Consider the following 72089-nt stretch of genomic DNA (forward strand, 5'->3'; position numbering starts at 1 on the left):
CCTGATCTTTTCTAGTTTAGCTATTGAGTTTTGTGAGATGGAATTAGAGAAGCTATCAGTCTAGATTTGATTTTGTCTTATTACTGGGCACAGGTCTTCTGAATACTGCACTAAATATGTAATTTTCTAGGGAGATAAAAACAAATTACTTTCAGCTCTGTTGGATCAACAAGAATTATCCTTTTGCATTTTTTCAAATGGTTCTTCCCCAAACCCTGTTTTCTTATAGAAATAAATGCACTTATGAGTTTTCTTTTTCCCTTTTCCCTTCCTTCCCTCCCTCCTTCCCTCCTTCCTTCCCCCCTTCTTCCCTCCCTCCCTCCCTTCCTTCTTTCCTTGCTTCCTTATTTCTTTTCTTTTTCACTCTAGTGCTAGAGTTTGAACTCAGGACCTGACATTCTTGCCTTGCTATTCTTCTTCTTCTTCTTCTTCTTCTTCTTCTTCTTCTTCTTCTTCTTCTTCTTCTTCTTCTTCTTCTTCTTCTTCTTCTTCTTCTTCTGCTCAAGGCTGGGATCTCTTTCTCTATGCTGGCTGTCTTTGAACCTCGATCTTCCTTTCTCAGTCTCCCAAGTAGCTAGGATTACAGGTGTGAGGCAACAGCCCCTGGCCGGTCAGTCTTCAGTTGAAAATTCAGCTGCTCATCTCTAAAACTCTCAGTCAACCTCCCTGGTGCTCAACACTGTGGACTCTGTCCTTCTCAACCTCCAGCTCTATCTCCTTAACCCAGGGGGCACACTGGGCTTCAGCTCAGGTTCCTTCCCAATGCAGTGGCCTGAGAACCAAGGCCACGAAGTTCAACCATAGGTATGTTTGTGTGCCAGGCTTGCCAGAGACAAAAAAAACCAAAGGCCCCATGGTCCTGTGTGGTCTATTCTAGAGCCTAGGCATCCAAGATCTGAATTCCTTGATGCCTCTCTCCTTGGCTGCCTTTTTGCTGGGTTCACACATGGTATTTTGTCCCTGCATACCTATGTCTCATCCTTTTTGTGTGCCTCAGTCTTCTCCTAACAGAGATACTAGGCAGACTGTAGTGGAGCCCATCTTAAAGGTCTCATTTTACCTTCAGCACCTCTTTAAAGGGACAATCTCTAAAAGGTGTTCATAAATATATCCTGCTAATCTGGCTGGACAATCCTCCAGTTGAAGAAATTAACATATCTGCTACATAGTTAAAGTCACTCTAATTTAGTGGTTGGATTTTTGTTTATGAGGAACATGAATTACTGTAATGTAATGAACAAACACATAAAGGGAAAATTATGGAAAGGTAAAGATAGCACCACTGTTTATCTGTATCTTGCTATTTTCCTACATTAAAACTTTGTTCTTTGTTTCTGGTGCCAGTGTCTGATACTGTGATTCTAGCTTTCCAGGAGGCTGAGACTTGTAGGAGCAGAGTTTGAAGCCAGGATAAACAGGAAAGTTCTTGAGTCTCTGTCTTCAATTAATCATTGAAATGCCAGATTTGATGCATGGCTCAGTAGAGTGCTGTCTAGTAAGCAACAAAGCTGAATGAACATGACAGACCTTTGTTCAATTTGTATGATTTAACAAGTATATGTACCCATGTTTTAATAGAAGTAAAAGTTAACACTAAAAAAGTTTTGTTAACACTTTAACAAACTGTGCAAAACAAATTGCTCAACAAAAAATGGCAAAAGATATTTTTTCTGAACACACACACATACATATACCAGTACACACACACAAACACACACACACACAGAAAGAGAGAGAGAGAGAGAGAGAGAGAGAGAGAGAGAGAGAGAGAGAGGAATACTATTAAGCTCTAAAAAAAAATGACATCTCATCATTTGCCACACCATAGTTGAGCCTGGAAGATATCATGCTAAATGAAATAAATAACATGCAGAGATAGAAATATTGAATGATTTCATTTAGATGTGTAATCTAAATAAAAACAAATTCCAGCAGGCAAGGAACAAATACATAGAGAACAAAAACAGGACTGAAAGCTGGGAGCAAATAGGGAACTGTAGGTCAGAGGATGCAAATGAGAAGATATGTGGGATTAGTAGCCTATAGCTCTGATATACAACAGGAGGATTAGAGATCATCAGTTGTACTACATTTGGATTCAAGCAGAGTAGAATTCAGCTGGTCTTAAGAAATGGGTAAATTTGGGAGATGATGAATATATTAATTTGTTTCACTATAGTAGCTTTCATACTTGCACTGTATCTCCCAGGGTGGTTTACTATGTGCCCTAAATACACACAATAAAATGTATTTTTCAAAGATGATGTATGTCTGTGTGAGTACAAGTATTTACTTCTCTATATATCAAAACTGTTTGCAGGAATACAAGGACTGTAACTAATACCTAGTCAAGATGCTAAGGAAGAGCTGGGCATCTAAACTAAGTAGGAAAGCAAGTTTGTGTTAAAATAGATTTTGACTTTTGAGTTATAGGAATGTGTTATTTACCACAGTGAAAGTGCTAAGTGAAAAGAAAATCCAATATATTGGACACTGAGACTTTAGATTCTAAATAAATCGGAAAATAATTTGCACATTTCAGTGAAGATGTAATGAATGATTCTTAGGGAAAGATCCATGCCCATTTTTCAGAGACGAGCCCTTTCTCTTGGGAAACTTTTTAATTCCCAGGGCCCATGGACAGGTCTAGACAGCATGCACACCTAGCCAGGGGTGTGTGGTCCTGGCTGCAGGGATACCCATCTTCATCTTGGTGTTGTATAGGAATTGTGGTGGCCATGCTGATGCACTCTTGGTGCTATGGAAAAGCCTGGGGCAGTGGATAGAACGGTTCTACTTCAAGTTCATTGCTGCCCAGCTTTACCTAAGGACAAGATACAATGCTTTGTGGAAGCTTTGTGAAGCTTTGTGGAGCTCCAGGTGATGTCAAACTTTATTAGCCTTAAACAGAAGGCTTGGGATTCACTTAATTCTTGGCCCATTCCATGTTTACACTGGAGGCACCTGAAGCCCCACAAGTTACCTGGGCACCAGTGGCTCACACCTGTCATCCTAGCTACTCAAGAGGCTGAGGTCTGAGGAGCAATTCTACTTTGAAGCCAGCCCAGGCAGGAAGAGGTGCTCTCTTGCTTACTCGCTCTCTCTTTCCACAACTTAGAAGCCAATGAAGGTGCAAAGGAGTGAAGACAGCACAGATAAGAAAAGCTGAAGCCATTCGTTGCTCTGCAGTTTTCCTTAGAGCACACCCTCCTTCGTGATGGTTGGACAATTCACTGTGCTCCCAGGAGTATGGCTTCTGCCCATCTGACAGAGCAGGTAAAACAGTAGCCATATGTCTTTTGTCTCCTCTACCAGCTCCCTGGATGCTGGCATGTGTCAGCAATGGACTGAAGTGATGACATCTTCCAGAGGCAAGTGATGCCATTACCAGCCCCACTAACACCCCTAGAATGAGCCAGGAGATGACAAGGAGAAAAGGGAGCCTCCAGTGTGAGCCCAGGAAGAGGGTGTGAGGTTATTGTGTGGTGGTTATGAAGTCTCAATCTCAGTCTCTGTCTCTGTCTGCCTGTCTGCTTGTCTATCTGTCTGTCTGTCTTTGTGCGCTGGTTCTGGGGTTGAAGTCAGAGCCTGGGCAGAGTCTTGGCATTTTGGCTGAAGGCAGGCAATCTATTACAGGCACTCTACTACTTGAGTCACAGCTCCACTGCTAGCTTTTTATGTGGTTAGAGATGGAGAGATTCTTAAACTTTCCTGCCCAGGCTGGCTTCATACCCGGATCCTCAGATCTCAGCCTCCTGAGAAGCTAGGATTAGAGGTGTGACCACCTGACAGCTGGTCTGTCTCTGTGGGGGCAATCACAACACCCAGGGCAACCCAGGGCCTGCCTGCGTTGTGGAGCACGCACTGTGCGTGTATCATGTATTTTGCCACAGGAGGCTCTGGCCCAATAGGAGGCAACAGTCCAAGTCAATTCCTTTAAAACATTGCCTTGCTGCATGCTTAGAAAGATCTAAATGTGGAAATGGAGCAACACCAGCTGTTAGGCAGGTATAATAAGCTTCTGTGGCAAGCTAGGGGACTAAGCTTCTCAGTGATGGTCATCTTAAAAAGAATAAACCCCTCACACCACTTTTACACTCACTCAGTAAGTGTTTATAGATTTTTTTAATAAAGTAAGAATATTTTGACAGTACAGAGGAGAAGGGTGAAAGATAAATGCTTGTTAACTAGTGTACTGCAGAGATTAGAAGTCCAAACCTATTTAAAAAAAACAAAATATACACACACACAACAGACTTTTCACTCAAGAGGCAAAGCTGTGCATTAGCTTTGCGCCTCAAGTTAGCTTCTGAGAAACGGAAGTGACGATGGCTAGATGCTCACAGTACCTGTCCCCAGATGCTGTTGTGGGGGAAGAGAGGGCTCAGATCCGAAGCCAAGCAAAGCTTTCAGTCCTTTATGTGGGATTCAATGTTGTGATTATCCCAGCTGCACACTAATAATCTTTTCTCTCACTTTCTACATTTAGTCTGTTAGCAAATCTTTTCATAGAAATTTCATTCCTCCTCCTTGGCCCAGACCTGCAACATCTGGACTGAAAATATATGCACCTGTTGGTTTCCAGGTTTGTTCGTCTGCATCTCAGATTTTGAGTGTGCACCGGGAGGTGAGAGCAGAGTAAACACTCTTCTCCCTTACACTATCCTTGTTTCTAGACACCAACTCCCCAAAACACATAGCATTGCTAAAGGCACACAATGAACCAAAGAGCTGTGTGAGCTGTGCTTTCTAAATTGACTGAAGGAAGTGAGAAAAGCAGGCTGGCATGGAGTTTGCCTAGTTTCTGGATCACACAGATCTGAATTCATTGTGTGCTCAGAAATATTGTTCCCTCCCAGGCTGGATTCCAGTTTTTCTGAGAAAAGGATCTCTATGAAGTGCATTGCTCACACAAAGAATGGTCTGGCATTCTGGAGGAGACATTACACCAGGACCCCAAGAGATTTTCCAGACATAACGGTCCTCCGGCCCAAAGTCACAGTCCAGCAGTGACTGTCACATCTTTGGCACAAGCCTTGCAGCCTGGCTTTGTGCAGGTGGGCAGGGGAGGTAGCAGCCATCTTCCTATGATGGGCATTGATGACTTCCTGCTGTGGAATGATGGGATGGCAGAAAGCTGGAAAAGCAGACCCCAGACTAACAGATGGCAGATCAAAGATGGAGGAGAAGTCACTACCTCAAATGCACCTCAGCAAATACCGGCCCAGGAGGACCAGCCAGCCTCTTGAAAAGATGTTTGGAATTGTTAAACACAGCTTGTTGTTAAGAAAAGGAGAAAGGCAGCTCTCTTTTATTCAGAAAGAAAATCTAAGAGATTTACCCAGCGTTCTTAGGAAAAGGTTCTGTTTTTATTCATTACACAGTTGACAACCTTGAGTAGCAAACATTGTTTCCAAGATTGATGCTGAGCTTCTTTTGGTCTCACTATGCAGCCTGTGGATTTCTCATAGGTAGCCCCATGGGGAGTCCTTAGACTAACTCAAAAGCCATCCTGCTTTGCCTACTGCTATAGAGGAAGATATGAGAAATCCTATCTGCGTCTGCCTCATTCTCATTACTTTTGTGAGCAGGATGGCAGCTACCGATTGAGTTAATGTATGTCTAATAACATAAAAACATCAACTCGGCCATTATCATAATCTTCATTTTGATTCACTAAACTTTTTACACCAAGGCCAAATACATTACCTATCATCATTACCCTTTACTAAAGCCATCTATGTTGGCTAAGATAGAAATTTTACAATGAACTAGATTTAATGAGTCTCCACATTATTTTACTTATTTTTTAACCCCTAATCCCAAAGCATTTTAGAGTAAAATATCATTGTAACCTTTTTAAGTAGAAAAACAAGGTAGTTCCAATAAGTGAAATCTAAGTAAGTTAATAGAAATTAGTCTAGAATATTATATGATCATTAAAATTATGATAGGTTCTATATTTATGTTTTATTTGTTTTTCTATTTCGTTTTTTTTTTTTTTTTTTTTGACCAGTCCTGGGGCTTGGACTCAGGGCCTTAGCACTGTCCGTGGCTTCTTTTTGCTCAAGGCTAGCACTCTGCCATTTGAGTCACAGCGCCACTTCTGGCCATTTTCTATATATGTGGTGCTGGGGAATTGAACCCAGGGCCTCATGTATACGGGGCAAGCACTCTTGCCACTAGGCCATATCCCCAGCCCTGTTTTTCTATTTCTTTACATAGCTAGCAAACAAATCTAGGCCCTCTTTTATGTTATTCAAGACCCTATCCCTGGGCTACACTCCAACAGAGGACACTATCTTTGGAAATGTAAAATAATTCAACCAGTTTAAAATATGCATAAAGTCTTTTTGTGAAAACATGAGAATATGTATAGAAGTTAACAAAGGAGACTGTATTTATTAATAAGAAAATAATGAAAAGGTACTTGTTTCATTTCCCACAGATGAGATAGGGGAGCAGATTATAAGCAAAATTTGCTTCTGTGTTTTATAAGAGCAGGACCATATTATTTCACATTCAGGGAAAAATCAACTGGATTAGAAGAATAGGTGACTGTAAATGTAAAGAAAACATTTTTAAATTACTAAGAAGCTTATTGCCCAATAATTCAATTGCCCCCATATTATCTGTACTGCACTGGTTCTTTTATGTTTTGTAAGAAAGCAAACCCAAACTCAGTACCTTAAAATATTTTCTTATTACTGTAGCCCACAAGGTAATGAGACACAGGAGGGTTAACTGAGCTAGCTTTAGGTCTAACTTCTCTAATACTATCCACTAAGTTGTAAGCCTCTCCTAAACTTAAATGTTTAAACAGTAACCCCAATATCCATTGCCATCACTGTGACTATATTTATCTTTAATTGGAAATAAGATCTTTAAAGAGGCAACTGAGCTGAAGTCATTAGTTAGGACTTAATCCAGTATGAGTATGGCCTCAATAAGAAAATGGCATGTGGGATTGGAGCCCTGGCTCTGTTAGTAGAGCACCAGCCAATGAACTAAAGTGTTAGATACCAAGTTTCAGTCTCTGGTCTTGGACATAAAAAAACCAAAAGACATTTAGCTTGTCATGGTGGGTCACAACTATAATTCCAGCTACTTGGGAAGAGGAAATTAGGAGAATCGAAGTTTGAGGCCAACTGGGATGAAAAGTTAGAAAGACTGAATCTCACTCCATAAGTCAGCTGTGGTGTTGCTTGTGTTCTCAGCTATGTGGGAGGCCAAAGGTGGGAGGATCTCAGTATAAGCCTGACTCCAAGCATCAATACAGGACAATAGATGTGAAATAATTGTAGCAAAAAAAAAAATGCTTGGGCTAGTTCAACTGGTAGCAAGTACATGCCTAGAAAGCATAGGTCCCTGAATTCAAATCAATATTGCTAAAAAAGGGAAGGAAGGAGGAGAGAGGGAAGGAAGAAAGGAAGGAAGGAAGGAAGGAAATGAAAGAAGGAAACAGAAGGAAAGAAGACAAGGAAGAAAATGACATCCACACACACAGCCTTTCATAAAGGGAGGGGGCTGTGATAGCATGCCATAACCATTCACATTCCAAAAGAAGAGCCTTGAGAAGGACCAAATTTCCTGTGCCTTGGTCCCAGACTTCTAGCTTCCAGAAGTATAAAGAACAACTTTCTGCTGATTCACTTAGCCAGTTGGAGGTACTTGGTTTTTGGCAGCTCTGGCCAAGGAACAAGCTGGCATTTGTGGGGCTCAAGCTATCAGCTGGCTGGGAGCTCTGCTGCACACTGGCTTTGTTTAAATATTTGAGCTGGGGCAACTGACCTCCAATGCTTAAATTCATTTTTTGTTTTTTGTTTTTTGGCACCTGTAGATTATCCCTCCCGTGTAGAGAGAAGAGACATGACAAACCTCCTGAGGCCTAACCTTAGAGCTAGCTCATTGATATTTCTGTCTCATTGTATTGGCCAGCACACAACTGATGTGACAACTGACGTGAGGCTGAGCATGGTGCCCAGGCTGCTGTGCGAGATCATGGTGACATGGCCTGGTGAAGGATAGTTCTATGGGGGTGGTTCAACTAGAACCAATGATGTCATCATGGTACCTCAGGTGTTCACATACCTGCTCACCTTGCAGTCCAGTCTCAGACTATATAATATCGTTGCATTGTTCCAGTTTTAATTAGCCTTTAGTACCATTTCACATTTTTCAGTAAGATTCATAACTTTCAATTTTATTGGCTGCATACTATGCGTGTGATACCTCTTCAAAGAGGTGCATTGAAAATCACTTTCTAAATTTCCTTCTAAAAATGTCAATAAAATTAACAAACACATTAGCCAATACACAAGTTTAATTCAGAAAAAGTTCATAACAACATAATAGGGGTGTTTACACACACACACACACACACACACACACGGAAAGAGAGAATTTATTTGATATATATACATATATATGTATGAGAATTGTTTGTGACGATCACTGTTAAAACAACATATTAAAATGTGGGAAATTCCATTTGTTGAAACAAAAAGCAACAACAATAAAAGCAGTACATACAAAACAATGATGACAGTACTAACTGTAAAATATCATTATGTAAAATATTGGCTGCTTTTCTCTTAGACACACCTGGAAGCATCTCATGGGCCTGCTAGGACTTTTTAATTCATTTGAATGAAAGACTGGCTAAAACTTAGTTGTTCTGATACTTTTTTTAAATGGTGATTTCATTTTTGTACCCCCTCCAAACATTTTAATGCAAAAGATTGTGAGAAATTATCAGAGATTTTTGATTCTTGAAGCATCAAAACATTTTCCTGAGAGAAGCAAAGGATATAAAAAATATTGAAGTTTCCTTTCTGAGGAGAAAGTAAATCTTGGCTCCAAATTTGGTTTTCCAAATCATGAAGCAGATTTTTTCCCCCAAGAAAACATTGAACTATGGAAGTAGAAAAGAATACTTTTTCCATTGGTTAATTATTTTTTATAATTTCATTCTATAAACATTACCAGCATATAAATGTCTAAAAAAGATTTTAGTGTCTTATGCAATCAGCAATTCAGTCATTTACAAAACACATGGAAATTACAGAACAAAATAGCAAGACTTGAATTTATTATACTTGGTACATGCATATACTCCAGGGATACTAAATGTGTATAGAATGCCCCTTTGTCTCTCCAGAGCTCTGTTATAAATTATATCGTCCAAACATGCTCTCCATCAGTTTCAGGAGAGTTAATTCCCTGGCCAGTTTCAGGCTGAACCCATGTTGCATCTGTTTTCTGTTTGTGAATTTTGAATGCTTGGCACTTTAATTGGGATATTTTTCTTTGGGATAAAATTATTTCAAATATTCGCTTAATCAAAACATCAGCTTCCTTTCCCAGTTTCCATCATGGCTTGTTGGTAGGCTTCCCAGACCTGGCTCTTGGGCTTCAGGGAGGGTGTGTAGGAGGGAACAGGGGAAAGAAGATAATATCCAGACTATTGGCTTCCCCCTTCACAGCCTGTTCCTTTACATATCACCTGACTGGAGGGCTCATTTGAGTATTCCTTAAGAACACTACCAATTTCAACTGCCGCATTCTCTTCTGAGAGCTTATGACTTTCTGTTTTTCTCTTGGAAATCTAATGGGAGCAGAGATTTTCCCCACAGATGAAGTTCTTGGACAATATTGCTAAGTCATATCTTCCTCTTCTGCCAGATGCAGTAAGAACTAGATCTCTGGGCTATGTATGTTTAAGCAAAATTAATCTAGCAGGAAAGATTCATCGGAGAGAGGGGGAAGAGAATACTTGGGGTAGAAAGAGATTGGAAGAAGGAAAATGGGGAAAACTGCAGCAGGATAGAAATAAAATAGCATATGCTACTATGAAGTCTATGAAAATCACAGACTTTAAGTCAGAAAGAGTTGGTTTTGAATTTCAGTTTAGGTACTCATGAGCCATGTGACCCCCAAACAAGGTCCCCAACTTCTCCAGACATCAAATGGAAGTGAGACCAGCACATACAATTACTACAACGATCCAATCACAAAGATCTCAAAGTGCCTACTATCTAAATGAATCCTGCTTTGCATTGGAATACTTTCAGCTAGGTGCTTAGAAAAACAAATATTTACTTCTTACATTACTGGAGCCTTAAAAAGTCTAAGATGAAAGTTTGCAGGACCAGAATGATTACAGGATCAGGGTGCCAGCAAGCCTGACAAAATGCAAGACTGTGGTTTTTTGTTTGTTTGTTTTGTTTTTAATACAAAACACTAAAGCCAAAAAGGACTGGGATGTGGTTCAAGTGGTTGAGCACCTGCCTAGCAAAAGTGAAGTCCTGAATTCAAACCCCAGTACTGCCCCCCCCCCGCCAAAGAACTAGAAAGTATTAATTAGAAAGGGTGTTAGTTGGTATCAACTGTTATACTACCAATACATTGGAAATACAGATGCCCATCAAAGCGGGGTTTGCTCAGCAAATTATAATACAATTCACAAACAGGAAAACTATGTGGTCATTACACAATAGATCTTTATTTACTGATATGATAACATTCTAGGACCAATAGATTATAATAAATACTGCGGGTTAAAGAACACCATATCACCAGTAGAATGTGATCCTATAAAATAAATATACAAATATCTACATATACAAATACAGAAATACATAAAATTATGTTTTCTGAATACTAATGATTACCGAAGATACTTCTTGTTGTATATAACTCTATAGGGACTTTCTAACTCTTTAACCAGTTCTGGTAATTTGCCTATTTCTAGAAATTTGTCCATTTCTTCTATATGATGAAATTGTTCATGTAAATTCTTCATATTATTCTTTATAATCCTTGGTGTTACAACAATGGTAGTGGTAATACCCTCCTCTTCACTTCTGGCTTTGTTTATGTTGTATCTTTTTCTTTGTCAATTTAACCAAAGGTTTCCAATTTTGTGGTTTAAATTTTTTTTTATTTGAAAATACTAAAAAGAGGGGTTACAGATACATAATCAGGCAAAGAATACATTTCCTTTTGGACAAGTTCATTCAATTTTGTGTATATCTTTTCAGAGAACTTCTCAAAGCTAATGTAATACATGAATTGACAAATCCAAGAAGCTCAGTAAATTCCACGTCTGATAAACACATATATGCCTGCACTGAGACTCAATGAGATTCAATGAACTTGCATTTCTTTCTGCATGTTACCTCCCTTGCCTCCCGTGTTTTTGAGTTCAGAGTTCAGGATCAATTTTCTTAAAAGTATAACTTCATTATTATTAAGGTGTTGTACCATTTTCTGGGTCAGATTTTTCAGAAGGCAAAACTCTCCTACCAGGATGGAGGGTGTCAAGCAAGCCTCTCAGGCATGGGAAAGAATGTTCCAGGATGGAATTGTTCTTCAAGGCAACAACAAATCTCCCTATTTGCAACTGCCATCCACATAGCAGCTTCGACAGATACCACTCATATTCTTTTAAAGTTCTCCTGGAGTTCTGCACATGTGTATGGACTATTGTGTTCTTCCTTGAAAGTGGTTTCTATCATTACTCATCTATTAACTTTTCAAAAAGGGTAAGTTGTCAGATGATTCCTTTTTCTACTGTTTTCTTCTGGATTTAACCAAAAAACTCCCTTTTCATATATTGATGTAGCTTCGGGAAAGATCAGAGGTTAAATTTCGATCTGACTTAATCTTTAACTGAAAATTTAGTCCCATTTTATTTTTAAAGATAAGGAAACAGGCTGCAGAGACATATCCAAGATCACAAAACTAGTAAATGATGAAGCCCATTTCCAGGAGCCTGTGTACTGACACACACAGACATTGCTCCAATGTCCTCTGGCTTTATTAAGTGTTCTGCATCCAGCCTGGCAGTAGAGCTCCCTTTGCTCTCTATGACTAAAAACAAAAAAATACATCTAAGTATTTGTATGTCAACCCTAATAGGTTCCATCATTGTTTCACCCATTCTCCATTCTTCTAGAGGCAATGAGACTGAGTTATAATTTCTTCTCCTAGAGATAGAAGTCTGGTGGGTAGAGGTGCTAGGGAGGGAAGACCAATCTCATGTTTGCATGCATGGCCTCACCTCTGGACTCTGAATGCTTAGGGCTGTCTAGTAAGCCCTAGTGCCTCCTAAGTGTATTAGGGTCAGCAGCACATCACAATGGCTGGTGGCTTCCCCATGCTTGCCATCAAGCAGCTCAGCCAGTCCTTGTGGAGTTCCTCACACAAGTCACCCTTCTGTGAATAACTTTGCCTAGCATTTCTTTTTTTTTTTTTTTTGCCAGTGGCTTGAACCCAGGGCCTGAGCATTGTCCCTGGCTTCTTTTTACTCAAGACTAGCACTCTACCACTTGAGGCACAGCACCCACTTCTAGCATTTTCTGTATATGTGGTGCTGAGGAATGGACCCCAGGGCTTCATGTATATGAGGTGAGCACTCTACCACTAGGCCCTATTCCCAGCCCTCCTTAGCATTCTTGGAGGGTGATTTTCAGCGAGTTCCACCTATGTATGCCCCAGGACTAGTCGGCTGTCCAATGAGTCATTAATATGTCCTCTCTAGAGTCTCAATCTCCATCCTGGAGGCAGAGGTAGGCTCTTCCATAGGCACTCTATATCACAATTTAGCATGGTTATTACAAGCTGTAATGCCTTTAATCCCAGCATTGAGCAAGTCTGTGAGGTAGGAAAAAAATGTTACCACCCATTATGCAAACTGATATATATAATAAAAGCATACTGTTGATTTAGATCTTAGTGATTCTTGCAATGAGAGGCCAAATGATTCTATCTGTAATGCTGCCTCTGATGGCTGCTGCCTAGATTTGTAGGTGCTTTAAGGTCAAAGAGGCATGAAAGACCCATGATTCCAGGCACAGGTAAAAGAAGTGGTGGGAAAGCAAGTTCACACTTGGGGATCTAATAAGAGGGGATTAGGGGCTGGGGATATGGCCTAGTGGCAAGAGTGCCTGCCTCATATACATGAGGCCCTGGGTTCGATTCCCCAGCACCACATATACAGAAAATGGCCAGAAGTGGCGCTGTGGCTCAAGTGGCAGAGTGCTGGCCTTGAGCAAAACGAAGCCAGGGACAGTGCTCAGGCCCAGAGTCCAAGCCCCAGGACAGGCCAAAAAAAAAAAAAAAAAAAAAGAGGGGATTAGATTAAGATTTTGCTCTCGCGAGTGAATTAATGTTGTTACTGTTTAGCTATTGGGAGTAACTTGTTATACAAGTGATGTAACTTAAGGCCCTCACTAGTGGTGGCACCTTGATATTGAACTTTCCAGACTCTAGAACTATGAGCCAATGAAACTTTTTTTTGCCAGTCCTGTGTTGGGGACAGCTGTGCCTTTAAGAGGCCACAGCTGGCTTTAGCCCATCCCCTCTTCTTCCACCTTTAACAGGAAGAGAAGCCCCCGCCCCTGGGGTCGAGCACGTGTCTGATGGCCAGGACCCCAGAACCCAGGCCTTGGGGGGCTGGGTCTCCGCCCATAGAGGAAGTCCCCTGACATCACTTGATGGACAGCCCTTGTAGCCAACCAGCAGTCCCTTTCCTGTGCCCGCCTTTGGGGGTATATCTGTTGGCTTCTCATTTGAATAAACAGAATGCCCCAGAGGTTTTCTCCGAGACTCCCATGTGCCCGTGTCTTTCTTTCCTTGGGCTGGCGGGCATGGGGTCTTGCAACCACATGAACTGAGGCTACATTGGGACCCCGCTTCTGCGATTAACCTCTACTGGCCAGGAGGCGTGAGAGCGAGAATGGATCCCACAAAGAAGAGACAGACAAGGCTAGGACCCCCTCCCATGCAGATTGGGGGGTAGAATGAGGCCTGGCAAATGGCGACCTGAATGTGGGGGCACAGAGCCCATGGGAGTAAGTCTGCCGCTGTCGGTAGCCCTCAGGAAAATTGGAGAAAATGAATTCTCTGGGTGTGTGGTCCCCACCAAAAGAAAGAGGTGGGGCAGAACCAATCTGTGTCCAAGAGACTGGATCGAATTTTTGAGACACTCGGGCCAAGGGCCGAGAGATTTCTGCATCCCGCGGGGCGGCGCGCAGCCTTATGTCTCAGGGCACCAAGCTGCAGCGGCGGCTTCGTGCTTGGGGCCCGGCAGTCCTGGGCCTTGAACACAGGGCCTGAGCACTGTATCTGGCTTCTTTTTTTTTTTTCTCAAATTTTTATTATCAAACTGACGTACAGAGAGGTTACAGTATCATACGTTGGGCATTGGATACATTTCTTGTACTGTTTGTTGCCTTGTCCCTCATGCCCCCCTCCCTTCCCCCCTTTCCCTCCCCCCCAGGTGTTCAGTTCACTTACACCAAACAGTTTTGCAAGTATTGCTTTTGTAGTTATTTCTCTTTTTGTACCCTGTGTCTCTCGATTTTGGTATTCCCTTTGAATTTCCTACTTCCAATACCAGTAAACACGGTTTCCAATATACTCAGATAAGATTACTGAGATAGTGTAGGTACAAACATAGGAAGGTGATACAAAACATTATCAATAATAGAAACTACACATACACATAGGACGTTGAAAGTAGTTACAACTGTGATATATCACTTGTTTCCATAACATGGAGTTCATTTCAATTAGCATCATCTTATGTGTTTCTAAGGGTATAGCTATTGGGCCTTGTGATGCTCTGCTATGGCTTGCCTAAACCTGTACTAATTATTCCCAATAAGGGAGGCCATAGAGTCCATGTTTCTTTGCGTCTGGCTCACTTCACTTAGTATAACTTTTTCCAAGTCCTTCCATTTCCTTACAAATGGAACAATGTCATTCTTTCTGATAGAGGCATAAAATTCCATTGTGTAAATGTACCACATTTTCCTGATCCATTCATCTATGGAGGGGCACCTGGGTTGGTTCCAGCTTCTCGCTATGACAAATTGTGCTGCGATGAACATTGTTGTGCTGGTGGCATTACTGTGATTTTGTTTGTGGGCTTTTGGATAGATACCCAAAAGTGGGGCTGCTGGGTCATAGGGGAGTTCTATATTGAGTCTTCTGAGGAATCTCCATACTGCTTGCCAGAGTGGCTGAACCAGTTTACATTCCCACCAACAATGAAGTAGGGTTCCCTTTTGGCCACATCCCCTCCAACAATTGTTATTATTAGTTTTCTTGATATATGACATTCTTGCTGGGGTGAGATGGAATCTCAATGTTGTTTTGATTTGCATTTCCTTTATGGCCAGTGATGTAGAGCATTTTTTCATATGTCTATTGGCCATTCTCATTTCCTCATCAGATAAGTTTCTTTGTAAGTCTTTAGCCCACTTGATGAGGGGGCTATTGGTTCTTTGCAGTTTTGTTTTGGAAGAAGGTAATTTTTTTAGTTCTGCATATATTTTAGAGATGAGGCCTTTGTCTGTTGAATGTCCGGTAAAGATCTTCTCCCAGTCTGTGGGCTTTCTGTTTATCTTGAGAGCTATGTCCTTTGCCGTGCAGAAGCTCTGGAGTTTGATGCAGTCCCATTTGTTCTGGCTTCTTTTTATGCTCAAGGCTAGCAGTCTGCCACTTGAGCCACAGCGCCACTTCTGGTCATTTTCTATATATGTGGTGCTGAGGAATTGAACCCAGGGCTTCATGTATATGAGGCCAGCACTCTTGCCACTAGGCCATATTCCCAGCCCCCAATGAAACTCTTCTTTATAAATGATCCAATCTATAGCATTGCTATACAATGCAACATGGGCCAAGATACCAGTTTTTGAGATTAGTAAACCAAGGCCCAGAAATTTAAGTGACTTAGAGCTCTATAATGCACATTTGTGATTTCCATGCACTGTTCTTTTCTGCTGTAGGTAGTGATAGTGTTTGGGTGTCAGTTGAGGAGCAAGACAATTCTGAGATAAGGCTTGTTCTCTTATGTAATTATTAAGGCTCAGGAGTACATATCTGGAAAATCAGGTATTTTGCCTTCCACAGTCACACACACATGAAATAGTTTTCTATGTAACTAAAATAAAAGGGTAGATGTCTTTAAATTTGGAAGTTTTAATACTTAAAGATGTCATGTTGATTTTATTTTTAAATAGATCCAATTATTCATCATCAAGCTAAAATAGTACATTGTACTGAAGCTATGACATGAAAATATTAAGCTATACCAAGGTTTAAAAATGTTTTCTCTTCTAATGCACCAAAAGTGTTTCATTTTTACAGATGATCAATGAAGAGGACAGCTAGGAATACTGTGGATTTGGGGATAAAGAGGATTTTTCCTAGAAAACATTATCTGGCAGATACTGAGAGAAGGTGTGCTAAACCTACTTGTACAAACTTTATTTTGATGCTGAGTAGAAAAGTACACTTTAATCCTATGGAAATTGGAAACGTGGCCTTATGAATGTAGTTTCTGAAATATTGGTGAGGTATGAGTTTCCCACCATCACAATACTGTTGGGTTATTCACTACTGGTGGCATGTGAGTATATTCCACACCTTTCTTCCCCCCTACACACACACTCAGGCACTCAATCCTACCTGCGGGGCTTAATAAGAATTTTTTAAATTTAAATTGATTTACTGTCAAAGTGATGTACAGAGGGGAAGAAAATTTTGAAACACCTTTCTCACTGAAAGACACAATATAGGAATTTTTTTTTAAAAGAAATTTTCCAGGCCAAGTGGTTCACATCTGGAATCGCGGTATTCAAGTGGTCTGGTTAAGAGGATAATCAGTTTGAGGCTAGCAATGTGGCATAGATTCATCAAAACAAAAGAAACAAAGTAAGCAAAAATCAGATTTTCTTTCTTCAAATCAACCAGCTTGCTGGTGAATAGAAATAAGATGACCTTTGGTTGGTCTGTCAAGCAGATTTGGCTGGAAAAAATTATCTTTTTTTGATTTTTTTTTTTTTTTTGCCAGTCCTGGGCCTTGGACTCAGGGCCTGAGCACTGTCCCTTGCTTCATTTTGCTCAAGGCTAGCACTCTGCCGCAGCGCCACTTCTGGCCATTTTCTGTATATGTGGTGCTGGGGAATCGAACCGAGGGCTTCATGTATACGAGGCAAGTGCTCTTGCCACTAGGCCATCCCCAGCCCCAGAAAAAATTATCTTAAACCAAGTAAGCCATACCCAAAGAAACATAGGTTGCATGGTTTCCCTCATTTATAATAATTAGAATGTGCCTATAAATCTACAAGTAAACACAATGGATAGTAAAAGACAAAAAAAATTACACTTGGATATGATAAATTTAAAAGGACTCTAAACATTCACAGTGAGACCAAAGGAGGATATTCTTAGGAGACCACAGGGGCTCAATAGCTATGTTCTTATGATCACATAATATGAAATTAATAATAAAATACAAATGAAATGAACTCGAAGAAGTGGAAACAAGTTTTTTTTTTTTAATTTTACTTTTTTGTTTTTTTCTTTTCTATTTTTTCCCTTCTGTTGCTGTTTTTGATATCTGTACCTTTTGTCTTGTAGGTAAGTTTATCTGATTTGGAGAAGGAAAGAAGCAGGGCAGAAATGGTAGACAAAAAGGGTGAACTAATTTAGCAGTGATACTCACTAGATACTATGTTGAAAATGAATTGTACAACTTGGAGGGGGGGCAGGGAACTGGGAGAAACTGTTCAAAAGGAAATGTACTCATTACCTGACTTATGTAACCATAACCCTTCTGTATATCATCTTTATTATAAAAATTATATACACACACATGCGTGCGTGCACACACACACAGTTTTGATGTGTTCTCTTCTCTCTTGGGAACTACCTCTCTGGACTTGCCTGTTTACTGGGAAGCTGAATATCTACCTCATTTTTTTTTTTTAAAGTAAATGTCATATGAATGGAAGTGGCTTTTAAAACTACTTCTGAAGAACAAGAACGTATGGTAACATGACGCTAAAAGCTTCTCATTTATCAATAAATAAAAACCTCACAGCCCCAAGGAATGAGCACTCAATTTCTGGTCATACCTTTGCCTATTCATTCCTAAACACCAACACTGGTGGCAAACAGAAACATTTTACTTATTCCAAAACCTATTGATTTTTTTGGTAGAAATAGACACATCTTCAATTTTTTAAATATAAAATTCTTAAATCAGAGCAAATAACAAAATCTAATCAAGACACCTGCTCACCTTCACCATTTACCAAAAAAGAATTTTAAAACATTAATAACCCTAACCATAACTCTGTATTTAAAGGTTTAGTTTAGGGTCAGAAATTTGGAACAATAAGTATTAACTTACTATAATAACATAAGAAATCTCAGTTCTCTTCCACTGTGTTTATTAAATAGTTCACTTCCAGTTCAAACAATATTTTCTTTTTTTCTTTTGCGAGTCCTGGGGCTCGGGCTTGGGGCCTGAGCACCATCCATGGCTTCTTTTTGCTCAAGGCCAGCACTCTCCCACTTGAGCCATAGCACCTACTTCCAGCTTTTTCTGTTTATGTGGTGCTGAGGAATCAAACCCAGGGCTTCTTGCATGCAAGGCAAGCACTCTACTGCTAAGCCACATTCTCAGCCCCAAACAATATTTTAAACAATTTTTATTTTTAGTATTTAAATAATTTAAACTGCTAACACTTGTTTTAATATATTAGTAATATTTAGTTCCAATTTTGATTAGAAAAAACATAATCAGTTATTACCATGTATGCTCTATCGTGTTTTTTTTTCTTTTTCTTTTTCTTTTTCTTTTGGCCAGTCCTGGGCCTTGGACTCAGGGCCTGAGCACTGTCCCTGGCTTCCTTTTTGCTCAAGGCTAGCACTCTGCCACTTGAGCCACAGCACCACTTCTGGCCGTTTTCTATATATGTGGTGCTGGGGAATCGAACCCAGGGCCTCATGTATACGAGGCAAGCTCTCTCGCCACTAGGCCATATCCCCAGCCCTGCTCTATCGTGTTTTAGAAATGTAAATTTTGGAAATTTTTGTAATTGTTCTACTCATTTAAAAAATCTAAATCTGGATACCAGATTTTAGTTTAAAGCATTTCATTCAAAAGAACACATTAGCACCTTTACTCTGCTTATTCACTGGATCAACTGAATTACAGGAGAAAATGCACAAAACAAGTAGAATCTGCCATCTTGTGGTCTAGTGGGAAAATGCAGCAGTTGAGCAACAATGTAGCCTGCTTGAAGCATTACTTTACCTTAACATCAATAATCATGTGGATAAGCAGTAATAGCAATCCTACTACCTCTACAATTCACGTAAACCCATTTTGCTTATAATTGTCCTCTAAATTACTAGGGCATTAAAATTTCCTAAGTTTGTGGAATTTTTATTAGTTTCCTGGATGAAATCAGGTGTCAAGATTGCTTTTATACTTACCATGACCTATTAATTTGAAAGTTGCAGGCACCAAACTAATAAAAAATTCAAATGCAACCCATTCTGTGACTACAAGAACATTTCAAGACTTTAGACTTTACTCTTGTGCCATTTTGGCTCCGTCTGCTTGCTTATCTTTTTAAAAACAGTAATTGAAGCTCACACTAAGATTCAGCTTTTTATTTGATTCTCCAAACAAAACTAAGGTGGAGACTATATTTCTCATTTTAAATGACAAAACAAGATTCAAATTAGAACTTGCACAAGACTGGAAAAGACAAAAAGGATCTTAGGCACAGTGGCTCAAGCCTGTCATTCTAGCTACTTGGGAAAGAAAGGAATGGTGGTGGGGAATCATATCCTGGTTCACGGCCAGCCTGTGCATAAAAGTTCTCAAGACTTCATAGCTAGCTAGGCACAGTGCATGCACCTATTATCCCAGCAGTATAGAAACACAATGGCTGGGCATGCATCCGTCATCCTCAAAAATGCTGGGAAGCACAAGCAGGAGGATCCGGCATGGCTCAGATGATAAGAGCATCTGCTTTATAAGCTAAGGGCCTGAGTTCAATCCCTAGTGGAGAAAAAGAGAAAACACAAAAACAAGTCATTGAGAATTACTAGTTAGTAATACACAAATTAACCTCAAGAAACCTCTGGCATTTGTATCACAATATAAATAAGATACTGTGAATCGCAGATATCACAAAAACTTCATTCAGGAATGTTTCTGTGCTTAAGCCATAGGAAACAAGATGATCAAGTGAATAACTTCAACCTAAGAATTTCAAAGACTCACCTGTTGACAAAGTGCTAAAACCACTTTGGTAGAAAGGCAGATTAGTTATTGTATCATCACCATATAGTATCCATACTATAGTACTATAGTACAGCATGCCTTGGAGAAAGAAGCATATGGACAATACAGCAAGTAACATCTTCATTAAATGAAGGGATTTTTGCTTGAAGTCGAAGTCAAAATTAGTTGATATTTCCCCCCAATTTGGCATGGCTCGTCCAGTCTTTGGCAGTGGAACTTTCAGCAATATGCAAAGCCCTCTTCCAGGGGAAAAAATAAAACTATGCCACTTAGTTCCACACGTAAGCACTAAATTGGCCAGTCATTCCAATTAAGACATAGGGGTATAGAACATTCTTGCCCTTTGGACTCTTGAATTTTTGCTTACTAAAACTGTATTATCAAGTCTTGTAGTTCATTTTGCTTAGGATCATCTTATGTGATCATATGTATATTGCCATTGAGCTATTGTGCTCCTCTGCTAGTACTATCCTGGACAAGTACTAATTGTTTCCAATGAGTGAAAGAAACCACAAAGATTGTTTCTTTGGGTCTGGCTCACTTGACCTTAGTATGATTTTTTTCCAAGTCTTTCCATTTCCTCATGAATGGGGCTAAGTCATTCCTTCTAATAGATACATAGAATTCCATTGTGTATACGTACCACATACAAGACTTGGAAATAAGTTGTTTGTCTTTGTTGTTACTTCCAATGTACCCTATGAAATTATGCCTTTTTCTTTTGTCTTTCTTCCTCATGCTTTAACCCCTGTTGTCACTGTAACTGACTTTGGTATACTCGGTATTGTATGTACTTTTACTGGAACTAGGGGAGGGGAACAGCAAAATGGAGAGAAAGGGTAAAAGGTGAGCCAATGCAACAGCAGTACTTATGAGATAATATGCTGTAAACCAACTGTACAATTTGGGGGAGGGAACTGGGGAGAGGAGAAGGTGGGAGAAAAATGGAGGTAACAAGTTTGATAAGAAATGTACTCATTGCCTTATGTATGTAACTGTAACCCCTCTGTACACTGACAATAAAAAAGTTTTAAAAATGTATTATCCAAATGGCTTACTTATCCTCCCTATGGAAGTAGCTAATGGCCCAATACTCTCATTTAATGACTACCCTTCCTAGGCAGTTCTATGATCAAGTATTTTTGTATAGTTTGCACAAAAGCATAATCCTGTCCTAGCTTTTTCAGTTGGCAAGATCATTATCATTGTTCATTCTGACAATCTCTCTCTCCACTATCACCTCCTACCAATTAGGGCTGCATAGTATTCTTTAACATCATCTAATTAGTCACCTATAAAACATTTACCTTGCTTTAATCTTAATAGTGCATAAAGTCCGGTATCATTTGCACATTAATTTCTCAGAATGGAATTCTTATCAGATTTATAATTTTGACATCAAATTAAGTGCCAAAGATGGGCATTGGACACTCCTATCTGTAATCCTCTCTAGCGAGACAGCTGAGATCTGAGGGTCAAGGTAAAGCCAGCCCATGCAGGACTATCCATGAGATTTATCTTCAATTAAATCACCAAAAAGGTGGACTGCAGATGTGGCTCAAGTGGTAGAACACTAGCTTTGAGTGAAAAAGCTAAGGGACAGCATCCAGGACATGTTATCAATTTATTTCTACTCATTCAATTTTTAAATTTTTGAATCCTTAATGTTGTAGATCTTAAAAACTAGGTTAAAAAACCAAAATATCTCCATAGTTCCATTTGTATTTCCTAGGTGAGGTTGAAAATTATTTCCCCTAATAGCTTTCTTTTTCTTAGTTCTTATCTTTCTCTCACTTCTGTAGTCTTCAGACTTTTAAACTCAAGTGACTGGCACTTCTGCCTCCTATCCACACTTGTTTCCTGTTTTTGTAGGGTTCAGTGTCATACTTGAGCTTTCCCTAATCCAATTACTTTAAAAAGTATATGTTTGGTATTCACATCTTTTTCAACCTAAATCTTATTTTTCTGATAGAAAAGGAAAGTCAGTTCTTGCCATTTGGCTTCCTCTTGTCTCACCAATTTGATGATCTTTAGCAATTTCAGCTATTTTTATCCTACACTTATTTCTAAATGTAGTTTGGCATTTATCCTGTTTTACAGACTTTAGCTTGTATCAAAGTTTTGTTAATGAATGGCATCTTCATTTTCTCAAAAGATGTGGTGGTGGTGTGAATAACGTAACTAACTGGCATCTGTATATTGATGGCCCCAACACTGGCTGAATGGCTTCTTATGGGTAACTGTTGAAATTAGTTTGTTTCTACATATTAATATGATAGTATAACTGTTCCCAGCAAGATTCATTATATAATGTAAGAAAAGTCTCCTGTAGCAAGCATGGCAAAGTAAAACTCTGGATGGTGGGGAGCTGTTTATTACAGAAGTCAAGCTGCTTTGGCGAAGACTAGTAGAGAAATATTTTTGACACAAGTGTCTTCTACCATTGTAATTTTCAAAACAATCAATTTGGATATGGCAAAAAGGAAGAGTTCATCAATGTTGGCAAGTTCCTAGAACTACTTTATCATTTAGCTCATGCCTGCGATCTTAGTTACCAGGAGGTTGAGGTCCGAGGATTGTATTTTGTATTTCAAAGTCAGCCAAAGCAGGAAAGGTGTGACTTCTCTGGTTAGCCACCAAAAGGCTGGAAATGGATCTGTGGCTCAAGGTCTAGCCTTGAGGGGATAAAAAAAGCCTAGAGTGTCCATGCCCTGAGTTCAAGCCCAGTACCTACACAAAATTTTATTTGCAAATCTTGGTAATAGAAATTACCCCATTTGTCTGCTTTCTTCCACTACTACATTTCAATCAAACTCAACCACACAATTCTTTATCCATGTGGCACAGTGTGAGGACAAATGAAACGTCACATGTAATCCAACAGAGATGATGTTTCGTTTCTAATCATTGGGTCTTCTTGCAAGTTAGAATTTCCAGGCTGGAGGTATGGATCAGAGAAGAGCACAGGCCTCAGAATGTGAGGGCTGAAGCTGAAACATAAATATTGGAATAAAAAAAATCCCATTTCCAGTATTTGGAGATCTTAAATTCAGCACAACGCAAAGGCAATCACTGTCTCAATGGCACAGCTTACTATGAACTTCACAGATGCCGATCTCCACTGACACTGGCTGGCTAGGAGGGTGAAACAGCACAACTTCTTCTGCAATAGGAAATAATTACTACTGTTAATATTTTTTCATTAAGAAACAGCAAATCACTATTTTTCAAGCCATAAATAATCTTTCGCTTCCAGGACATTCTAATTCTATTAAAAATGTCACTAACGTCTGATATAAAAGTTTTCATACTATAATAAACACACACGACAATCCAAATACAATTTTTTAATAAAGATAATTACAAAAGATGGAAAAAATCAGCTCAGAAAGGCCAATTATTTCTTTAATAGATCAGTTTTGTTTGACATAATAACTCACATCAAGTTTAAATACTATCACATAAAGCATGGTGGAGAAAAAAAAATTTTGCCTCATAATTAGAAAAACTCACAATGAAACTTGCCAGGAAAAACAAAAACGAAAAAAGCCATTTTGAAAATAAATACAGTCCATGCCAAAATAGTATAAAATGAGGCCAGAAGTCTTCAAAAAGAAAAGTTTGTCCCAATATTTTCTCACTTTTTAGATGGCTTCCTAAAATTGAGGAAACTCTCAAATTCAAGGGTTGCTGAGTTGTTCTGATTTGGCTCTGTTGAAAGAGGCAATGAGAAATATTAAAAATGTCAGTTTGAGTTTAAATACATTCATCTAATTCTACTGATCAGGTTCTACAGGTTCATGTCAACGGTTGATAAGTGTTATTGTAGTAGTGAATGTCTTAATCTTTCTAGTGACTTTACGATCTATTTTAGGTAACCCTTTCTAAGCTAGAATACAATTTTATGTGCCCAGGCAGAGACGATTTAAATCGTGACAATAAGATCACCCGGTGTATTTTTGCTTACAAACTGTGTTATCCTAATCTTTCTTAAAGTTACCTTTTACAACACCAAAAAAAAAAAAAAAAAAAAAAAAAAATTCCCCAAAAGAAAAAAACCTCTGTACAGAAATTGGAGTACAAAACAACTATGGTTATTATGTTAAGTATATGAAATTACTGTTATTTACCCTTTGGTATCTGTCTTTTCACCACTACCTTCCTTGGATTTATCTTCTTCCTTAACATCTAAAAAATAAAAAGTAGGAAAGGTTAAAATATTTTGGAAAAAAGTATGAATTTTATATTGTAGTTTAAAATAGTTTAAAAACAAAAATTGTCATCATATGTATTCTTGTGATTCATGAATTTAGCAACAGATAAGCATTTGTGTTAATGACATAGGTTCAGCAGTGTGGTCTTGTTCCTTTTGAATTTGTGGCTTGGTAGGCTCATGGCATTACTGATACTGAAGGGATAGGTACTGTGAAAAGTTTAGAGCACAGCCGAGTACTATTACAGAGGTCAAGAAGGCCTCTATGAATTAAGTGATATTTAAAAGGCGTTCTAACCTAGAGGTGGTGTCTCATGCCTGGTAATTTTAGCCTCAAGAGGCTGATACACAGAAGATCAAGGTTTGAGGTCAATAGAGACAGCAAAGTCTGAGACAAAACACCTCCAAAACAGCAAACAAAAGCTGGGGAAAAGACTCAGGTAGTTTACCAAGCCCTGAATTCAAACCCGTATGGATTAAAAAAGAAAACAACAAACTGTGGTGAAGAATGAAAAAGGTTTGTGTGGAGGATTATCTTCAAGAGAAAAAAAAAAAAACAAACTCAGAACTTTGAGGCAAGAAGATATTGGAAAGGTTGAAAGAGGAATTAAATTACCAATACAGATCATGAGTTGTGAGCAAGCAAAGGAATGAGATAAAATGAGCCCAGAGACATAGCAGGAGCTAAATTCCATTAAGTATTTGTATAGTTCTTTCCTTAATGTATTTTGATTTATACTTTCAGAAGTACCAGGCCATCAATGCCAGGGAATGGCAGAGAGGGCAGTTCAAACCATGATGGCCAGGAAGCAAAGTGAATACAGGAAGAGGCCTGGACAAGACATAGCCCCCAAAGACCTTTAGTTTTTAACTATTACTAAACAAATACTCGAAGCTTAATATCTGAATACAGTGACTACACTAACAGTATGAATTCTATATCATCAAAGGTAATTATTACAAATGTGTTAAAAAATGTTTCTCTAAATAAAGTTATAAGAAGGGTGAACGAATGCAACAGCAATACTCACAAGACAATATGTTGGAAATTAACTGTATAACTGGGGGGGGACCCGGGGGGGGGAGGTGGGAGAAAAATGAGGGAGGGGGTAACACATATGACAGGAAATGTATTCACTACCTTACTTACTGTAACCCCCCTGTATATCACCTTGACAATAAAATTAAAAGAAAAGAGATAAAGACACAGAAAAATGTTAACATGCTTAGGTGTTCCACACAGCCATTTCAGGGGATAGGTAGTGCCTATAATACAAATACAGTTGTTGACACTATCAGTTTTATGATATTTGATTCAGCTTTGGGGTTTATTTTGGCTATGGAAAATTTAACTCAAAGTGCTAAAAGCAGGTACAGGAGAAGAAATGGCCCCTATTCTAAGTTTTGACCTATTAGTTTTTATTCACACATATTAATTGTATCCCTTAAAGGGGCTTAGTGTGATATTTCTATACATGGACACAGCACACATTGGACAAATCCTCCCCCTTTTATCCTGTTACCATCCCCACTCTTCCAACATCTATTAATCACCATTCAACATTCATAGTATTCTATCTTTTCTATTGGCCAGAGATTTTAACAATTACAAGGCCCTATAAGAAGAGATACAGCACCAAGCAAAAACCAAGTAAGAGTTTTAGAAAAGATTTTCGAATCAGCAATTTAAGTATTAAAGAGTTGAAAACTATAAGCTCAGTCCATCATTGGGCCATTAAGATAGATACTTAATAGTGTATTTCCCCCACCTCAGGTCCTCAGCCCCTCCCACTAGCCCCCAGCTCTACCTGAACTCCCTGTCTTACAGCTACAATTGGACACTCCCACTCGCTACTCAGACCTACCTACCTACTTCCCTTCTAGCCCCAGAGTTATAAGTGACCACTGGATTAAGGTCCAGATGCCATAATGCTCCTTCTCCCATGGGAGATATGGCCCCACTAATAAACCTCCTTATAAACCTTCTTCTCCTGTCCTTACAAGAATAAGAGAAAAATATCTTTCTTATTGGGAAGAAAAAAATTACCAAAAAGATTTAAACTGAGAAGAGCCCCTTCCCCTCCCCAAACAACAGGAAAACAAAAAGGTTTAGATGAGGAGGTAGGCACCAGTGAAAGGGTGGGGGAGGTTAACAAAGGTGAATGAGGACGACTATAATGAAAGCATATGTTTTGCATGTGTAAAACCAGAACAGTGAAACCTTTTGAAATTATTTAACTTTATTTATATATATTTTTTCATTTTTTTATTGCCAGTCCTGGGCCTTGAACTCGGGGCCTGGGCACTGTCCTTTGCTTCTTTTTGCTCAAGGTTAGCACTCTGTCACTTGAGCCACAGCTTCACTTCTGGCCATTTTCTATATATGTGGTGCTGAGGAACTGAACCCAGGGCTTCATGTATATTAGGCAAGCACTCTAGCCACTAGGCCATTTTCCTAGTCTGTCTGTCTGTCTGTCTATCTATCTATCTATCTATCTATCTATCTATCTATCTATCTATCTATCTAATCTATCTATCTAATCTACCTTTGTAAGTCATGGGGCTTGAACTCTGGGCCTGGGTGCTGTTCATGAGCTTTTCAGCTCAAGGCTAGCACTCTACCACTCGAGCCACAGCACAATTTCTGGTTTCCTGGTGGTTAACTAGAAATAAAGAGTCTCACAGACTTTCCTGCCCCCAGTGGCTTTGAACATTGTATGCTCCTCAGATCTCAGCTTCCAAAATAGCTAGAATTATAGGTGTGAACCACCGACTATTGAAGTTTTTTTTAAAAAGAAGTGAGATGGGGACAGTAACTGAGGTAAGGTTGATTCTAATACACTGTATACACAATGGACATATCACAATAAAATCCCTCCTTATATAGCTAATACAGTAGCTAATACCTAATGTATATTAATAAAAATAACTCCAGCTTATTCAACTACTACTACTGGACAGGAAAATGAGTTGGCCGACTAGCTATGAATTACTTTCATATGTTACAGTAACAAAATGAACAAGTAATTAAAATCAGCACTCATCACCATTATGTGCATGAAGAAATCCATCAAGCACTGAGAGTACATTTAGTTAGAATATTATTTTCTACCTTCCCCCTCTTAGAAGGTCAATGTAAGTATAAAATTCCTTAAAGAAGGTGCTACAATATAATGTGCTAAGATACCATGTTTTGGTTGCAAGTTGAATTGCCCAAAGCTGCTGACAGTACTCTGAAGCATGGGAAAGCATTAGGAAGTAGTGGCTTCTCTACAGTTCTCCCCCGAACACTTTCCTCAGAGTTTTTGTTTCTTTCAGTCTTTAAGCAGTCTACTGTTTGACCTTCAGGCATCTAGAAAATGATTGAGGAGCTAAAGACCACATACACAGGAAAAAGTCATCCACCACACTCACACCCACACCCACACCTACCCCTGACACCTGGGTGGTTGACTTAAGGATCCCATAAAAGCTGCAGTATAGCTCTTAATTTTCAACAAAATCAAAAATATTTACAGAAAAGTAACTGACCTGCTTTCTTGTCTTCTGTTTCTTTCTTGTCTTCTTCAATCCTAGCTTTCTTTGCTCCTTTCTTATGATCAGCTACATTTCTACGACCTCCTTCTCCTTCATCCTCAGAATCTGAGAATTCTTCATCACAAGCTATCCGTTTGTCTGATGCTCGAACTAATAAAAAGATCCATAAAAGATTAATATTAACTGAAACAGCAGTTTTACAACTGTTAAAGTAGACTCACACAAAAATACAATGATTTTAAGAGTTGAGTAAGATGAATGATTTATTTAACACTGAAATTTAGTTTACAAAGAAACAGTTCAAGAAGGCTGAGAACGTTTAGAGATGCCTTTTTTTTTTTTTCATGGGGTTTAAACTCAAGGTCTGGGCAGTCTCTTAAGGCTCAAGGCCACAGTCCCATGTCCAGCTTTTGGGTGGTTAACTGGAGATAAGAGTTTCTATGAAATTCCTGCCTGGGTTGGCTATGAACCATGAGGTTCAAATCTCAACCTCCTGAGTAGCTAGAATTTACAGGCATGAGCCACTGATGCCCAGCTTGGACATGTCATTTTTAAAGAAAAAACTTTGTAGAACAAAATTGTGTTTTGCTAATAGGAACAATATCTTTATCTAAAAGTGTCTTTTTCTGTTACACCTCTGAAGAGAACAAGAAAAAACAAAGTACCATTAATATCATAAGTGACATACCATTATAATGAAAATCTAATGTATTATTAGTTATATGCAATGTGAAGCTGTAAAAACAAACAGAAAATGCTGTATTTTAAGCCATTCTACTTTATTTTTCAATTTATTACCAAATCAAAATGTCTAATTTGTAGAAATTTTCATTTACACACATATAGTATCATAAATGTATGTATATATGTATAAGATGAAACTAACTTCATCAAGCTGAGATATCAAAAAGCTAAATTCACAGAAGATGAAAACTGGAGAAAAGGACGTTACTAACATGTGCACAATGCAACATATCCTATAGTGCTATTTGGGAGCCACTAAAACTTCTAAGTTAATTCCTTACTTGAAATCCTCTTGTCGGGATCTTCTCCATCTTCATCGCCACTGTCCTCATGAACAGCATCTTCTGGGATAGCTTGCATTTGGACACCAGGTGCATGAGGTAACATGCGTAAATTTTCAAATAAACGCTGTCTAAATTACACATGCAAAGTTATTAGACAAAGCTCAAGTTCCTTGATACTCCCACCTCTTTTCCTAGGTTGAAGACTGAACCCAGGGACCTTGTGTATGGTAATTAAGTGTCTACAACTGAGCTACCTCCAGCCCTTAAGCCCTTAAGCCTCCTGTAATGCAAACATAAAATTTCACCTTTTTCATAGCTTAGTCTGTGAATTAAAATTTTACTAAGCATTAGCACTTTATATACTATAACTAATTTAGTCACAACTTGTAAAGCAGATACTATAAAAGCACTAAGGAAAGTGATCTCGCGTAGTGTCTAACACTATGGCAGAAAGGACACAAATCCAAACCTGTGTAATGTGATTTCTCTCTAACCACAATAGAAAAAAACAAAGCTTTAACAAAAGGCTTCAGATAATGCAAATAAATTACTCACTGATGTAAAGCCAATAAGGGTAAAACTTACAGTTCCCTATGTAATTAAAACTTACAGTTCCCTATGTAATTAAAAAATGTATTTCAAGTAATAAATGAAAACATTTTTGATGACCCAAAGCTCATATCTTTCTCTTAATGAATACAGGACATCAGTTATATAAGGTTTAAAATCCTTCTTAAAAAGACAAAGACAAGCTTTGTAAAGATGAACAATTCAATGACTTCTTACTTTATCTTTTCCATATATTCTGGAGTGTTCTGGTTTGTCATGTTTGAAGGACTAATATGCAGTTTGAAGTCCGGTCCAAAATATTCAAAGTAATCATTATATGGCAACTCTATCAAAAACAATGAAGTTTCACGTTAAAAGCTCAGTTTCCATAAAAATCCATGCACAGAATCCAGAAATATTTCCAAAATGAATGCCTTCATGAAATAAATAATTTTTGGCTCATCTATTTCTACATATTGACAGTCTTTACAAAATAGGCACTGTAACATGAACACTTACCATTGGGAATCTCGCAATCAAGGGCAACCGCTGTCTCATATGTCCAACATCTTGCAACGTTACGGATTGTGTATCCACCTCCCCCAAGCATCAACAATGGTAAGTTAAAAGTTTTTACAACTTCTACACACTTAGCATGACCTAAAACAAAGCAGATTTGAATAATGGCTCAAGAATTATTTTTTAAAAAATAATAAATGCAAACAAAAAGCAAAAGTTCTTTCTTGCTCAGAAATATTTTCTAAATATTTTTGAAAGACTAAAAACAAGACATTGCTAGTTTGAAACTCCTTATCACTCACCTTTCACCCAATGATAAAGATGACATAACTGGAAACTTCTAGTAAATGTCTGAGAGGAAAGCCAGATATGATTAACTATTGATAGAAAATGGATATACCACCAAGTGCAGGTGGCTCACACCTGTAATCCTAGCTACTCAGGGAGCTGAGAACCATGTTTCAAAACCAGCCCGGGAAGAAAAAGTCTGTGAGACTCTTATCTTCAATAAACTACTCAGAAAAAGCTACAGTGGCAATGTGGCTCAAGTGCTAGCTTTGAGCACAAAGAGGCTCAGGGATACAGGCCAGGCCATGAGTTCAAGACCCACTCCCCGCCAAGAAAAAAGGATATACCCACTTTTTAACAAAAAGATTTTATTCTTGCAAGGTTACAAGAGAAAAAAAATATCAGGTTGCATACAATGAAACACTACAATCTAAATTGGTTGTATCTAATTAACAGTATATACCTGAATTGTTTCTTTGTATTAAGTAAAAGTCCATTTCCCATTCTTGCATATGAAGAATGATTATGCAAATTTTAATGATTGACTATCTTTAGGTAATACCATTATGGTTATGTTTCTTAACTTAATCCTTAACATAAAATTCAGAAACTTTTGGGTGTATTATTGATTACTCAGGAATCATTTTTAAACAAAATCCCTAAGATTAAAAAAAATTCATGCATGTTGATTTGTTTTTGTTTAATTCAAGTCCTGGAGCATGAAGTCAGGGCCTGGGTAATACTATCTCTGAAGTTTTCTGCTCAAGGCTAGCATTCTACCACTTGAGCTAAAGCTCTAATTCCAGCTGTTTGGTAGTTAATTTAGAGGTAAGAGTCTCATGGACTTTCTTGCCTGGTCTGGCTTTAAGCCACAATCTCTTAGACCTACGCTCCTGAGTAACTAGGATTATAGGTGTGAGTCACAGGCACCCAGCTCATTTTGAAGATTTTTTAGGTAAATAAAAAGTTACAAAGAAAAAAACCTTAAATATCCCTATCATTTAAGTACTAGTATAAAGTTTAGTTATTTATTCTCTATGTAACTGAAGATTGACCGTTTTGATTATGTATTCCTGGACAATATACTTTTTGCTACTGCAGCTAGGAAAACATGAGCTTCTTAGATAAAAACAATCTGGCCAGGAGCTGGTAGCTGATGCCTATAATCCTAGCTACCCAGGAGGCTGCAATCTAAGTACAGTTCAAAGCCAGCCTAGGCAGGAAAGTTCATGAGACTCTTATCTCCAATTAATCAGAAAACTGTGGTTCAAAGTTGTAGAGTGGTAGCCTAGAGCAGAAAAGCTCAGGGATAGTGCCTGGGCCCTGATTCAAGTCCCCCAATTGACCACTCCCCTACCCACAAAATCCAACCAACCTCCAAACCCCACAATCACCTGGATTGAAAAAAGAATAAAAAAGTTAACTTACAATTCTGTAAGTAAAGGTGCTTGGCAAAAAGACATTTACTTCTTCTTTGTACCCAAACCGGGTAAAAAATAGTTGCTTTAGTTGGAATGGCAACAAACTTTATGACACTATTTACCCACAAATGTATATTAAGTGTAACAAAACAAAAACTAACTAATTGAAACGAGAGTTACTGTATACATATACACATATATGAAAAATCCAGTCTTGTGTTAAAATGATAGGCAAAAACTACTATGAGAGCTTTTACAGGAAGTCACTGGAAAGAAGAAAAACCACTTTTTCTTGAGGAATATTACCCCTGAAATTGCTGACCTTTTTTGGCGGGAGGGAGAATTTGGGAGGTAAGGTGGGAGAAAAATGAGGGAGGAGTAAGTTTGACAAGAAATGTACTCTCACTACCTTATGTACGTAATTGTAACCCCTCCGTACATCATTTTGACAATAAAATTAAATTTCTTTAAAAAAAGCACTTCAAAAAAAAAAAAAAAAAGAAATTGCTTACCTTTGACTGTTAGGTTGAAGCAACCAAGTCTATCACCAGATAATGAATCTGCACCACATTGTAATACCACAGCACTGGGTTGATACATCTCCATCACTTTTGAGATGATCTATATCCAAAATAACAAATGTTAATGTATCTACTAACACTTTAAAATTCAACTTTTATTTTGAAAATAATACTTACAGGCTTAAATATCTGCCCATATGACTCATCGTCTATACCATCTCTCATTGGAAAATTGACAGCATAATATTTGCCCTTTCCAGCACCAATATCCTAAAATACATACACAGATCTTAAAAGAAACATAATATAGTTGATAGTTTTAAAAGATTAAAAGACTAAGTACCAAAACCCAATTTTAAATTTAACTTAATAACTATAGGAAGAATACAAATTCAAGAAGCAAATTAAAATGTGCACGTTCCAAAATGTATAGATTACTTGTGAAGTATAAAAGAACCACTTCCAACTAATCTGATGAAATTTTTAGTTTTTAGTTTTACGAGTTTATGTTAATTATACAAACCATAAAAAATAACAGAGTATAATGACAGTAATGGGCATGTGAGAAAAAATAAACATAAATGCAATATTAACATACTTTTTTTTTTTTTTTTTTTGCCAGTCCTGGGGCTTAAACTCAAGTCCTGAGCTCTGTACCTGGCTTCTTTTTGCTCAAGGCTAGCATTCGGCCACTTGAGCCACAACGCCACTTCTGGACATTTTCTATATATGTGGTACTGGGGAATCAAACTTAGGGCTTCATGTATATGAGGGAAGCACTCTTGCCACTAGGCCATATTCCCGGCCCAAGTTATTTACACTTTAAATGTTGCCTAAGGAACTCACTATAAGCAGAATATGTGAAATGAAAAGCAAATTTAAAGTTAGGGAAAACAGAAATATCTAGTGCAGGATCCTTTTGGAAATTCACAATCTACTGTGAGCTTCAAGCCTGAATTTTAAGTTTTAACTTCTATAGACAAAAACATCAGATTTGTTCTTTACCAAAGATTCAAAGAAAAAAGTAAAACTTGGATTCTAGATGCACAAGCGTATTTAAATTATTGGGAGATGTTACTAATGTATCTATGTTAGTATATGTAATTGTGTGTGCATACCTAGGTACAGATATGTCTAAGTGTTTGTGTCACAGTGTGCAGAACTTTTAGAAAACTATTTTAGCTTCAAGACCAAAGGACTGACAATCCTTACATGTTTTAAAATTCTATCTTAAAAAGTCTAAGTTCTAAGGATCACTAGCATTTGTGCAAGCTTCCCCCAAATCAGTATGGAACTCATCTTAGCACAGATCTATTTTTTACAAAGACAGAATTTTAGTCATATCACCCAAATCTAATGAAAAGAAACAAGCAGAATACATATCTTTCTTCAAGAATTTTTCCTAAAGGATGTAGATAAATGGAAGAACCAAGAATCCCTAGATTTCTGCATAGTCCAAACAGAAAACATTGGGATCCTAGTATTTCATAATATATAGAATTAATTAGTATTCACCCTAACTAAAGGTTGCCAATTCAGTTGCTATACTTTTGAAACAGTGCTTTATCATTTTTCTTATTCCACAACTGGCATTTTATCAAACAGCTCGTCTTTCTTCTACCTAGAATATTCTAATTATAGACAAGTTTTTATAATTAGCAAAAGTATTCCTTTTCTGTTTTAAAATGGATTATCAGACAAAAAAGAAAACCATTAAAATGACACGGTACAAATTTTGCAGAAAATGCAAACACAGCTACACATGTAGTGTAATGATTGGTTTACAAAATTTTATGGATACATTCAATCATTATCCTTTGAATGTCTTTTCACAAATCACTGTAAAATATTAAATGAGAAAAATACATGTTGCAGGCATTTCTCAAATTTCTCTAAAACCCATGTTGCTAAATATTTTCCAAAACTTCACACGATTATAAGCATTTTAAATATCAACCAATGACAGGGAGTTGGGTAAACAAGGGTTGAAAGAGGACAAATATTATCCTAAGTGTGAAAAAAGAACAATGAACTCTCGAATGACAGTAAAGGAGGGTGATGGGAGCTTTGATTGGAGTACCCTGTAAACATATGGTGTGGAAATGTCACAATGAAATCTTATTTTGTATAGCTTATGTATGCTAATAAGAAAAAAAAAATCAAGAAGAGACCACAGTGACACCAATCTACTTTTCAGGAAGAGACCTCTACTTGCTACTTCTATGTTAATAAGGTACTATTCTGTTCTTTAAAAATCAAGTACCCTTTTGCTAAATTTCTATAAAATGGAAGGGTTGTACACAAATATATTCTATTTGTCTACAGGAGGAGCACTTAAACTGTTCAGAATCACTCAGAGTTTCTTGGAACTAAGAAGGTTTACTTCTGATAGATACCTGGGCAGTACTGATCTTGCTCATTTAGGGAACATTCTTTTGCAAGAAAATGAAATTCTGTATCTCCAATTTTAAAACCACAAACTTACTCTAACTAAAACATTTGAGCTCCCACCCAGTTTTAACTTAGACAAGGCTTTACCATCATAACTCTTAAATGGATAGAAAGAATACCACCTTGTGCTCAAATAAAGAAAATGTACATATCTGAAGAAAAAAATGCTACTGTGATTGTTCTTTTATATTAGTAAAAAAGTTTAGGACTAACATTCAATATGATGAAAGAGACCAGTCTGTGGTTAAATAAAGAATATTTTCAGACTGCTCTTTAAAATGTGCTTACTAAACTGCAATGACTCACCACAGTCTCGAAAAATAACCTTAACAAAACAGTTTAGAATACTCAAAGCCATAGTAAGTCAAATCTCCCATATAAATTATTCTAGTATAAATTAAAAGCCACTGTTAAACTATTGAACAAACTTCAATATGCATGTGGCGCGCTTCAAAAACCAAAACACCAGGGCTGGGGATATGGCGCTGGGGATATGGCCTAGTGGCAAGAGTGCTTGCCTCAAAAAAAAAAAAAAAAAAAAAAAAGAGTGCTTGCCTCATATATATGAGGCCCGGGTTCCATTCCCCAGCACCACATATACAGAAAATGGCCAGAAGTGGTGCTATGGCTCAAGTGGCAGAGTGCTAGCCTTGAGCAAAAAGAAGCCAGGGACAGTGCTCAGGCCCTGAATCCAAACCCCAGGATTGGCAAAAAAAAAACCAAAACACCAAATGGAAACATAAGTAACATATTAACTGAAATGAATACACTTAAGAGCCTGGATGGTATATATGCTTTCTTTACAAATGATACATCTATGGCATTCAGAAACCTAAGGAAAAAAAGTCAAGAACAATCATAAAGAAGGAAGACAGAAGATTACACAAAGACCTTGTTTGATCCCAGGCAGATTACAAGCAGTTAGTATGTGGGTTACAAATATGTAGCTTCAAAGATTGAAACTGAATATCAAGAAAAGTGCTCCTCGGAGGTTCACAAATACTGAGTCAAAAAATTGAAAAGATAAGAAGTAGTCTCTTTAGTTCTAATTTTGTGCTAATAATAGCTAACAAAGTAAAATCTAGCAGATGATATAGAATATAAAGTTACTTAATTCTCTTTTAAAAGTTTCAAATTAGTGACTCTGGAAAAACACTAATTCAAGTAGAGGACTGCTAATCTACATCAATTTCATATTTATTCTGACAAAATTTGGTCTTACCCTCAAGTCTCCTGTGCCAGGAAAGTATTCACCATATTTGTGGAAGGAAACAGTCATCACACGATCTGTTGTATAAAAAGCTTCTTCAACACCATCACCATGATGGATATCTATGTCAATATATAAGACCCTTTGATGATACCTAAAAGCAAAGCCATAAATAAGTGGGTTTTTGTTTTTCCCCAATGTTCCTAGGGTAGATGAGAGGAGCCACCATGTAAGTTCAGGAAGTCTACTGCTGAGCTCATCAATTCCAGATTTAAACCTCTTTTCTACTTCTCACCTTAATAGAATATTCAAACATTTGAAATCCCAATTTGAACATTAGACTTAAATCTGGATCCAGAGTGAGAGAATGTATTTACTGTGTTAAAACCCATCAAATTCTACATGCTTTAAAAATACTGCACATTAAAAAAAATTCTGTCAAAATTTTTATTTTTGTATGTGAACAAATGAAGATGTCAAACTCAAGAGATGCTTTATAGGTGAGAAATAAAGTTGAAACAAGACTACTTTGTGGCATATGACAATTATATAGATTCATATTTCCAGGTTCATAAAAAGTTTTACGCAAACGTTTATATACTGTTCCTGGATTCATTTTTCTATACTGAAAGAGAGTCACTCATGGTACTGTTAACCATTTCATACTGATGCTAGGAGTACTGTAAATGCAGTGATACTACAAATGCATTTTAAGAGTCATTCATCTCACCGTATCCCATTTCATTACGAGTTGATACCCACATTGAAACAAAAAAGGTATAAGGTCTATTTACATGTTATGCTTTTAAAGTACAGTGAAGCGGGAAAATTTTTGTATATATGTTTATATATTTACATATGTGGCAAAACAGTGTATTTCTTAAGCAATAATACCACTGTGCTAAAAGAATACAATGTAAGCTATTATCAGACTAGGCACTCACAACTCTCTTAACAGGAAATCAACATTCAGAAAACATAAAAATTAGAAACAGCATTATATTCACAGTAGAATTTCTTCACAAAATTAAAAACTATAAAAATAAAGCTGTGACAATGTTCAGTTACTGAATGGTTCATGCGTCTATTAATCAAGCAGCTGAATTTACACTCTACTAGCTGAAGAAGCGTATCCAGATAAAGTAAAACTATTATCCCAGTTGGCAAAAACTTGCTCAGTTTTGAAAACACTGGAATAAACATCTATAGTCATTTAAAAACCAAGGCAAATAATTTCAAATATACAAGGATCACTGTAAGCAAGAATATTTTCAAAGCTTAGAAAACAAATTTCTACCTTAGTAAATCTTCAAACAACTACTTCAGCAAGTTATCACATAATTTAACATCCATTAGTAGAGAGGTAAGGTACCATTCAGATGTAGAAACCAAGTAGCTATCTGCTCATTCAAGATGTAACCAAGTTTTCTTTAACACAGGTTTCAAAATTTTGTCTTTAAGTTAAAAATAGATGAAGTGCCAGAATACAAATTTTCAAACCCATCAATCATTAGCTAAAACTACAACTCAAATATAAGCCAGACTGTTATTTGGATTTTAAGACATTTTATCACAGGAAATGTATCATTGTAAATTAGCTTACTTAAGTAACTCAAGGATAGCAAGCACAATATCATTCACATAACAGAATCCTGATGCTTCCGATTTCTTGGCATGATGTAATCCTCCAGCCCAGTTGACAGCCATATCAGTTTGTTGTCGGTTCAATTTCACAGCCCCAGCTGAAGAGGAGAAATATGGTAAGATATATATATGATTGAAAATTTAGTATATGATAAAGTGCCAATAGTCTTGCAAAAGTTTCAACTCATTAATATTAAGGATTATTGTCTAGAATACCTACAGCTAGAAATTTTTCCTTGGACAAGCACTCCTATATATAGTTGTGACTTCGTTAAATGTATACTTAGGAAGCTGTAAGAACACTGAATGAGAAAAAAGTATGAAAATAGAAGTTTTATTTGTTTTTGTTGCCAGTCCTGGGGCGTGGAGTCAGGGCCTGAGCACTGTCCCTGGCTTCTTTTTACTCAAGGCTAGCACTCTACCTCTTGAGCCACAGCACCACTTCCGGATTTTTTCTATATATGTGGTGCTGAGGAATTGAACCCAGGGCTTTATGTATAAAAGACGACCACTTTTACCACTAGGCCATAGTCCCAGCCCTGAGAATATAAGTTTTAAAAATTAAAAAGTCCTATTATAAATGTGTAAGACTGTAACAAAGAAATCTCCCTCAGTGTAATTAACACAAACATAAAAATAAACAAAAACTTCAAGTCATTGTATCATAACCATGGGGAGTTGAAGGACAATTATCTTTGCTAGTTTAGATCTGGAATGTCCCAAATAGGCTCACGACTTGATCTTTAATAAAAGGTGAGGCTCATCAAGATACATTATTTACATTCGTGGAACTATCACAATAAACTCTTTGTACAAATATATGCTAATAAAAATTGGCAAAAGAAAACACACCCCACCCCCAAACAAACAAGATTTACTCTCTAGTAGTATGAAGCCCAGGCCTAGTAAGATATTCTAGATTACTCAAAATGTGACCTCAAAAAGGACACTGGTCCTTTCCGTCTTTCCTAACTAGCCATGATGCAAACAGGCTTTCTCTCCACTGTGCGCTCCAAGGCCCAAAGCAACAGGACCAATTCCTCATGGGCTGAAACAACCCATAAGCTGATTATCTCTTGATACTTTGTGAGAATAATGTAAAGCTGACTAAATTAATTTTACAATCACGGTGACTCTTTTCTTGCTATCAAAATCTATTACCATAGAGCAAGGACATGGTGGCACTCCCTGTATTCTGAGACTTGGAGGTAGTTGCAAAAGGATGACAAGTTTGAGGCTACTCTAAAAAGAAGAAAAAATCACTACTATTAAAATGTCTGGTTTAGGGTCTGGGAATGTAGCTTAGTGGAAGAGTGCTTGCCTAGCATACACGAAGCCCTGGGTTTGATTCCTCAGTACCATATACACAGAAAAAGCCAGAAGTGGCACTGTGGCAAGTGATAGAGTGCTAGCCCTGAGCAAAAGAAGCTCAGAGACATGGGGCTGGGAATATGGCCTAGTGGCAAGAGTGCTTGCCTTCTACACATGAGGCTCTTGGTTCGATTCCCCAGCACCACATATATGGAAAACGGCCAGAAGGGGCGCTGTGGCTCAGGTGGCAGAGTGCTAGCCTTGAGCGGGAAGGAGCCAGGGACAGTGCTCAGGCCCTGAGTCCAAGCCCAGGACTGGCCAAAAAAAAAAAAAAAAAAAAAAAAAAAAGAAGCTCAGAGACAGTGCCTAGGCCCTGAGTTCAAGTCCCCAAGACTGGCAAAAAAATAACAAAAAAAACCAAACAAACAAAAAACAAACCCAAACAACTAAAATGTCTGCTTTACATAAACAGCTGAAAGGATACATAACTATATTCAGATTAACTTAAACCTGAGTTAGGACACTTACCAACTGAACCACCAGTGGAGAGTTGACAAAACTCAAAGAGCCCATCAAACACAGGACAATCTTCTCCAACATTAACTGTAGAAGATGACATTCATTTATTTCAACCCACTGTATACATTACTGAATGCTTTTGCTTAAAAAAGTGTTATAAAACAATCATGTTTGTCTGATGTATTCATAAAACATACCCAAATGTGCAATTTAACAATTCAAATGATATTTTATTGAAGGTTATTAAAATGCTTTTGAAATATTATTACCAAACCTCACCAGTAATATCTGAGAAATACTTTTGTTTGGGGCAGAGCTCAAGTGGTAGAGTACTTGTTTAGCACATGCAAAGCCCTAGGTTCAATACCTAGTACTAGAAAAAGAAAAAAAAAACTTTCCAACATTAGTCATTTTTGACAAATGAAATATCAGCAATAATGTTAATATCAATTTTTGACCTTGAGTCCTCTTTGGCCTTTTCAGAAAGAATTGTAGATTTGTTAGTGGTATTTCATGGATGTGACAAGACTAGATGAATTTCTGATCAATTTTCAAAGTATACATTTTATTATGCCCACAGCTGAGGATTCTTGTGAAATAATTTTCCTAAAATGATTTAACTTTCCAAACACCATCTAAATTTCCAAACGTTAAATCTTTAATGAAGTAATAACTAATAAAACTTGTATGTTTTGAAGAAAAATATTTAAATGCGAAAAGATTTTTGTTTTATTTAATTAAAAATTGGCTTAGGGGGGCTGGGGATATAGCCTAGTGGCAAGAGTGCCTGCCTCGGATACACGAGGCCCTAGGTTCAATTCCCCAGCACCACATACACAGAAAACGGCCAGAAGCGGCGCTGTGGCTCAAGTGGCAGAGTGCTAGCCTTGAGCGGGAAGAAGCCAGGGACAGTGCTCAGGCCCTGAGTCCAAGGCCCAGGACTGGCCAAAAAAAAAAAAAAAAAAAAATTGGCTTAGGTGGGCATGTGCAGGATTAACAGTGGGTTTGTGGCCAGCCTAGACAATAGAGTTCCAGGAAGCTTGACCTATATACTTTGTCTAAAAAATAAGTAAGTAAATAAATACAAACATAAGAAATAAAAAAAATCAGGAAGCCAGGAAGCATGCAAAGTAGTACAGACCTATGTTCCTAACTACAGGGGAAATGGAGGCAGGAGAAACTTGATCTGAGGCTAGAAAAGGCAAAACTAGAGAACCTATCTGAAAATAACCTCAAAAGAAAAAGACTGAGGGCATGCCTTAAGTCTTCCAGACATTTTTTATAAATAATAAATCAATCGATCAAAACTTTAAAAGTTAAATAACTCCAATTGCTTTATGACTTAACTTTTAAAAATTTTTTGATAAACAAAGCATCTATTAATCTAATTGTTCTCTTATGTCCATGGCTAACCTCGATCTTGAAAGATGGTAAGAATTAACCCAAGTTCATGGAGCAAAGACTTAGGAAAAAAAGGTACTTAAGAAAATACCACATACAGCTGGGAATATGGCCTAGTGGTAGAGTGCTTGTCTTGTATACATGAAGCCCTGGGTTCGATTCCTTAGCACCACATATATAAAGAAGCCAGAAGTGGCACTGTGGCTCAAGTGGTAGAGTGCTAGCCTTGAGCAAAAAGAAGCCAGGGACAGTGCTCAGGCCCTGAGTTCAGGCCCCAGGACTGGCAAAAAAAAACGAAAGGTTGGGGGGAGAAGGAGGGAAGGAAGGAAATGCTACACACAGATATATCACATTCTTACTTCTGAGAAACATACTAAGGAACTTTTTTAGGACTGAGACAAAAGTACAAGCACATTTTCAGTTACTCTCCATGTGTCAAATTATTACCTCATATAGCTTTATAGACCTCTAATATATAGCACTATTAAACTTTACTTTCTTGTTGTTCAGATATGATACTTAAAATAACTCCATATTATGCAGGGTTTTGGGGGAATGGCACTAGGGTTTTGAACTCAAGGCCTGTTTGCTAAGCAGATAGTCTAGCATTTGAATCTCACTTCCAAGACCTTTTTGCCTTATTTTCAAATAGGGTCCTGTGATTTTTTTCTTGGACTAGTGAAAGACTTCAGCTTATGTACTTAGTCTTCTTTGTAATGGTTTATAAGTCAGTCCTATTAATTTGTTTCCCCAGGTTCTATCTAGAACTGAATATCCACTACAAAGTTTAAACACACACACACACACACACACAATAGCTGGACTGGAGGCTTGGCTCCAGTTGTAGAGCACCAGCCACGAGCAAGAAAGTCAAGTGGAAGCTTAAAGCCCTAAGCTCAAAGGAGCATTGGCAAAATCATCACCATCATCATATCTGCTCTAGTTATGGCATTACATTGAATCAAATGAGATTATCTATGGTAGAAATGTGGAAGAAGTTCTATGAATTTCTGAGACATCTAGTAACCTCACTAACTTGCCAATCAATGATAAGAATGAACTCCAATATCAATATTTAAAATACCTCATATACAAGAAAGAGGTAAGATTAAATAAAAAATCTTCATTATTTGGAGATCATTTGTATTACAATATAGTTCAACTGGAGCACCCAAATAGAAGACAAAAGAGGTACACATTACGGCTAAGACTACCTAAATAAAGAGTGAGATTTCTGCCAACATTCTTTATTCTCAATGTTATCAGGGAAGCAAAAGTACTAGACCTTTCAACCTGCCATTCAGATAGTGTTGTTTTTTTGTTAAAGCAGCTTTAATATTTTAAGACTAGCTTTTTGAATCAATTGTATAAGACCAACAGGAAATTAACAATTTGGACAATTCCACTTATAATCTTCTAAAATACTCATTTTTATTAATCAATACAAAAATATATATTTTATAACGTACATCTCTGCATCTGTTTACTATACTCAGACATGTTGTCTGGTCTTATTGACCGTAGAAATTTGATATACTCATCACTGTGATACTTTGTCATTTCTTCAGCAGTGGCTTTATGGGGCCTCTGTTTAAAAAAAAAAAAAGGAATTATCACAGATTACATAAGAATTACTAAGCCATCCTAAGTCTCTTCAAAAGAACTAAGTCCAATAGAGTAAATTCCAAAGTTAACTAAAATTCATACATATATTTTATGAAATAGTAATGAACAGCAAAACTAACCCAAACTCCAAAAAAAGTATTAACAGGAATTAGTCATTCTTTATGCTTTAGTGGAGGAATAGGTCAACCCACATAGTCAAATTCATATTCATAAATTCAGTTTCTATCACACTTTTTGCTCAATATCCACAGATGTCACCAATGACCTCTCAGAAAGAAGATCAAATTCTCAGTTATTACTGTTCTCATGGCCTACTTTTTTTTTTTTTGGCTTATTCTAATTTTCTTCTTTTGATGAGCTTAATTTTATACACATTTCATTCACAGGCTTCTACAGATTCAGAGTCTTATCCAAAACCCCCTTTCACTAATACATCTTTGTATACAAGAAAATAATTTAACATTGTTAACTTTCTCAAGTCTTTCTTTTCTCCCTCAATATATCATCTTTATATACTTCTGCCTTTATCTACAAAAGCGCTAAGGTAACTTTTATCTTAAAGGTTTTGTAATTTGCCTGGCTACTAATGGTATTTCACACATCCAATTAATATTTGTAAGATTAATCATATAATATATAGTTGTATAATGTCACATATCATATTATTATATAATTATAATATACAATATATAATATAATAAAATTATTTTTTAACAGTCCCAGGTCAACTGTTTTTGTCAGCATAGGCAATTCTACAATTATCATTACCAAAATACTTAATATGCCAAACAATGTTATTCCCTATAAACATGCTAGCCTAAGGTGTGAGAAATTGTTTGTAAAATGAGTAAGGAAAAGAAGGCTACTACTCCCAATTCTTTAGAGAACTGTTTTCACTAAAGAGTAAAACAAGATCTTTTCATCTACCAAATGCCCTTCTCCAAAGGGGAATAATAACATTTCAAAGAGCTAGTTTTTAAAGAAGTACCACATATTTATGAAACGGCATACTCACATATATTTCCATTTTTCTGTATAAACCATAATTTAACAGCAAGTTATGAGTCATCCGAATTCTGTGTGGTTTCATGGGATGACCCTGTCCATAATAATAATTTCCAATATCACCTAAAATAGACAAGACACAAACTAAGAATAGAATCTTCATTAACAATCTCAATTTATGTATTCCAACATTAGAAGTCATTTATCACCTAAATAAGATTTACTGAAAATTTTAATGCTTTCAGAATCCATTTAGAAAGCTTAAAACTACATTAAAAAGCAAGGTATTATATATGTATATTAAGCTTTATTGGCTATTCATTCTATAAGTATATTTTTATTTTTTATTCCCTAAAATGTTAGCTGCTGTTAGTACACTGATGGTAAATTCAGATGCTTAAGGTACATTTCTGTTTTTTGAAAGAGTATAACTTAAGATTTGTTTCAACAAATAAGGCTTGTTAGATGATTTGCTGGCACCCCAGAAATCCTTCTGAGTTGGTACCTATAGGGGCTAAGATCTTCTGTAGTTTAGATTATACTCTTTTTTTTTTTTTGTCAGTCCTGGGCTTGGACTCAGGGCCTGAGCACTGTCCCTGGCTTCTTTTTGCTCAAGGCTAGCACTCTGCCGCTTGAGCCACAGCACCACTTCTGGCCATTTTCTATATATATATGTGGTGCTGGGGAATAAAACCCAGGGCTTCATATATAGGAGGCAAGCACTCTTGCCATTAGGCCATATTCCCAGCCCTCATATTATACTCTTAACATGGACGTTTAGTAACTAAAATTTAGGTCCTAAAAAAGATACATACTCTTGACATTCTTCAAGGTAATAAGGATATTCTGCGATTTTACATGACCATGAAGCTGTAATTTCTATTCTGTTTTCTAAAGTAACTTATCACAATGTCTGAAAAGTTTTGTGTAAAATAAACAAATACCATCAAAATTAGATTTCCATCAACCAAACTTCAGTAAAATTATATTTCCAGGCAATAGTTCACATTTATCATTAAAAATAACAAAAATTCTTATATATACATTATTTTCCTAGTGCAATAAGTACTTTTTTTTTACAATATTTTCATTAACCTAGAAAATTATTTTAGCACTGTTTATTATGTTTAAATAACTCCAAATTTTTCTTGGGATAAAGAACACCATTTACTAATCTTTAAGATATACAAGTGTTCCTTAAATATACACCTTTTCTTGTTTGATTAATGAAAATCAAAAAACTAACTTTCATATTCTTCATCTATTTAATCACTGTCCAGATGAACATTTATTTTACTTTTCTTCTGGAAAGACTGTTATTGTGTAGTCCAGGCTCACCAAAAACTCTTCTTTGCCTCCCACCTCTACCATGGCTGAACATTCAATTTTTATAAAACCCATGATTCTAATAATATGACTAATGGATATTGTTAGCATAGTACCTCTGATTTGTTTATTTAATCTCATTTTCAACACAAGCCCTCTTCTGAAACAATTCACATGCAAAGAAATCCTTAAGAGAAAGGCCATCTTTTTAAGTATAAGTGCTAACAAAGCTAAGGAACAATGCAAACAAGTCACAAATAGGGCTAGGTGCTATGCATATTACATCACAACTAAGAGGCTATGAATGAAAGCACAAACTATCAAGGAAGGATTTGGTACAAAGCTCTGTCCTATATAGAGACAGGAGAAAAAAGTCTTTGAAAGCAAGTCTAGTCACACCAAATTGTTAGACATGTAAAACTAAGCACCATGTAAACTTAAACCAGTGCAAAGAAGGTATTTCTAAGTAATCACTACAAAGTAGAATATAGTAAGAATAAAGAAAATATAGTCTTCATTTAACTTCTTCTGTGTTAGGATTACTAAGAAGAAATATCACATTTATACATTAAAATATTTTAGTCAATAGACATACTAAAAATCCAATGGAAAATCACAGGTAGTCTATAAAAAGAAAAAGATAATGACAATTTCTCATTTGAAAAAGATGTCACTGGCAATTAACATTTACTAAATACTTATACAAGATAAGGTGGTATTCTGAGCACTTCACATATATTATCTACTATTTCTTACAACTCTGTGATATAGGTATCATTACTATTTTTCCTATTTTGTAAGAAGAATCATAAGCTATGAACAGGTCAAGTAACAAGACCAAAGTCAGTCAACTAGCAAGGAGAGGAGCTACATCAAACCAGAAAGGATAGTTCACAACCAAGGCTTTTTAAAATAGCAGTCCCTGCCAGACAATGGCACTTTCAGTCACAAAAAATAGCAGCAAGGCTCACAAAAAAGGCACAAAGTATGGAATATAAATATTTTTAATGAAAACTAAAAATTTTTAATTTAAAAGAATGGGCAAAACAACTGTCTAATTTATCAAAGTAATTTAGTAGTTGCTAACAAGGCCCTCACATTTTATATTAATTTGTATGATATACAACAAATTTCTCTGATATATTTTGCAACTCAAGTCCATAGAATATGCACAACCCTATAAGACATGTGTCCATAAGGCAGCTAAGTTACAGATTAATATTATACCAAGAATTCCTCCAGCCAGACGCTGGTGGTTCATGCCTGAAATCCCAGCGTCTCAGAAGGCTGAGAGCTGAGAATCATGGCTAGAAGCCACAACAGGCAGGAAAAGTCCATAAGACTCCTCTCCAATTAACAACCCAAATGGTGGAAGTGAAGTTGTGGCTCAGGTGTTTAAATACTAGCCCTGAGTGAAAAAGCTAAGTGACAGTGCTTAGGCCCCAAGTTCAAGCCCTACCCTAGTACTGGCATACACACAAAAAATTTTTTTCTTTATAAAAGGATTATTTCTAACTTTTCTTCAATTCCCTAGATGGCTGCTTTGTACATATCTCTTTTTTTGGTTAGATTGAAACTTGTGAACTGGCTACCTTATTTATGCTTTCCTTCATAGGCTAGTTACGCCTCCAACCCTTCCTTCATTCTTATAAAGAGTAAATGCCTTCTTTTTATAGCTTCATTAATCTATGGCTTTCACTTATCTCGTTTCAATGATCAGCTATGTTAGACTATTTTCATTCATTTCTTGTGTGTGGAGGTAGTGTACCTACATAGTAAGCATTCAAACACAAGTGCTGTCAAAAGAGTGACTTCCTAACCACAACAACCTTCCTTTGACAATACAAAGAATCTTAGGAAATTGCTACTGTTCAAGAGATCATCAAGGGAGTGGCTACTGAAGTCCACAGTCACTTATCTACAGGTTTTGCAACTAGATGTATTTCAAATTTTAAACTTTTTCTGATTTTGTTAAAGGTAATATGATAATCTGCCATAAGTATGCTAAAGGCTGAGCAGAATTCTATAAATGAACCATAAAGATGCAAACATTCACAAGTAAGAAGATATAATAACATCACATTAATAATTCAGGTAAAGCTTTGGATTCCAAAGGAGTCACACACAAAAAAAAGAACTTACGATTTTCAGATCATTTTGGATTTCAGGACTGTGAAATGTACTTTTACCCCTGAAGATTAGCTGACTGTAAAAAAGATTCAGGAAAAAAACAAGAAAAAAAGGTATGAAAAGGCAACTATATTATCTTTGTCTGCCACAGAATACTTAGTCCACTAGCAGCTTTTAACACAACTGGTCCCTCCTCCTTGATATATCCGGAGTCTGGGTTTGCATAATGCCACTTTCCTGGATTTTACTAACACCCTGCCCACTCCTCCACTAAATTTAAACATCAGAATTTCTTCAAATTCATTCATTTATTTAACAAATCAAGAGACCATCATTTGCCAAACAAGCACAATTCTAGGTGTCTGGGCACACCAGTGAATAAGAGTTCTAGCCTAAGTCTTATCTTAAGAATAGCTGCGTGGTGGTGGCATACACCTACCTACTCAAGAGGCTGAGATCTGAGGACCATAGGTAAAAGCCAGGCCAGGCAAGCAGGAAAGCCCAGGAGACTCTAATCTCCAATTAACTATTGAAAAGGCCAAAGTAGGGCTGCGGCTCAGGTGTCTGACCCTAGCCTTGAGCAGGGAGAGTGCCCAGACACTGAGTTCAAGCCCCAGGACCAGCACACCAGCACGCGTGCCCATGCACACGCACGTGCGCACGCGCACCCCTGCCTCCCTCCACCCCCCCAGATCCTGGAGGCTGGGTATCAATGTCTCCTGCCTGTGATTCCCAGCTACTCAGGAGGCTAAGAACTGAGGATTGCAGTTCAGAGCCCACCCAGGCAGAAAAATCCATGAGACTCCTCTTTGTAATTAACCACTAAAAAGTTTAGATATGGAGTTGTGGTTCAAGTGGGCTAGCCTTGAGCGCAAATACCCAGGCACAGCTCCCAGACCTTGAGTTCAAGTCCCAGGACCCATACCAAAAAAAAAAAAAAAAAAAAAGGAAAAGAAAAGAAAAAAGATGGATCCTAGGTCCTCTTTATCTGTTTATACAGACTAATCTGACATCTCACTTTACCTGCTATAGTAGCTTCTCTTCTCTGGCTCACAGAGATAACCATTCTCTGTATTTTCATTTGAACTGAATAAAGATCTCAAATACAAAATGTTCAAAACAGGGCCATTACAACCTTAGTGAGTGGTAGTACCAAGAACTACCTAATTACTTAAATGCACCCATATCTATTTAAACCATATCCATTTCATTTTCTGTCAATCATTCAGTTCTTGCTTCCAGTTTACATTTCCCTATTTAACCAATTATTTTAAGAGAATGGTCTCTACTAAGTCCTCTGTCTCTCTGTTTTTTGTTCTTTTTTTTTAATTACCTCCCTCCCTAGTGCTGGGGAATGAGCATGGGTCCTTCCTTGCACATGGTAGGCAAGTGCTATGACAGTGAGCTCTATCATTTGCAGCCCTCTCTTCTCTCAATGAACAGTCTTTCATTTCCTTTTTTAAAAAGACTTAAATGCAGAGATCCTGAACACTGAGATTTCCAAGCCAGTCTGAGAAAAATATTAGTGAAACCTCCATCTCGACAGAGAAGGATGGGCGGAGCAGTACACATCTGTCATCCAAACTATGGTAGGAAGTATAAATGGGAGATTCATGGTCCAGGCCAGCTGGGGCAAAAGGTGAAACCTAATCTCACATATAACTAACACAAAAAGGTAGAGTCCCTGCCTCCCAAGTATAGGTCCTGAGTTCATACCTCAGTACTTACACACACACACACACACACACACACCATACAATGTGGAAGAGCAAGGGGACACTGAAGGAGCACTTTCATCTGCAACGTGGACAGAGCTCCCATCCATCCTGTCTTTAACTCAAGTATGGTTGTAAGAATTTGAAAGAATGTTATATGAAAGAATGTTATATGAAAGTCTTCTATCTGCAAATATTAAGATTCTATTCCTCAATAGTTCAAAGTTCAAGTTTAGACGCTAGAAATAGAAACAAACACAGTCATGGAAGTGGTAGGAAGAAAAATAAAGCAGGGACAAAGGTAATAGAACAAGGTAAAATTTAAAGGGGGCTGGGAATATGGCCTAGTGGCAAGAGTGCTTGCCTCATATACATGAAGCCTTAGGTTTGATTCCTCAGCACCACATATATAGAAAATGGCCAGAAATGGCACTGTGGCTCAAGTGGTAGAGTGCTAGCCTTTGGCAAAAGGAAGCCAGGGACAGTGCTCAGGCTGGGTTCAAGGCCCAGGACTGGCCAAAAAAAAAAAAAATACAGTGAGAAGAAATTCTGAAGGAAGATTCAGCCACAGGAAATACACACACACATATTTAAATAGCTACGTGTAAATGATACTATTAGTATTCACAAGTTACCACTAATTCATTCAGCACTTGTTTGTCTCAAAGAAATGTACATATTCAATTTTATTATATTATATGTATCTCCACTAGAGTACTAAATATGACTGGTCCCCAACCTCAATTCAAAACCAAGTATAGTTGACATTGCTAGAGTATAAAAATGTGCGCACTGCATTAGTTCAGTTTGCTAATTACATTTAACTAAAGAAAAATCACATCATTTTAGGGTCAGAAAGGATCTTACAGACTATCTAGTTATATATACCATTTTACAAATCAGTGGTATTCCTGTATATAGAAGAATAAGCAAGACTTAAAGTATGTTTTTGTAAACTGGAGGCATGAATCAATAGCCACAGTCAGAGGAGTAAGAAGGGATACCTTGTGCATCAACACCTGAAGGTTCCCTTGGGACCAGCATTACAGTGATATGAAGGTTACAATTAGAAGCACAAAACATTCCCTTTGAGTTGCCTAGGCTGTGTTGACTGACCCCATTCTGCCTAAAGATGCTCTATGGTTATAGAACTTGCTACTTTATTACTTTCCTTTTTGTAATCTTCTAGCTCTTCCCAGGTTAAAACCAACTGATTTAGGCTAGTAGATTATTCAGGACCAATACTATTGATACTCTAAAACGAATCTTCCTGTAACTTCATTTCAATACAGTTTTGAAATGGAATATTATTGTCATCCATAAAAGCTGCCAAAATAGATTGTTCTAGTTTTCTTTTTGTTGTGTTTGGGACAAAGTTTGGCTATGTAGCCCAGGTTGACAGTAGCTATGTAGCCTAGGCTGGCTAGAACTGGAGATACTCATGCCTCAACTTACCAGGTGCTAGAATTACAAGCATGTCCCAACACTCCTGGAAAAGCAGGATTTTTGGTAATGAAAATACAAATTTTGTAAGTTATTTGTCCAAAATTTAACATACTATTATATGTTAATTAACATAATTGTAACTATCCATTTTCAAGCATCTCTGCAATTTGGTTAGCCTCACCCAAAGAGTAACCCTAACGAATATTCAGTATAAGTCTATTCTAAAAACAAGGTAGGAAGTAGAGGTGTGACTTAAGTGATAGAAAAAGCCAAGGGATATCTAAGGACCCTGAGTTCAAGCCCCAGTACCAGCACCATTAAATAAGCAAACAAAAAAAAAAGTCATATTGGGTACAGAAAAAAAGGTAAGTAACCTACTAGATTTACATACCTGCTTATCAACTGACAGTAAAGAAAGCACAAGCCTGGGCTTTAGCCCACGCAAGTACTTTAGTCACAATTTAAGGCTTTAAAACCTTCACTCTGTCAAACTTTCATCATTCTATCTCTGGGACCACTGCCTGTCCTGTACTTAAACTAAATCTCATCACATAGGGCCCCAAAACAAATAGCTGCTCAGAAAACTGCTCCTCAACAGAACCTCCTGGTTCTACAGTGCAAGGCTTGTGACAGGAAGTGTCAAGTAGCACCAGAGCCCAACACTGCCAATACCAAGACAAGCATCACTGTTCTCAAAACACTCTTTCCTTCAACGCCTAACTGTAAGAGGAACGAATCGTCATTTTAGAAACAATATAATTTTTCATATCAACTATGTTATTTCCTTTCAACTCAATTTCACTGGTTAGTGGCAACGATTTGCCACTAACAAAAAATATACAATATAATTCATGTTAAGATTCAAATGCTCACAACTCTACCAACCCCCACCCCATGACGGTACAATTTCAAATCAATTCATACAACATATATGTTGTCCTCTCAAAAAATATTCAGACTATTTTCATTTTGTTCTAACTTTAAAAGCTTAGATTTTCTAGCATGTGACACAGGTGGCTATTTTGTTTAGAACAAGCATTAATCTTTGACAAATGAGGAGATGGTATGGCCAGTTTCATGTTAGGGTCTACTCTGATCTAATCCTCTGGGGTCTTATCGATCTCTTTAAGGGACCATGATTCCAACACACCATATGCAGGAAACTGATAGGATTTTCAGTTTACTGATACCTTTTCTTGTTTAATTCCCTTATTCCACCTCTCAAGGGTAATGTACTAGTCTGAAATCTGTGAAACAGGTTACTACTATTCCATTTACTGTAACTCAGACTGCCACAGAGATTTCCTGTTACATTCATACTCCAAAGCAGAGAACCACTGGAACTAAATAAACTGTCGTTTATCCATTCACTGTATAGTGAGCAGTCTTGTGTACTACAGTTTTCAAAGTTTTCCCTCGCCATGATTCCTACCACTTCAGAACATCTTGCCTTGACAACCAAGATGCCAAAGCTCTCCTAAACCTCCACCGATGATGGATCAATTTCCGAATAAAACAAGCAACAAAAAGGTGGGTAGCAACCACCTCCCACAGAAGCAAGCCAGGACCCATCGAGTCCGAGCGACAGACTTGCACAAGCTGGCTCCACCTTTCCCTACAACCTCTTCTTATTTCCCTCAACAACTATTACCCACTTCCAACTCCCAAATCCTAATTGCTACTGGGGAGGTGAGCCTTTTCCATTTGAATCCCGGGGAAAGTGGCGCTCAAAGAACCCGGGGAACAAAGGGGAGGGATGGAGCCCACGCACAGGACCGGCGCCAGGGCCGTGCCACGCCGCACTGGGGCTCCCGGTCCTCACTGCGACTCCCAAGTACCGACCCCATCCAAGGGGTACCAGGGGATGCAGGGAGGCTGGACTTGACGCCGGGGAGCGGGTAAAGGAGCCCGTGGGGCGAGGGGAGAGGGAGGGGGAGGGGGCCGAGGAGGCGGAGCTCCAGCGGCCGCGGGGCTTTGTGTAGCCAGGGCTGGATTTGCAATTCGGATTCTGCAGGGAAGGGTCGGGTGCCAGAGGATGGGGAGCCCCCCTAAACCTGCCTTAACCCCCCCATGGGATGCGGGCGCGAGAGGCGCGTCGGGCAAGGAGGACCGCTCCCCCGGACTGCTCCCAGCCGCCACGAGCCCAGGGCAGGCCGGCGGGGCCCCAGGGGCGGCGGGCCGCACGCCGGGGCGGGAGGCGACCGTGGGGAACCCCGGCGTGAGCAGGCCCCCACCCACGGCGTCCGCCCGGGACGGGGAAAGATGCGGCCGGATGCCCGCCCCGCGTCCTCCGCATCCCTGGCGGCCGCGGGCCCCGCGCGGCCCCGACCCCGGCCACTCACCATCGTAATAGTAGCAGACTTTCTTCTTGCCGCCTCCTTGACTGTACGCCATGGGCTCGCCGGCCGCCGCCGCCTCCCGGCTCCGGCTCCTCCTCCCACTGCTAGGGCTGCCGCCGCGGCTCGGCGGAGAGAGGGAAGGACCGAGGGGCCGGTCCGGCAGGGGAGCGGAGGTCGGCCTGAGGGCGGGAGAGGCCCCGGAGGACTTGGAACCGCCCGGCTGAGGCGCCGAGACCGCGGAGCGGAGGGGAGGGGGGGCGGCAGCGGCGCCAACGCGCGACACTGGGGAGGGGGAGGGTGCCGCCAAGCCACCACCAGAGACCGAGTGCAGGCGGGACGCGTCCACCGTGGCCCCCACAGGGGAGTACGGAACACGGCCCGAGAAATAAACTGCTCCTGACATGAGGAAAGAGCCCTGATAATGAACAACTAGCAGAGGGATTTTAAATAAACAAGTATTTAAGTGATGTAGAAAGGCAAGCATTTGCTCCGCTCGTAAGAGAAAGGAAGCTTGGAACCGGCTTGACCTCTCCCCCCTCCGTCTCTTCGCACAGTGGTTGCGTCTACCTCGCGCTTGCGCAGTAGGCGCCTCCACCGAAGTCTTGGCGGTCTAGACCCTCATGCTGCTCCCCTCCCCCACTGTCGCGAAGCTCCCACCGGAGTCCGCCACGTGCCTTGGGCGGGGCCGGGAGAGACCGCTCTGGTGTCCCTTAGGTCCGCCTCCCCCCACCTCCCGGTTATTGTTGATGGTCATAGTACCTGGGGGGACTGATTTTCATGTGCTTTTATTTTTTTCTTTTAATTGAGTTACTGGGTTTAGTGAAGATGTTAAGGGAAGAACATACCATCTGGGCTTGAATTAGCGTTGATGGGATTCATTCGTTTGTAAGGGAGAGATTCCAGCGTCTGGATTTATAATGCATTTAACTGATACTGGTTTATAATAAGTACTCATTTTTAGGTTCCCTGCAATTCTGGGGAGTGCTATTTCCATTCCTTCTTTTCGGTGGGGACAGATTAAGGAACTTAGTTTTCTTTCAAGTGCAAATGTATAAGGGAGTGGGGCCTAAGTGGGTGTTAACTCTGTCACTCCAAACGCCTTACCATATATACCTATGCTATTTTTTTGAAAGTTTTTTTTTTATTTATTTTTATTTTTTGAGTGTCCTGGGGCTTGGACTCAGGGCCTGAGCACTGTCTCTGGCTTCTTTTTGCTCAAGGCTAGCACTCTGCCACTTGAGCCACAGCGCCACTTCTGGCCGTTTTCTATATATGTGGTGCTGGGGAATTGAACCCAGGGCTTCATGTATAAGAGGCAGGCACTCTTGCCACTAGGCCATATCCCCAGCCCCATCTATGCTATTAAATTGCTGGAAAATTGGAGCAGAAATCTAAGAAAGCTTGGAAGTTAAAATTCCAGAATCCCTGTATTCAGGAGTTCAACATTTATGGATCATCAACCCTAAAGGCATTTAGTAACCTTGCAGGTGAGGGGTGGAGGCCAACTGTCTGCAATGCAGCACTCTTATAGATAGACAGAGAAGAGAGAAGATAGATAATTCCCCTCACATGAGCACTCTGTTCAGCTCTCATCCCCTTCCATCCCAGTGAGGCCATATTGAAGCATAAACCATTTGGAGACATTAACAAAAATAACCTTTATTTTTCATTTTTCTACTTGACTTCAAAACATTCTTAAAGCAGCAATTTCCTAGACTTCACCCCAAGAGATTCAGAATAAGTCCAGGGGATGTCCCTTGTCATATCTCCATTCCCCCAAGTGTATTTTTAACAAGACCCCAGGTGACTGAAGTAGAAAAAAACCACAGTAGGAGAAACACTAGGTTAGAGGTACAAGTTAATTACATAGTATTGACTTTCTAAGTTTTCTCTAACAATTCTAAAGGCAGTATTCTGGAAGATCCTAAGACTAAGGTTTTTCCCAAGACCCACACAATAATGTCTGAAATGAGACTTACATCTTCCAGGAAGAGTTCCCCTCCCCCCTTCTTCCTCCCTCAAGTGGATTTTTGTGTGTGCAGTTCTCCATGTGGCAGTAATAATACTTGGTGCCCCTCCAGCTCAGCACTTACCATATAACAGTTACTGCCTTTTCTGAATGTCCCACTGGGATAGAATTTCATAAAAAGAGGGAACACATATGTCATACATAATTGTTTCTTCAGTTCCTGTAACTTCCTGCAAGTCATATAAACTTTGTATCTAAGTTGTTTATCTGTCAGTAATATTTGGAGAATAATTTCTCATTTGAATATGCAGAAGCTCATTAAGAAAATTAACATTATTAATTATTAACATTATTAATAATAGTTTTAAACAATTATAAGAATATAAAGTACTATTATGGTTAGTTTTAATAATAATAATAGCCATTATTGTATCAGTTAAGACGAAGTTTTCAACTTGTGAGAAGAGTCTGGATATAGCTTTCAATTGGTTGCAGAACTTAGATATTATTTAATGATTTTAAGTGAATAGAACAAATTACTCTTACAAACTAGCATTGAAGGAGTTTTATCTTATAATAAGGAGCTAGCCATGAGAATTATGTCTTTAACCATGTATAATGAACATAAAGCTATCAGAGGTAAATGAGGAATCAGTCACTGGAACTCACTGACAAGCTTCATACATCATTTATCATAGTCAAGCTCTTTCAAACCTTTTAAAATAGAAATTTTAGGCAATATACAAGATAAGGAAACAAGTTGAGAACATATAAATCCATAGACTAAATACATAGCTGAGGTGACACTTCCTTGAACTTTTTTTTCTTTAGTTGCTCTTCTGTCCATGGTAACTTTTATTTTCAGTTTTTTAAAATGTTTACTGCTTTAAGATTATTTCAATAAAATGATACATTGGCCAGGTGATGGTGGCTCAAACATGTAATCTGAGCTGCTGAAGAGGTTGCATCCAGAATCACAGTTCAAATCTAGCCTAAGCAGAAAGTCATGAGACTACTCTCCAATTAACCACAAAAGCAAAGCTGTGACTCAGTGTTAGAGAGCTAATTTTGAGCAGAAAAGCTTAGAAACTGTTCAAGCCCTGAGTTTGAGCCTCAGAACCAGTGTGTGTGTGTGTGTGTGTGTGTGTGTGTGTGTGTGTGTGTGTGTGTCTTAGTGTTTGAATTCAGGGCCTGGGCACTGTCTCTGAGCTGCTTTTTCCTCAAGGCTAGCACTCTACCACTTGAGCTCCCACTCCACTTCTGGGTTCTTGGTAGTTAATTTGAGATAAGAGTCCCATGGATTTTTCTACACAGACTGGCTTTGAACCAAGATCCTCAGATCTCAACCTTCTGAGTAGCTAGGATACAGGCTTGAGCCACCAGCATCCAGCTTACTTTTTAGTTTCTTCAACGGAATTATTAGCTGGATATGCTGACACATGTCCAGCACTCCAGAGGCTGAGCCCAATAGATAAAGATACTGTGGTCAGCTTGGGCTACATACAGAGATCTAGTCTCAAAGAACCAAGAAAGGAAAATGAATCTTAGAGAACACATTCTCTAACAGTTAAAATAGGTGGATCATATATGGGACCTGGTTCAAGCAATCAAGAAACATAAAAACAGGAATTATTATTGAGAGGTAGGGCTCAAGTAGAAGAATGTATTCCTAACAGGTACTAGGCCCTCAGTTCAAACACAAGTACCAAAAAATCAAAACAAAAAAAGGAATTATTCATATAAGCTTGTTTCCACTCTTAGAAAATCTAGACTTCTTATTGTTAGATTGTATATAAGATCCATTTGTTTTCCAAAAAGTAGTATAGGCAGAAAAGACGTACTATAACACATTAGGGTGTTGAGAAAAAAAGCAACCTCAAGCTACATTCTAATCTCTAAATAAGCATGGTGTCTTCTTATACAATACTACGAACTGTAACTCCCAAATCTGAACAGTAACACCAAATAAAGGATATTCCAGGATAGCCATTTGAACTGTGCAGTTGTTTATTAAAATTTATTTTTGACCAAAAAAAAAAACAAAAACAAAAACAAAACAAAACAAATAAACGGCCAGAAGTGGCGCTGTGGCTCAAGTGGCAGAGTGCTAGCCTTGAGCAAAAAGAAGCCAGGGACAGTGCTCAGGCCCTGAGTCCAAGGCCCAGGACTGGCCAAAAAAACAAAACAAAACAAAACAAAACAAAATTTATTTTTGAATTACAACTTGTATGCTAAATGATTCAGTTGAGTTAAACATTTTAAGTCTTTCCTGCTAGAATAGTGTGTTTGCTCTTGACCTTCAGAACACAGTATGACTTTGACCTACTCTGTTTCCTTGCCTAAATGTTCTAATAAGTTTCTACACCTGCATTGCATGGATAGAATCAGCTTGTGTCTCTTAATCATTTTTTATGTGCATCTTAGTTCTTTCTTATCTCAATATTTTAAACTTTCAAATCTGATCACTGTTTCTCTCTATCCTAGCACCAGAGACACTGCATTTCTTGGCAGTTTGGGGTTATGTAGATAAGATCACAACAGAGCATGGCTATCTGGAAAAGGAAAGATGAGGGCTCTGCCAGCCAACAGAATGTGAGGCAAAGCCACCAGGACTAGTATAAACATGATGACCTGATTATATGGTTAACTTGAAAATAAATTATCTTCTACTTTATTGTCTCTTATTAAGAAATTAGGGAAGGGTTTTCAGTGGAGGGTGGAGGGGTTTGAAGGTGTACATGAGGAGGTTTATTTGTTTATTTATTTTGATTTTAATATTTTCTGTCATAGGGCTTGGACTCAGAGCATAGGCCCTTTCCTTGAGCTCTTTTTGCTCAAGGCTAGTGCTCTACCACTTTAAGCCACAGTGCACTTTCTGGTGGTTAATTGGAGGTAAAAGTCTCACAGACCTTTTCTACCCAGGCTGGCTTTGAACCACGATCCTCAGATCTCAGCAGTAGCTAGGATTAGAGGCATGAGCCACCAGTGCCCAGCACTGAGGAAGTTAATTGTAAGACTCATGGTTTTTCTAATTTTATTCCAGAAAGATTAACCAGTTTTTAACCAAATTACAGTGGTGTTGGGAGCAGAGAAATTAATGAACTTGTTCCCACCCAAGAAGTACAGTCCTCTATTGCTAACAAAAAAGTAATAAGAGATAACAGGGTAAACTGCACAGGACACCATGCTTGCTACCCTGTGGTAGCATGGAAGGTAGCTAAGGTAAAAGGGATCCTGAGAAGACGTTGCAGGGACAAAGAATGTGAAAGTAAAAGGTGTGAGAGGGCTGAGAACTGAGGCTCACTGATCAGTGTGTTGATAGAATTGGATGACAGAATAGATAATAGAAAATTGATGATAAAATAGATGATAGAATTGCCCAGATGGCAGATTCTTAACCATTCCTACTACATCCAGTTGTATTTGGATTAATATCTCAGATCAAGTAATGATGTCAAATGGAAGCCTTGTGGAGAAAGCCAGTGGTTTCCTAAAGCACTACTTTCTTGCTTATGGGATTATAGAAGTCTTGAGGCGATGATCAATATCAATACTGTAGATTGACTGCATCCTGCTACTTGGATGTTGATGGCCTTCACTAAAGGCAGTGTAAGGTTGGCCATGAGCAACAAAGCCTGTGTCAGATTTAGAAAAATGGTCATTGGGGCTGCATATTCATGTGAAAATTGGAGTTTTGCCGAGAGTATTTAAAGTTGGGTTGTTATCAGAGGGAGATCTGCATTGGTTTGACTGTTTGTACATATTTTTGTCAAGTGTGCCAGATTGCATGTCTTATCTCTTTCCTGAGAATGAGCAGTATCTGTTGCTAGACACAGAGACAACTAAGTAGGTCAAGGGGACCATACCGTGCCTATCATGTAACTTCTTGCTGTCAGGGGAAAGAGGACTGGCTTGTTTGTTGCCTGCTCCAGAAGTTTTGGCCCTTAATCTTTGGGTTTCTCTTCTGCAGTGCAACCCACTAAGCAAGCAAGAAAGCATTATTTGTGTTTATTACTTATTTTCCATGGGTTTTAGAGGCAAGAGAAACCAGCATAAATATGCAAGATAGTTTTGCTGCTTGCTGTGCTGTGATGTGAACAATAAATACTTAGTCCTTGACCCAGAATTCTTGTGAGTTGACCAGCATCCATGAATCTATAGAATGTTAGCTTACTAGCTACAAGAAAAATAACATCACCAACGCCTTCCAGTTCATTATGAAATAATACAAAGACACTGTTAGCAAAGAGGAATTTTTCTCATACCATGACCCTACAGATATTTTATGTCTGAGTCACAGTAAATCCTATATTTTTCTTTCTGACCATACATGGAAAAATGAGAATATTCCTAGGAACATAAGAGTTGGAAAGGTTTAATTAGAAAACTCTATTGGGTTGGTAGTTAATGGGGAGAAATTGATATACTTTTGTCCAGCTCTTCTGTTCATGTAAAAAATGTTGAGGTACTAATTGAACAGACTTGAATAGAATAATAAATTATAGATAATCCTTCATTTTCATTTGAACTTTACAGGAAATATAGAGAGTTCAGAACGGACATTATCATTCAGCAACAGTGGAAGGTAAATTATGTGAACTGAATTTTGTTTTGCCTTTTGTTGTTGTTGTTTGTTGTACTACTACTGGAATTTGAACTCAGGGCTTTGAGTGGGCCTTGCTTAGCCCTTTTCCTCAAGGGTAGAACTCTACTATTTGAGCCACACCTCCACTTCCAGTTTTTTGGTCACTAATTAGGGAAGAGTCAGATTGTTCTGCACTAGCTAACTTCAAACCTTGATCCTGAGATTTTAGCCTCTTGAATAACTAGTACTGCGGGCTGGAGCCACTGATACCCAGCCTTGCCCTCTGCATTTCTTTTCTAATTTAACTTTTTGTTATTATCCTAAAGTTCTAGTACTGTGCCCCAAGGGATTACTATATATACCTTTGTCAGTATTGTAACCTCTACCTGGGTCTGCACAATCATAGTGTTCTTTGGTGCTGCTAACTCTTTCTGAAGTAAAATTTTCACATTTTTAGGGCACTAAACTCTTTACGATTGACTTCCTGGTACTAGTACTGACCTTTCATCACATCTGTTCAGTGTGATGACCACATCATCAAGCTATCTTGTTTGAACTTAGTTTTATCGTCTATCTTTTGACCTAATATGTGTTCACATTTGTTAGCATTTTTTAACATAAATGTTGAAAACAGGGTGTTGAGGCTTGCCCCCACATGGGTTTAGTTTGTCTTGATTCCAAATAACATCCTTCTTTCCATTTATCATAGTAGCTTAATTAGCCAAACACATATTCATTCATTGTTAAACTTGATCAACCAGTTCAACTAGTTGCTTAAAAATCTGATATGAAAGTATCTAAATTTACATAGCATTTCCTAACCCTTTAGCTTTTAATAGTTATCCTCAACTGACTTTTGAACTACTTGTAGCCTAATGCTTAAAGTTTTACTCATTTATTCCCATACACATTTCTCCTTTTGTATAATTATAAGGCAAGCATAGGGCTGCAAAATTGAAATACCCACAAAACTGAGTGACTTAACAGGACTTCTTTTTCTCACTATTCTGGAAGTTAGAAGTCCCAAGATCAAGGTGTTCAGTTGTTGGTTTCTTTTAGCTGCATTCTCACTCTGTCCTCTGTCCTCACATGGTCATCTCTGTCTGTATCGATCTGCTACTTGAAAGGACACCAGTCATGTTGCATTAGGCCCACCTTAACAACTCCATTTGAGCTTTCTTGCTAAAAGGACCTATCACCAAATGGGATCATGTGTTCATGTACTGGAATGGTAGGAATTCAACCTATAAATTTTGTGAGGGGACAAATTCAACCCAAACAGCAAGAATCTTATTCGGCTTTGGATTTGGGATGATTGCTAATAAGTGTATATAGGTGATTATGTCCTGAGATTAACCTGGGTTTTGTAACATGCCAAAAATATATGCTGTATTTACTTTATAAAATATATCACAATACCTTTCTTTAAGACTTCCAGCATTCCTGGAGGCCAATTCTGGTTACCAATGGCATATCAGGGATTTTTTTTTCAAAAGGGTATACCTAGCTCACAGAATTGAATAGGAAGGCAGTGGAACAGGCTTAGAGAATTGACAGATGTGAGACCAAGCCACAGCTAAATATCTTCATTTGAGAAGTCTGGGTATGCGGTATTGCTTCTACAGTGCACACTGGGAAATTCTATTGTTAGAACCATCACCCCACAGTCTGTAATCACTTAACCCCATCATTGGCAGGGTGGATTCTGCATCATTCATTTCAGGATAAAAGTGCTGGTGAGAGCATCCAATAACCACTTGCTAGGTCATATGTTCTACTATCAGGAACCACCCAGAGAAAGTTCCTGGCTTTTCTGATGGGAGATGGAACTTTGGTTTTCATTATGATGTACCACAGGAAAACTGCCCAAACAGAAGGGAGTCAAAATGCTGACAAGCTAAACTCATCCAGCTTATTATTATTGATTATTATTATTATCTCTGGTAGTTATTATACTGAGAAGGATCATATTTCTTTTCATCAAAAAACCCCTGAAAACTTTAATTCCCATAATGAAATTTTTAATCTGAAAATGAACTGTTTCTTGGTAAATGAAAGGAAAATCAATGATTGATACCAGATCCAATTTAGGTTATTACAATAGTTAATAATGTTGATTGTTTAATCTCTGTTAAAGTAAAAATAAATTGGAGATTTATAAACAGTGTTTCATTTAAATCAAATATCATGAATCTTTATTCCTTTGTCCAATGTTTACTTTTAGAAGCTTTTGATATATAGTTACATATGCTATGTTCATTAAACTATAAAACTATTTCTGAATCCTAAAGGACAAAACATAAAGCTTAAAGGACACAGCATAAAAACATTAAGTTTTTTTGTCCTTCTAGCACCCTTTTACTTCTCTCTTCTTCTGATTCCTAACATCCTGTTGTGTCCTGTGTGGGGCCAGGATCCTGACAGTGTTGTAAATCACATGGTTTCAATTCTACATTACAGGCATGTGCTTGTTATCCAAATTGGACCAGAGTATTTCCCTCAGACATTGCTGATAGAGCAAATTGGAGAGACTTATTCTACTTGCTCTTGGCTGTCTTCCCTGACCTTAAGGAGAAGTCTGTCTGCACAAAGGGCAATGGAAAGAAATGCAGAAGGAGTGGAGAAATGGCAGATTGTAGGTAGCTAGGTAGGTAGGTAGATAACATTTGAGACTGAATCTAGACAACCTGAAAGCTTGTATAAATTCTATACTCCTCAGTTATAAGGAAGAATGATTACCATCTTCGCTTAAAATAGGTTCATCTGTATTTCTGGTACTTATAACCAAAGCAGCTTTGATTAAAACAAGACACTAAGCTAGTTAGGATATTTTGGTCTGAATGAACTGAAATCATAGCTCAAATAAATGCTCATTAAAGGCTTTAGTAGTATCTCCCTAACAGGGAATCCAGAAAAGGTTAGGTACACCTCAAGGCTATTTTTAGCAGCTCACCAATTTTATTTTTTTATCATGCCTTTTGAAATCTTTTTTTTTTTTTTTTTTTTTTTTTTTTTGCCAGTCCTGGGCCTTGGACTCAGGGCCTGAGCACCGTCCCTGGCTTCTTCCCGCTCAAGGCTAGCACTCTGCCACTTGAGCCACAGCGCCGCTTCTGGCCGTTTTCTGTATATGTGGTGCTGGGGAATCGAACCTAGGGCCTTGTGTATCCGAGGCAGGCACTCTTGCCACTAGGCCATATCCCCAGCCCCTTGAAATCTTTATTCGTATTTATTTTTAAATATATGCAAATATTAAATAAAACAGGTTAACCAAAAATATTTAGACTCTCACAGATTGACTCAAAGTCCTGACAATTATATTTTCCATATTGTGGCTGTCTCATCAATAAAGCAAATTCTATGATGAATTTGTTTGGTAAAAGAGTTCTGAAGAAAACCTTCATATTTGTATACACATCTTGAAATTAGGAGAAATATAAAGTAAAAGATTGTGTGATTGACTCATGTTAATATGTGTAAGCTTATTTTAGGCTTTTCAACATTATATACAAGTTCCTTGTGTTTGTGGAATTCATCCATTCCTGCACGAATAAATATCTAACTTGAACTTAGTTTTTTATATGGCAAACATAAAAATATTTTATTGTGTTCTATGTGTATCCAGTATGGAGATTCCTCAGAAAGCTAAACATAGAGCTCCCCTATGACCCAGCAGTCCCACTTTTGGGCATCTACCCAAAAGACCACAAACAAGAACACACTAAAGCCACCAGCACAACAATGTTCATCGCAGCACAATTTGTCATAGCTAGAATATGGAACCAACTCAGATGCCCCTCAGTAGATGAATGGATCAGGAAAATGAGGTACATATACACAATGGAATTTTATACCTCTATCAGAAATAACGACATTGCCCCATTCGTAAGGAAATGGAAGGACTTGGAAAAAAACTATACTAAATGAAGTGAGCCATACCCAAAGCAACATAGACTCTATGGTCTTCCTCATAGGGAATAATTAGCACGGGTTTAGGCTAGTCACAGCAGAGGATCACAAGAGCCCAATAGCTATACCCTTATGAATACATAAGATGATGCTAAGTAAAATGAACTCCATGTTATAGAAATGACTGTTTTATCACTGTTGTAATTACTTTCAACATGTGATGTGAAACCGTAGCTTCTATTGTTCATGATCCTCTTGTATCCCCTTCCTGTGGTTGTACCTGCACTATCTCTGTATCTTATCTGAGCTCACCAATTTTATGAGGCGAGCTTTTTGTTGTTGTTGTTTTTTTGCCAGTCCTGGGGCTTGGACTCAGGGCCTGAGCACTGTCCCTGGCTCCTTTTTGCTCAAGGCTAGTACTCTAACACTTGAGCCCCAGCACCACTTCTGGCCATTTTCTGTAAATGTGGTGCTGGGGAATTGAACCCAGGGCTTCATGTATATGAGGCGAGCACTCTTGCCACTAGGCCATATCCCCAGCCCCAGAGCTCATCAATTTTAATAGAGACCAAGTTCACTTTTTACGTAAGGCTGCTATTGACTTAGAAAACAAACTTCCTTTTCTCATTTAGTAGAAGAGAGGAAGATGAGTAGGGCCCATGTCCTTTTAGTCAGTTTACTCAGGTGATTTGGGCCCCAAGCCTAGCCTCAGCTAGTAACTGTGACCTTAAGAAAGTCATATGCTAAGAATGGGTGATATGTGTAGAGATGTTGAACCCTTCTGGCCTTAGCTGCCATTTGTTCTTATCCAGAAGCCCAAAATGGATCTGGCTGGTCGAGGTGAACCAGAGTAGCCTCTTCCCATTATCCCACAGAGCCATACAGCACTATTGTTTTCTGTATTGGTCCCATTTCAAAATGAATTCAGCAAAGGTTAGATTACTCATGACCATGCCCCTCCACCCCCTCCCTGTGAGGGATATTAGTCTTTAGAAGCATGGCACTATGTGAGGCAGAAATGTATCTCTCACAAATGGCAAAGTGGGAAGGAAGAAGGGAGCATGGAAGATGAATAGGAAACCTCAGCATTGACCACAGACAAGTCTGATCATCTTCTATTAGTTATAGTCAAAAGAAATGGTTGAAAAACACTTAAATTGTCAATGAAGATTGCAAGTTTAAGAAAGAATGCTGGAAGACACACCCTGTCAAAATGGCATTAAATTTCAGGTAAAGGATTGTGATGGACTTGGCTATTTTCCTTTCATAGACAATATGCCAATCTATGATGGTTTCTCATTTGAATACTGGGTGAGGCTATCTAACCTCAGCATGCCTCAATTCTCAGTCTGTTTTAGCTCAAAACTACAGTAATAATGGACTCAATCATGAGTCTCATCCTTGTCATGCAAGGCTACCAGGAAAAGACAATTCTCTTTAGTAAACTATGTTGTTCAGTTTCCATAGCCTCTGCTTTTTTGATTTCTGGCTTCCTTCTGACTTCCTTCTTAGTCCTGTCCATTATGCCTTCACAATTTTTTATGGCCAGCTGTTCCTCAAATTAAGTCATCATTTCATAGGGTGGTAATGTCACTGGGGAACAGCTGCCCAACCAAAGCCTGCATTCTCCAGCCCTTCCTGCATCTAGATGCAGCTTGGTGACTAGTTTTCACTGGCAAAATGAAGATGAGATTTATGTCACCTCCCAGATTGGAGTTTTGAAAAGGCATCTGTGTTTTCCCTGCTCCCTTCTGTCTACATGGAGAGGCTTTGGGAGGCTCAGAAAATGATAGAACTAGAAGTTAAAGATATTTAGGGCTGATACTGGTCGCTCATACCTTTAATCATAGATACTCAGGAGGTTGAGATCCAGAGAACTGTGGTTCAAGGCTGGCAGAAAGATACACTGGATTCTGTCTCCACAATTACCAGCAAAAATTAGGCAGGACTGTAAGTATGGCTAATGTGGTAGAACATCAGCCTAGCAAGTTCAAGAAAGAACCAGAGTTTATACCCCAAGTTTCACCAAAAAGAGAAAAAGGGTTGGCTTTTTCCAAGCAGAACATTTACTAGGATTGTTAACTCAAGTGAGAGGAAAACCACTTAAGTCTTTGAGTAACAATGTCTATCTAGCACTACCCTGAATGATACTTAATTGACTTTTTTTCCCTACCTTCTTCACACTCTCTCCTGCTCTTTCCCCAGGGGTTGCTTGAAGGGTCTCTGTGGCTTCTTTCAATGCAGCACAAGCACTTTGGTGCTAGGAGGTGGTTCTGGCATACCTTAACTTCACCTTTATAGTAATGCCATCCATTCAACTTGCCCTAGCCAAGTATTCAACACACAGGGCTGGCATTGACATTATTATTTAGTTGGCTGTGGTTATGGAGAAAATATGAGAAGGAAAGGGAATGTCATTGGTTTAGTATCTATGGAAACCATAAGTAATGCATGAAGTCATGTGTACAGCCATCTCCCTGAAACCATCAGGGAAACACTAATCTTCTTCCCCCCATCTGATCCCTCTTATTAGCTCACTACTCCTTTCCCCACATACCACATGCCTCATTTATCCCACTCCCAGGGATGTGTGGGTAGCTGAGGGAGATCCAGAAGCTTCGGTGCAGAAAACCTAAAGGCCTCAAAATAACCATCCCAGAATCTTTAATACTTACATTTATCCAAGGCACAATGTTTCCAGTTTGGTAAGCCTTTTAAAAAAATGACATGAGAATTTACTGATGATTCACTTTAAAGCTTTGAAAAAGAAAGAACATTTGTATTTCTGAAGGCTCTCCTACAATTTTTAATGGTCATTTTGGGTATCTCAAATATTATTATGTAATTGGTTATTTAAAGTCAGTACATGTTTTCAGGCTATGTAAAAAAGAACTCCCCTTTCCATAAAGCCTTCAATTTTTTTGCCACTTATTAAATTTATGGCTGATTCTTTCCAAACTGACTATAACCTTCACCTCAGGACAACAGTAACAGCATGTGAATTTTTGGAAGGCAGTAGTACTCTCTTAGACAAAGTCTACGTTTCAAGACCAACTCTAAGACATTGCCAAACAAATGCATATGGCTAAAATAATTCCCCAAGTCCTTCCCTCCCTCCCATCTTCTTCCTTTCTCCCTTCCTCCTTTCCTCTCTTCCCTTCTTCCTTCCTTTTGATTTTTCACCCCAAGTTTAACGCACTTGCCTCTAGCAGATACCAAATGTTCTGAAATCCTCTATCTGGTCACAAAAATGTATGTCTCAAGATAATACTCTTTAGCAATGGTGAAACTGATTGTAAGACAGACATTCTGGGTTCCAAAGAAATGGAGGGGGAAAAAAAGCACCCCAGTAAAGAATTACCAGAATGCAGCATTTCCCTGGGGCTGAAAAGATAAAGGAAAGTAGCAGTGTGCACACCTGGCCTTTTATCTATCGGCCTGCCTGCCTGCCTGTCTTTCTGTCTGTATCTATTTATCTATATCTATTTAAATATTTTGCTGGGCATGGGACTTGAAATTAGGACTTTTTGAAGAATAAAAGCAGTGCATACAGATAATGACAGTAGTAATAAACACATAGTTTTCCTGTAAAAGGAGGCTCATATTTAGAACACCTCAATAGAATCACATCACCTGACAAGAAGTCTAAATACCAGAATGCAGAAGTGTCTTAAATAGTGCTAAGCAATTCACTATCATGCAAAACTGAAAAATAATATTTTAAATATCTAAACAGTTTATTCTGAAATACTCTTAAAAGACAGCTAATACAAACAGGGTGCTAGCTTGGTCCAGGTACAGTCAGGGGTCTGATGTCCACCTGACTGGAGTCATCTTTGTCTTGAGAACACAGTGTGTGATTCTTTCTCTTTGGTACCTTCATTCTCTCTGCATCAATTACCTGTTACTTCTCTTACAAAGAGGCTTAAACTATTCTTGTAAGGGTAAACTTTGAGGATTGATGAGAGCTACTCTGCTCTATAGGAGGTGATTTAAACAAGAATTTTATCTATTTATTTTGTGTGCCGATACTGGCACTTGAACTCCAGCCTTACTCTATGTCTTGACTTTGTTCACTCAAGTCTGGTACTCTATCATGTAAGCCTCAACTCCACTTTGGGCTTTTATTATTATTTAAAAGTTTTTTTGGTTTATTGGAGATGAGTCTTATTGGCTTTTCTGCCTAGTCTGGCTTTTAACTACCATCCTCAGATCTCAGCCTTCTGAGCAGCTAGGATTACAGGCATAAATCATCAGCATCTGGCTTTACGCAAATTAATTAATTAATTAATTAAAAAGTAAAACAAATTTAAGAGGTGAAGCAGAGCCAAGTAGAAACACCTATTCCTTTTTACTAGCATACTATGTTTATAGTCAGACACACACCAGAGATATTGTAAAGCACAGTTTCTGGAAGAGCTTCATCAGATCACCTGTGTGGATGGGTTAAAACACAGATCCCTAGGTCTCAAGGCTGTGGTGGTGAACAGGAAATAGAAATTCTTTTAGCACCTCGCTTGATTTGTCTTACCATTGCTGCCCAAGGAGTCCTGCCTTTTGCTCTTTCAGTAAAGGCAAAGCTATTTTTTCCCCAGAGCATTCAGTTCTCCACTCAGAGGCTCTTCTCATTTCTTCCAGCAGAGGTCACTGTCAGCCTGCTTCTTTTAACTCTTGGCTTCCTGCCTGCCTTTGCCCACTTGCTCTGGGCTCTCCAGCAATACTGCAGAACACTATGACTTACTAGCCTTCTCTTCTCCCTGACAGGGCCTTGGTCTGTCTGCATTTACACTTTACATTTACATTGAAGGGGAAGCAACTATTGTAAACCTCAGCTTTAAACCAATTAAAAAAATCACCACCACTAAACTATATAGCAAATGAGGTCTGCAGTCTTTTTATCCAGAGCTTTAAACAATGAAAGGGTCAACAGCAGGTGAGGCCCATGTCCCCCAAAGCTTCCACACTTAAAGAGAAATATCATTCAGCTAAAATGTCAATTTTACCTTTATGTTGTTTTAGTTTAAAAAAATTAGAGCTCTATTTTGGTAAAAAAAAAAATGATTTCTGTTCCTGGAATTTTGCTTTTGTAGCATTGATGGAAATTTCTAAGAACTTCTTAATTGTAAAAATGAGTTCATATCATTCCTCAAATTGGTTCATCAGTTCATTGTCTTTGTGGATGAAATTACTTTGTGATATGCTTATCACTGAGAAAATGAATTTGTTTTTAGTTCAGTAGAAAAAATATCCTCTAAAAAATCCCTAACCACTTAGATTTTGGATCTCCACCAATATTTTATGTGGTTGGTTAAAAATAAACCACATTCTGGTATCCAAGATTTCTGTGCCAGCTTCCACTTATTACTCCTCTCTTGATTATGAAGTTTGTCATTTCCAAATATTTTGGATCCATTCTCCCAATCTTTAGAGGGGAAAAGGAAAACACTCGCCATAGAAACTCACTGTCGCTAGAGAATTATAAGAAAAATGAGACTGGTAAGAAAGCAAATGGAAATGTTAGAATTTAGAAAAGTGGAATGAAAAATTAAATGTGAATCAGAGGAGTGATTGGCAAGCGGGGAAAAAGTGGAGGAGAGGACAACTGATTGCTAGAAAACCCATGGGTGGAAGGGAGTGTGCCCTTATAAGAAACAGATGTTTATTGGAACACTACACTCTGGGCAAGGGGGTCATGCCAACAGTAAGCAGCAGCAATAGGTCCCTGGCTCTTGCCAAAACTGTGGCCATAACACTACAGAAAGTAAATTCTTTACTGGATGTTTGTCACAGCCTCATCCCCAAACGATACATACATATTTTACATTACACTACACTTCATAGGCAAAAATAAATTGGAATGAAATTCATTTTTATAATCACAACTTGAATTTCCGGCCAACTTTGAGCAAAAAGCAAACATGGAAAAAAAAATCATAGTATAAGAAAAAAAAATCCACAAGGAGAGAAGACCAAATACAGTCTTAGCAACTTCTGATGTGTCTATGCAAATATAGTTTAATCCTTAGTCCATTTTAATCACAATCAGAAAGTGGAAAGCCTAGCCTATGTGACTCGGTGATAGAAATCCACCCTTTCCTTTCCTTTCCTTTCCTTTCCTTCCTTCCTTCCTTTCTTTCTTTCTTTCTTCCTTCCTTCCTTCCTTCCTTCCTTCCTTCCTTCCTTCCTTCCTTCCTTCCTTCCTTCCTCCCTCCCTCCCTCCCTTCCTCCCTTCCTCCCTTCCTCCCTCCCTCCCTGCCTTACTTCCTCTTTCCTTCTTTCCTCCTTTCCCTGCCTTCACCCTTCCCTCTTTCCCTCTCCTCCTTCCTTCTTCACTCCCCCCTTCCTCCCTCTCTCCTTCCATCCTTCCCTTTCCTTCCTTCCTTTTCTTTTTTCTTAGTACTGGGGGTTTGAACTTAAGGCCTCACAGAGGTAGAAATTTCTTGATGGTAGAAAACTAGTAGCAGCTGTCATTTCTTTTTACTAGGAGTTTCATGTCTTTTGTGTTACAGAGTAAAATGGAATCTGACAGACACATCTATGTGCACAACTCTTGACATAAGTCCTGCATTTTCAAGCACATACCACCTTCCTTTATGAAAGTTATTAGTTACTGCATAGTGAAGACAAAAGACACTTGGTGATAATCCATAAGGATCCTGCAATGTGAGTAGGTAGTTTTCTATGCACTTACAGTTTCATTTCCGGTAAACTGCAACATAGTTCAATCGAAAAACTCAGCTGCCCTCCATTCAGGAGGGACGCAGTGGGCATATGGTTTTCTCCTCCTTTGTGTCTCCTTGTCTGCTGTCATTCATAGAATATGTGTGCCTCAGTATGAAAACACCACTGTGGGTGATTCCTGTTAGTAGGTAAAAGGTTGCGTTTTGAGCCTAGATCCCTAATTTATTTTGTTGGATCCCCCTCTCAGTTTTGTTGCCCAAAGGGAAAAGCAAAGTTTTCTAGGGCTGAGATGGTAGTGGCAACTGCCTCAATGTCACCTGGGGTCATTAGGAATTCATCCATCTGTCAAGCCTGTAGTAGGATGAGTCTGACTTCAGGCACCAGCTCTGATGATATGTGCTTTAAACAGGTGGTCTGATTGCCAACTCTTTGGGAGGTGTAATAGGTACCAGGGCAGTAGTGGTACCAAGTGACAAATGGGGCTTTGGTTTTGCAACTTTGCCCACTGTGGCTTGTTGTGCTATAAACATCATGGATTTTATTTATTCAGGGAAAATTTTAGTAATTAATGGGATTTCTACAAAGTGGAGTGCTTTGATAATAGCCCATTTGCAAAGGGAAAGGTCTATTGCAGATTCCTGCTTTGCTTTTAAAGAAAGCATAGCAGCATTAGTTTGTTATTGCATTGTATTTTAGGGATACTTCCTCTTTAGGGATTCATTTTGAGGTGTCATGCTATGGCTCTCTCTTCTCCTTTGGAGGTTGTGAGGGAGGCTTTGCTGATAGGTTCTTGTGACACTTCTCACAGTGATAAATGAGATTTCCACTTTTCACATTTGCACAGTAACTGCCTGAAAAGCCAGGAAGTGGAGTGAGGGGGTGGAGTTGAAGTTGACAGATTGATGAAGATAAAGAGAAATGAATTTGGAAAGGAAAGGTGGAGTAAACCGATGTAGAGTTGTAAAAACCAGAAAAGCAATTCTAAATTGGATTTAGAAATGGCAGAATGACAAGGTGAAGTTTTTTAGAGGGAGAAAGTTACTAGGTTGCCACATCTGAGGCAGCTTGAAATTTCTGAAAAGTGGGAATTAAAAAAAAAAAGCTAGAGAATTGTAATAATTTCCCTCACCCCAAAGTTAGGAAATGATCAGAGGCCAGCCTAGGGCAGTTTCTCTGGATGACATTTACTTAACTCTGTGTTGGGACTTGTAACATGTGTGAGCCAGGTTTAAAGTTATTAGGAATTGATCACAGGGAGCATTGCATGAGTTTGAGACTTCAACATCCCTTGCTTCCTGGCCTCCTTAGATTCCCTGAGTTTTATTTCTGTGGCTTGCATTGCCTATTTTGCTCTTCATTGGCCCCTTGAAAATTAGAGAGGGATGATTCAGATGACCTATCCTCAAATCTCACTACCTTACATTGCCTCTTTCTCACCTAATGTAGGCATATTTTGTTGTTGTTATTGTTGTTGGTCCTGGGGCTTAAACTCAGGGCCTGGATGCTGTCCCTGAGGTCTTTTTGCTCAAGGCTAGTGCTCTACCACTTTGAGCTGCAGCTCTACTTTTGGTTTTCTGGTGGTTAATTGGAGATAAGAGTCTCACGGATTTTCCTGCCTGGGCTTTGAACTATGATCCTCAGATCTCAAGCCTCCTAATTAGCTAGGATTACAAGTGAGGGCTACCAGCACCTGGTTTAAAGTAGGCATTTTTGAAGTGAAAGGAAAAGCAGTTGGAAAGCTACATTAGGACCTACTGGAGATCATTGTTGGTGTGCAAGTGTCCTGGCTTTCTGGCTTTCCATGAGGTTTTTTTTTATTTATTTTCCACATACTCTGTATACTACCACATACTTCCCTATCCCTAACCAAGTTGTTTTCTCCAATGTTTAATTGCCTTTGAATATTATTGTGTACAGGGAGATAGAATTAGGCAAGTCCCACCTGTCCACCTAGTTACAGGATTTCTAATAAAAACTCAAATGAAATAATACAAACAATATGCTTTGTATGTCCTGGGATGGTGACACTCACCTGTAATCCCAGCACTCAGAGGGGCTGCTAGTCTGGATAACATAAAAGATTATGTTTCAATAAACAAACAAACAAAAAACACAAAACAGTATTTTGTAAGGCAAAAAACCATAATGTATAAGTACAATTATAATATTATTTGCCCCCTATCTTCTCTTATTCTCTCTCTCTCTCTTCTCTCTCTCTCTCTCTCTTTCTCTCTCTCATAGGAATATAGCTGTATGAATGAATATGCAAGTGCAGGCATGTGAGTCTAGGTAAGTATTTTTACAATGTTTCACCAGAAAATTTTTTCTGTGCCATTTAAAAAATTTTATAGATTTTAGATTCCAACTAGTACCATAGTATCTTTTTAAATGATAGTCCCATCTTTGGTATACACAAATGCTGAAAAGCAACACATACTGAATCAGCATGGGGAAACAAATTCAGTGGTTTCACAATGAGCTTCTTTTGTCATCAGGACAAATTGAATTCAGTAATCCCCATCAGGCCTGAAGATGAATTTATCTTTAAGGAAAAGATGAACTTGGTATCAGGTTGGGTAGGAATGTCACTACCATTCCTTTTATTACCATACATAGTGCTTTTCCACAGA

At 38.4% G+C, this 72089-nt stretch overlaps 1 protein-coding gene across 2 annotated transcripts; it reads right to left on the minus strand.

Annotated features, from left to right (window-relative positions):
• Window positions 1–23503: 23503 nt before the first annotated feature.
• Window positions 23504–52618, minus strand: Hdac2 (histone deacetylase 2). Of its 2 annotated transcripts, XM_048353940.1 has the most exons (15): window positions 52322–52458; window positions 46831–46894; window positions 43373–43485; window positions 42201–42318; window positions 39340–39414; window positions 37460–37598; window positions 35869–36010; window positions 32373–32465; window positions 32187–32295; window positions 29966–30106; window positions 29684–29792; window positions 28895–29025; window positions 27864–28019; window positions 24250–24307; window positions 23504–23830 (listed from the first exon to the last, which is right to left on the minus strand). In XM_048353940.1, the coding sequence occupies exons 3-15, from the start codon at window positions 43445–43447 to the stop codon at window positions 23800–23802; spliced, it is 1377 nt and encodes a 458-aa protein (XP_048209897.1). In that variant the 5' UTR covers window positions 43448–43485; window positions 46831–46894; window positions 52322–52458; the 3' UTR covers window positions 23504–23799. The 2 variants fall into 2 exon arrangements, with proteins under 2 accessions (XP_048209897.1, XP_048209898.1); XM_048353941.1 differs by lacking the exon at window positions 46831–46894 and having other exon boundaries at window positions 52322–52618.
• Between the last annotated feature and the right edge of the window lie 19471 nt (window positions 52619–72089).

The sequence above is a fragment of the Perognathus longimembris genome, chromosome 9 (assembly GCF_023159225.1).
Source record: "Perognathus longimembris pacificus isolate PPM17 chromosome 9, ASM2315922v1, whole genome shotgun sequence".
Classification (NCBI taxonomy): domain Eukaryota; kingdom Metazoa; phylum Chordata; class Mammalia; order Rodentia; family Heteromyidae; genus Perognathus; species Perognathus longimembris.

Bases quoted from the DNA above. Each gene is read 5' to 3' on its own strand.
- Hdac2 (XM_048353941.1), bottom strand. From the start codon at position 52,373: ATGGCGTACAGTCAAGGAGGCGGCAAGAAGAAAGTCTGCTACTATTAC. The intron at 42,319-43,372 runs GTGAGTATGCCG...TTTTTTAAACAG, and splicing joins ACAGAAAAATGGAAATATAT to AGGCCCCATAAAGCCACTGC. The intron at 36,011-37,459 runs GTAAGCTAATTT...CTTTGCTTTTAG, and splicing joins GCTATCCTTGAGTTACTTAA to GTATCATCAAAGGGTCTTAT.